We start from the raw sequence: 72,089 nt of genomic DNA on the forward strand, positions 1-72,089 counted from the left end.
TGAAACCAGTACCAATGGATAGATTGATTTTCCAGATATTTTTTCATATATAAATCTTTTCAATCCGAGTTATAGATAATTTTCTATGATTTTTAGAAGTTTAGCTATTTTCTGGAATTTCCTGGATTATTCTAATTTAAACTAAATCCAGAAAATGGCTTATTGCATCAACATGATGTCGGTGTGACGTCAGCATGTCAATAGGCGCCGGTCCAGGTAAAACCTGACCTGTGGGGCCCGCTGGTTAGTGACCAATTGCTGCCTAGGGTCACAGACAGGTGGGGCTGGTCAAGGGCCATGTCAGCGAGGTCAAAGCTCACGCGTGGGGCCACTATGATTAAATAAAACTAAGCAGGAGTTAAGCTGTGGTTAATTAAGGGCATGGGGCCCATTTGTAAGTGATTAGCCGGGTTATTAGTGGTAATCCGGGTTTAGCCGGAGTTAGGCCGCCGGTGATGCCAGATGCGGCAGCGAGCGTTGAAAACGGTACTCCGGCGACCATTTGGGCTGCAGAGGGCATCGGCGTGAAGCTGGGGACGAGCCGCATCCAGTGGTAGTGGTTGGTGGACTCGAGAACGCCGGAAACGATGCCGGCGACGACTTTGGCGGCTGCTGGAGCTTGGGCGAGCTCGATGTAGTCGCTACGGCAGGCGGCAGCGAGAACGGAGAGGGGTAGGATGGGCAGTAGCTCACAACGGTCACGACGAGCGGGTCAGCGAGGTCGGGGATGAACCGGAGCAGTCGGGGCGGCGAAGGGGTTCTCCGGCGATGGCAGATCAGGACGAGATCGGTGCAGCATCTCCGGGGCGAGCGAGCGCTCGGGGCTCTGTCTGCTCGATGGGGTGGTCGACGGCGGAGCTCTTGGACACGTCGGGGAGGTGAGGCGATGGTTGTGGCTAGGGCAAGGATGAGCGGCGACGACGACGACGCTTGGTTGGTAAGAGAGACAGGGCCAGGGAAAAAGATGAGCATGGGAGAGAGTGAGAGGGGTCCAAGGGGGTTGCGTGGCGTCTCCAAGGAGGCGCAGGAGGAAGCAGGGAGGCAAGAGGTGGCCTGGGCGCGTGCCCGCGCGTGACGACCATGCGCGTGCGTCCCCCTGGCAGAAGCTTGAGGACGGTGGCGCTAGTGGGCTGGGCCTGTTGGGTGGGCTGCCAGCTGGGCCGGCTTCTGGTAAGGCCAGGTAAACTATTTTTCTCTCTTTTTTTATTTCTGTTTTCTATTTATTTCCTCTCTGTTTTGATATAGTTTTAGGACTAAATCATTTTATTAAATTCTGAAAATATTTATGGGCACTATCTGAATTAATCCAGAGGCCCTCAAGTGATTCCAGGATATTTGGAGCATTTAAATTATTTGTAGAATTCAAATGCCCCAATTCAAATACATTATGATTTAATTCAAAAATCCAGGAATGACCTATAAGTATGTTCATCATTTTTGGCAGAGGTTTTCACCTTTATCAGAAATCATGAACATTTTCAAAGGGCATCTTGGGTTCATTGAAAATAGTTTTAGATTGAACCTATTTGAATCCCATTTGATGCTAGGGTTTGAACATTCCCAATTCAAAATTCAGGAAAATTTAAACATGATGCAATACTCAGGCTAGTCCTAATGCAAGTGCTAACTAGGGTTGTGACAACTCACCCCCACTAAACAAGAATCTCATCCCGAGATTCAAGACGTGAGGTAAGAGGAAAGGGGGTCACAAAACTATCACAATCTTCATGGTCCATTTGCCCTTCTCGAAGATGTTGATTCATTGCTTCAAATTGATCTTGACGACTTTGCTTTCAAGATCTTCATCCAACACGATGACAAAAGAAATGAAAGCTCTACATGAATCGATCTTCATGAAGATCGAGCAACTCAGGATCAACTCGTGGAATGAGACGTAAAAACATCTCTTGAGCTGAGACACAACACATGTCAAGAGGTATGGAAAGAAACAGATGACGAAAGTTCAATTTGCTAGGCAACGCTCCCACGCTCATGTAGATTGTGAGTGAGTGTCAAAGTAGCGAGGAGATAAGTTGCCGTGATTCCATAACGGGGCACCTTAGAAGAGGTGACTCGTTGGATTATTCCCTTAAGTGGCAAAAAGAATTACTTTTGATATCTAGGTCATGGAAACTCTTCATACCAGCTTGAGGCAATTCACAATTGATCGTTCGAAGGAATTCAAAATAATGGCATGCTCAGTTTGGAAAGGAAACTAGAGTTATAAGACAACTCGGCAAACGGGAGGCACATTCCAATTGATACCGAGGATACAACCTAGTGTCTGAGCATGCTCTCAAGAACTTGAGCATTTCCTTACTCATCAAGGTCTTACCAACATCCGTGTCGAGGATCCTGGCAACACATCATACTACCATGATGAATAGTGATGGATGATGCAGATGCAAAGGAAGGCAACACTTTCTCAGATTTGTCCTTAGCAATGCCAAGGAAGAAAACCTGGATGATCGATCGAGAGACATTTAGCACTCCGCTTCTAATGTTCTCCTTGATGTACTAGTTACCACGATCATGCTTAAAGAATCAACATGGTATCAAGTAAGGGTCGGACTTCGGGAGCTCAAGAATCCATAAGGATCAACTTCCAGAATAAGTCATGCGAAATCCTCATTGGGAGTGACCAAATGGTTTAATCAAGATACTATAATAATAGATATTCCGGCTAGGTGCGTCCACTTTACCGGAACCCAATTCATAGTTCTTGGGAGAAGTTCCAACCATCATATCTGCCTGAGATTTTGGATCTGGTTGGTAACAGGATATTTCAGACGGCATGTCTGGAAAAGGAAAGGTTACAACGCAAATTGACGAGATGATGTTGCGAGATTCTCGGGAAATGAACTAAGATATCAAGCTACAAAACATGAGCTGGTTCTGCTACATACATGTGAACACGCTGTCCAAGACAAGCATGACCACGTAGAAGTCTTACAACAAAACACTACCGAGTTCAGGAGGGGAACCATAACCGAGGACAATGGAATCTCATGCACGAACTAGTATTAGCACAACAAACTCCTTCTCCTTGAACAAATCAATAAGTGGCTTGGGGTGCTAGGGAATACATATGGAATGAAGGTTGCAAGTCTCCAAACCATAGAATACTTCGCACATATGCATTATTGACTTGGGATTATTCCATAGGAAGCAGCATTGACTCTCTCGAATTCACGGCGGCAACTTGCATCAAATGCACATGAATTAGAGGAAGTCACTTCTTTCATCCGAACATATGCTTCATTAATGGGACATGAAGATAATGCTTATAAAAGTTTCCAACACTAACTTAGATGTTCAACATGAATCATGGACAAGATAAAATGTCGATGAGGAGCTCAACAACAAGTCATCAAGATTCCCATGAAGATGGAATTCCACAACTATGTGAACAAGGTGATAGTATTGGTCAGACCCAAAAGATATAATGGTGCATGCTCTAGGGACAACCGTGAGTAATGAAAACATTACGAACATCATTGGTTCTGATTTGATTTGATGATAGCCCATACTCAAATCAAGGATTGGATAGGACAATAGCGCCGACAATTGATGACGAGGATCAATCGATGAAGATATCATCTCTCTTCAACATACACACACACAAGATATCCCTTTGAAATGAACTAAGTTAGGTAAAGCTTTTATCTTCCAACTCTCCAAATTGTTGTTCAGCTTGACCAACAAGCTTAGGGGTATCCAACACAAATTCTTGGAGAAGGAGTGGTTTAGAAGAAAACCAACCTGATCACGTCCTCAACATAACGGCCAGGAAACAACTTGGTGATACTTCTGTGAAGATATTCGGAAAATTACGAACCACCAATATGTTATTAAGCCCGAGAACAGTCTTTCTTTCCAGACAAGACGATATGATCGAAAGAGCGAGGGATTGACACAATCCTAACTCATTGATCAAGGAGTGCACCAGGAAGATGGACTAGGTAGCAAAATCTATATTTGAATGACGATTCGATAACCAACATGATAAGAATGAATTTATCAACCATAAACTACCAAGCAACACGGTTGCTAGGAGTATTGATTTCACCATCATGGTTCACTTGTCGGTATTCCGGTTACAACAACACAGGGAACGAGGAATGAACGTTGACGGTGAGTAGTACCACTGTATCAAGAGTTCATAGGAGGTGGTGCAATTCCCATGACATTCTTGACATAAATATGGTAATACCCCAAGGTAGAACAGAACAAAAGCTCGATTGGCGTTTTGATTTGCCGAATACAACTACTTTGACCCAACCCTCGAAATGGACGGGGTACTGGAGTTTGTTTCTCATAGTCATTCTAAAGTAGAATGGCTTGATGGACCACAAGAGTTAAAGCCATCGATGAACAAGAATGCACAAATAATCCTGACTATCACTTGATAGACTAAGGTAGGAATATAATTAGGGATGAACAACTCAAAGGAACATATAACTTTCTGAGTTGGGAATGCATAGATGAGTATGTTGAACGAGTTCAACATATTTCTTCCCGATAACCCATGCAGAACAGGAAGGACTGGCAGATTCACAATGTAGAATGGAGAACTTATGAAGAGCACTCTGGTTGTGATCTTTCGGTTCAAAAGAACTTCTGCCATATTGGTTCATGGTATTGGCAGAAAGATATACCACGAACCTCGAGGACTATCGCAAAGGTTACTAATCATCCTAAAGGGACGGCCAAACACTATCAACAGGAAGTAAGTAGAGTGAATCTTGGGTTCAAGAACCTAGAAATGGAATACCTACTAACTAAGTAACATCACGGGATGCTTTCGAGAATGGTGACCAGAATCATCACACTGAGAACACAACACAAGGTGCCCGTGCTGATGGATGCCATGTGCTCCCACCCCTGGGTGGTGCTGCCGACGGAGATGCCCGTGTGCCACAATGGGTGGTCTCGCGCTAAGCTCACCGACCCTCGGGCGGTGCAGGTGTTGGAGAGGATGACCGCCGACCTGAAGCCCGTTGACCCAAGGGAGGCGAAGCTGACGGGGGCCATGATCGTTAAAGAGTTCATGGCGTAGCGCGTGGCTCCCCTCCAGGCGCGCCCGCGCCCCTTGTGGAAGCTCGGAGATGAAGGGGACAACCTCCGCCTGCGTTCGGAGGCCCTTTCTGACGAGGAGTTGCGGTCAGACTCTGCTCCATGGTTTGGGACGAACAAGGGTACCCGCCGGACTCCTTCGTTCCCTTGTTCCGCCGCCCAGATGGGGCGGAAGCTGCCGCCGCCATGCCCGTATTTGACGGGCGTGGGCTTGTGCCGCCCGCTCCCTCGAGTGTCCTGGTGACGATGACTCTAGTGGACGTGTCTTCCGACGAGTCACGCAAGGAGGAAGAGGAGGAGCGCGACGCAGAAGCGATCCGCGAAGGGGCGGGAGAGACCTCCCCTTTGCGCAAGGCCAACATCCTCCGCACGTTGCCCGATGATGATGACGAGGCCGATGTCCCTCTAGAAAGGGAGGAGCTGCCTGTGGCAGGGGGATCCACGAGGTCCAAGGTCAGTCCCTGGAGGAGGCCACCGGCCGAGGTTCCGACGAGGGGCAGGTCGGCGCTGATCTCCCGAGACGACGCCCCTGCTCTGACGCTGCCTGGAGCTGCTTCCGGCCCGTCCGCTACCCCCTCTTCCGCTCCTGGAGCCCGCGTGCCCGCGCCTCAGGCTGCGAAGCTCTCAGGTTTCAAGCTTAAGAAGCGGAGAGACTACGCCGCGGTGGACCAGTAAGTGTTCTCGTTCTGCCTTGTTCTTGCTTCTGCTGCGGATTCTTGATGCTTCTCCGTTGTGCAATTAGGCCGACGCCAGCGGCAAAGAAGAGGAAGGAGGAAGCGGTGATACTGCTCGGGACCAAATCGCCTGCGGCCGCTGCACCCTCCGTGGGGAAGGGCAGTGACGGCACTCGCACTTCTCCGACCCGATCACCCTCGCAAGGCTTGGGGAGCGTCCTCAGGAGGAGGCAGCCCCCGTAGCCCCGCTGGCTCCGGAGGTGCCGACGTCCGGCTCGGTTGTTGGGGTCCCCAAAGCTCAGGAGCTCCCAGCCTCCCAGGCCATGATGATGACGTTGCCTCCTCCTCCTTCTGCCGGACTGCTGACCCCGGATCCTTCTGCCTCCCCTGACGTCCTAGAGCACGCCCTCTCCGCGCTGGCCCTGCTGCGGGAGGATCTTTAAGGAGACGACCGTCGCCTAGTGGCCGGGCGCTTGGAGCTGATCTCTGGCTGGCTTCACCCTGATGTGTCCGTCCGGGCGGCACTGAGCCAGGCTGCGGCGGCCTCTGAGAAGGACAAGCAGGCCATTGCCCAAGCCGGGGGTGCTCGCGAGGTGGCGCTAAAAGACGCTGGGGCCGCCCAGGATCGCTGTCCGTTGCTGGAGGCCGAGCTGGAGACCATGCGCAATGAGCGCGCGACCGAAGCTCGAGACCACAAGGCGGAGGAGGACAAGATGAAGGCCCAATAGGACGCTGTCAGGGGTCGCAATGCCGAGCTGGAACAGTTGGCGAAGGCGCAGGCCACGGAGCACAGCCGGCTGGAGAAGCTGGAGCAGAAGAAGAAGGCAGAGAAGACTGAACTGGAAGACAAGGCGAAGGTCCTGGCTGAGGACCGTGTGGCCTTCAAGTCCCTTGAGGAGAAGTCCCGCGTGGCGATAGACGATGTGGGCCCCACCCAGCTGCTTCCTCATCAGCCGCGCTGACGCGCGTCTTCAGCCACCTCCATCTTCATGATCCTGACGCCAACCTTGACGAGCTACTGGAGCATGTGGATGACGAGCGCTACACAGCTGCTGCCAAAGCCGTGAAGGGCCAGGTGGAGGCTTTGCTGAAGAAGTTTCGCGCCTTCGACCCTGCGCCCTCAACTGGTGGTGATACTGAACCTGCAACTCCGGCGGGCGGCACAGGTGAGGGCAATATCACCGTCGAAGGGGCACCTCTTGCAAGTGACAGCGGTGTCCAGGAATGATGGGATGACTTGCTGGCGACTCCTTTTCCTGCTTTGCCTTTGCAACACGTACCATGCCTCGTGGAGGCGTTAAACTTGTGTTTGGTGTTTGAAGAACAGTATGTCTTGTAATATTTATTTGAGATTTTGCGATTTCCTTCCCGTTTGCTTGGTGTTCTACGTCGGCAAGGCCCGACCCCGCGCATACCTCAGCTGCCGTTGGGCCGTCCGGATCGCCAGGACGGGACCAAGGGGTGCGGGGCTACGTGGCCAGTTAGGCTCCTGAGTCGCAGTGCTCAGGAGTCCCTCTTGACGCGCAAACAGCTTGCGGGAAGGAGATGCGAGGGTAGGCCTTAGTGTTCTACGTCGGCAGGGCCCGACCCCGTGCATACCTCAGCCGCCATTGGGCCGTCCAGATCGCCAGGACGGGACCAAGGGGTGAGGGGCTACGTGTCCAGTTAGGCTCCTGAGTCACGATCCTCAGGAGCCCCCCTTGACGCTCAAACGACATTCATACCTTTTCCCTCGCTGAGGCTCCGCTCAGGAGGGGCACGCGACTACCAGGTCCGAGGGACCTGGCAGGGTGGCGTATGCTTGGGCGTGACCCGAGCGCAGCCCCCTCGCCCGACTCTCTCGAGGGGAGGTGTTGCGATGAGGCCAGACACTGAGCTCGGAGGCTCTCTGAGGTTGATACGGCCATGGGGCCGCCCTCAGTTGTTTATCACCAGCGCGGAGCATAGCGCTTCCACACTTGCACGGGCCTAGCCGCTCCTCGACCCTGTCGACGGCCAGCACGGAGCATGGTGCTTCCACTGGTACGTGGGTGAGGGCTCCCTCTGAGTGGAGCCCCCGGGGCATGTACAGCCCCGCCCAGACACGTGGCTTGCACGGAAGGGCTAGACGAGGTGTGTCTAGGCACTCGTGAGGCAGCGCAGGACTCACGAGGCCCTACCTCAAGGCGGGTTGCACCTGGTCTTGGTTCTTGATGATTGTGGTGGTCCTGCGAGATGGTTAGACAACCTGCGCCAAACGAATCTCATGAGGCTATCGCATGAGAAGGCCAAGCACCAACGACCCCAGGAGGTGACGTGAACGGTGCCGGCCCGCCAGACATAGCTCAGCTGTTGGGTTTATCGATGCTGCAGGGATGGACCCGAGCACATACGCCGTGCCTAGTCTTCTCATGCGATGGATCCCGAAGAAAGACAGCCGGCACACGGCTCCCATGGTGGCGAGGCACCGGGCCGTACGCCTTGGCCAGCCCATCCACGATTAGCTCACGGGAGAACAAGGCACCAAGGGCCACGGGAGGTGACGTACGCGGGACAGGCCCGCGAGCCAGAGCTCAACCTCTTGGATTTAGCAACGCTGCAGGGATGGATCCGAGCACAGACGCCAGGCCATTCCTTAATCATGATGTGGTCGTGGGTGGGCTCGCAAGGGCGTACGACGCCCATGGTATCGAAGTACTGGGCAGGCGGGAGATAACGATAGATAACTCATGCGAGGAAGCAAACTAGTTCATGTAGGTGCAGGAACGATACATGCTAATGGTTTGGACCCGAGCGGCCTGGGGATGATGCAGCCTGAGGGGCGCCTCCAACAGAGTAAGCTAAAGATGCAAAAGGATACATGCCGCTGGGGCAGGCCCGTGCGACCTGGGAATAATGCAGCCCGAGGGGCGCTCCCAGCTGAATAAACTTGGAAAATGTCACCTGGTTCCGTTGTCGAAGAAGTGTTGAGGTAGCCGAAGGTGCGCGATGAAGAAGTCACTCCTCATGATACACCAGGGCCCTGAGCCTCGGGAGGCTCTGGGGCTCAGGTGGTTCCTTGAGGACCGTCGCCATCCCCGCCAAGACTGCGTGGTGCCTGGCCTACTGAGCCGCAAGGACGCTCCATAGGTTGCGCTGGAAGGCGGCTGCCACGCTCGGCAAACCAAATGGCATGCGGACGTAGCTGTGAGGTGGACCCTCGCAACGCCCAACGCGCGAAGGCCCAAAGCGCTGCTGAGATGCGGCCCGGTTGAGTCCTGGAATGTCGATGCAGACGAGTAGCCCGCCATCCTCGCTAGCATGGGGAGCTGCGCCGGGTGGTGGACGGCGGTCGCCGTGCATGGCTCTTGCCTCTTGAAGCTCCTGGGTAGCCTTGATAACGAACTCCTTAGCGCCGGGCGCTCCTCGCCCAGTGTCATCCTGAGGGAAGCGTGCCGCGAAGCACGCCTCCACGTGGTGCCCGAGCGCCTCCCTCGTGATGTTGGTTAGGTCTAAGGCCCTCCAGAAGAGAGCCCCCGAGCCTTGCCCGAGGACGGCGCCGGGCACGCCTTCCGATGCAAGGGAGGGAGGCGCCCCAGGCGCGGGCGCTGATCCTGAGGCAGCGCCGCTAGAGACGCTGCTCTCCTGAGGCCTTGTGCGGAGTAGTTCCTTCTTCTTCTTGGGGATGGCCTCAGGAGGGTACGGGACGCCCTCGCTACGGGGTCTTCAATTGCTGCAGCTTGGAAGGCGCGCTCCAGGGAGCACACCGCATCTCTTTCTTCACAGGGAACTGTGATGATTCCGCCACTTCCTTGCATCTTGAGGACGTTGTAGCCATGGTGGGTCACCGCGATGAACTTGGCTAATGCCGGATACCCAAGGATGGCATTGTACAGCAGACAGATGTGGGTGACGTCGAAGTCGATGAGCTTGGTGCGGTAGTTGTCGCGCTGGCCGAAGGTGACAGGGAGGCGCACCTGCCCTATCAGGGTGGTGGAGCCGTCGGTCACTCCTGAGAAGGGCTTGGTAGGCTGTAACTGATCGTATGGCACTTGGAGGCTGTCAAATGTCTTGACGGACAAGACATTAAGCCCTGCACCGCCGTCGATGAGGGTCTTGGTGACTTGGACGTTGCTGATGACGGGCGAGCAGAGCATCGGGAGGGCGCCAACAGTGGCCACGCATTTGAGCTGATCCGCCGAGCTGAAGGTGATGGCGCACTTGGACCACCTGAGCGGGCACGTGGCCTTGAGCCTGGGAAGGGCTGCGTTCACCTCGTGAGCAAACTGCTTGAAGACGCGCTGTGAAGCTGTGGCCTGAGCACCGCCCAAGATGCAGGCGATAGCGCGTGGTTCCTGGAAGCCCCCATCCCCCTCGTCCTGATGGTGGTTGTCGTTCCTTCTTGGTGGTGGCGGCAGTGGAGGGAGACCAGCATTGCCCTGAGGGCGGTCCCCATGAGGCTGGCCCCTCCACACGCCCTCACGAGGCTGATCCTGCCAGCGGTCCTCACGAGGCTGGTCGCGCCACTCCTGGCACGGGCCGCGATCATCCCAGCGTCCTCCAATTCATCCTCCCCCTCGGTCGTAGCCCCGGTCACTGCGCTCGGGGCGTCGACCGAAGCGTCCATCTCTAATGGCCCTAAGCTCTTGACAATCGTTGGTGTTTTGGCTCTGCATGTTGTGGAAGGCACAGAACGGACGGCTGCTCTTGGACGACTCGGGGTGAACACGGCCACCCCTTTGCGCTTCACGTCCTTGGCCATGGCTTTCTTCTCCTCTGGGTCGGTAGCAGGGAGCTCGAGGAGGGAAAGGCGCCCTTCTTCTGCTCTTGCGCACTTGGTCACCATGTTGAACAGCTCCAGAGCCATGCGTAGTTCCTCGTGGATGGCGAGCTCCTGCTTCATCTTGACGTCCCGGATGCCATCGGAAAATGCCAAAATGATGGCCTCGTCCGTCACCTTGGGGATCTTGAGGCGAACGCTGTTGAAGCGCTGGATGTACTTCTGCAAGGTCTCTCCTGGCTGTTGCTTGATGCGGCGCAGGTCACCCACGGCCGGGGGCGGCCGCGAGTGCCCTGGAAGCTGGCGATGAAGCGGTCGCGCATCTCACCCCAGGAAGAGATCGAACCTGGGGGCAGCTTAAGGAGCCACGAGCGAGCACCATCCTTGAGAGCCATGGGGAACCAGTTCGCCATGACTTACTCATCGCCGTTGGCCGCCTCGATGCTCAGCTCGTAGAGCTGCAAGAACTCCACAGGGTCGGGGGTGCCGTTGTAGCGAGGAGGCAGGTCTGGCTTGAACTTGCCCCACCAGACGACGCTACGCAACTCTGGAGTGAAGGCGGGTAGAATGCAGTAGCCACCGGTGCCCGCCGCGGAGGAGGAGCTTGGTCTTGGTGGTTGTGTGACCTTGCTGCAGGCGGCACACGATCTTGACGTGGTGGCGCCGGGAGCGCAGGAGCGTCTTCTCTAGGTCGGGGAACCTCTTGGCAGCTTCCTTCTTCTCGCGCGGGAGCCCGGTGCGGCGGGTCTCGCCGGGGGGCCGCGGGTCGTGGTGCCAGGGCGTCGTCTTGGTGCGGAGGTGGTGGAGGCGCTCCATGAGCTACGTCGCCGCGGCTGGCGGAGGGCGAGGTAGCGAGAGGGACGGTGCAGGAGAGCCCCCAGCGACGCTAACGAGCTCGGCAATGCGGTCCAGCCAGTCCTCGTAGAGGTCGTCGACTAGGCGGTAGCGCAGGAGCTCGCGTGCCAGGAGCAGCGCGGCTTGCGCGGCCGTGGGTGCGCGACGAGCGTGAGACGATGAGCTGGCCGGAGTTAGCGATGGAGTGGCGGTGCGGTCGTCCCGCTGCACAGAGGGGTGCAGCGAGGATGCTTGCTGCTCGTTTCCCGCCGGGCCAGTGGCGGCGTTGGTGGCGGGTGATGGAGAATGACGTGGAGGCCCACCGACAGGAGCTGTCTGAGCGACACGGGCAGCGAGGGCGGCCCAGCGCTCGGCGCGCGTCTGCCATGGATGAGGTGGAGCGGTGGAACTTGGACCGACAGAAGTAAAGCTTCAGCGCACCCCTACCTGGCGCGCCAAATGTCGGATTTCGGGTTCCGGCAAAACCCTTAAGGTTCGAACACTGGGGTGCGCACGAAGATCTCTCCCTCCCTCTAGCTCGCTCACTCACCACGACCTCAAAGCTCAACACGTCAAGCCCGAAGAACAAGGGACACAAGAGTTTATACTGGTTCGGGCCACCGATGTGGTGTAATACCCTACTCCAGTGTGGTGTGGTGGATTGCCTCTTGGGCTGAGGATGAACAAGTACAAGGGAAGAACAGCCTCCTGAGGAGAGGTGTTCTTGTGCTTTGGTGAGCTAGTGTGTGTGAGGATGGAATGGATCCGATCCAAGATGAGTTGCCCCCTACTGTGGTGGCTAGTCCTATTTATAGAGGCCCCGGTCCTCTTCTCAAATGCTAGGCGGGAAGGGATCCAACAATGGCCAAATTTGAAGGGGGAAAACCAGTACATGTTATCCTGACAAAAGGTGGTCTCCGCCTGCCAAAGGCTCTGGTGGTGACGCTGTCGTGGGCTCCGCGATGACCTCCATCCTGCCATCCTGCTGGTCTTGGTCTCCTTGTACCGATATGGAAACCTTTGCCTGATGCCTCGGGACTCCTTGCCTGCGCTTGCCTCTTTAGCACCAAAGAGGAAATGAGTACACTACGCGCGCCGGCGCCCGCCTGGCCTTGGTCGTCATGGCTTGCATCACAGGAACCTCACGAGGTGCCCCTCACCTTGATCTCTCTGCCCCTCACGAGCCAGCCTAGTGAGGCCGCCCTCGAGGAGGTCTTGCATCGTCCGCCTCGCGAGGCTTGGCCCCTCGCTAGGGTCTTGAGTGTTTACTCGTGTAGATGGGTTGTACCAGGCCGCTGGTTGAGCCACGCCGTGGGCCGAGGCAGGCAAGTCTGGGGACCCCCGTTCCCGGAACACCGACACAAGGCTCGTCTCGTTGCTCAAGGTTACATAGAAGTTGAAGGGATTGTCTTCGATGAAACCTTTGCTCCTGTGGCTAGGCTTGAAGCCATTCACATACTGCTAGCCTATGCCAACCACAACAACATTCTTCTATACCAAATGAATGTAAAGAGTGCCTTTCTCAATGGCAAAATTGAAGAAGAGTATGTTGCACAACCACCTGGCTTTGAAGACCCAAAGCGTCCTGATATTGTATACAAGCCCCTCGCACTTGGTATGACACACTCAAAGATTTCTTGAAGAGCAAAGGCTTCAAACCTGGTTCCCTAGATCTCACTCTCTTCACAAAGACATATGATGGTGAACTGTTTGTATGCCAAATCTATGTGGATGACATTATCTTCGGCTACACTGACAAGAGATACAGTGATGAGTTTGGGCATATGATGCAAGAGCAATATCAGATGTCCATGATGGGTGAGCTGAAATTCTTCCTTGGTCTTCAAATTCGTCAGCAGAGAAATGGCATCTTCATATCACAAGAAAAATACCTCAAAGATTGCCTGAAGAGTTTGGAATGCAAGACTGGAAAGGGTACACAACGCCAATGCCAACCAAAGGCCTATTGGGCCCTGACGACAATGGTAAAGAGTTCGATCAAAAAGTATACCGCTCCATGATTGGTTCTTTACTCTACTTATGTGCATCTAGGCCTGATAGAATGCTTAGCGTTTGCATGTGTGCCCAATTCCAAGCGGCACCAAAGGAATCGCAACACTTAGTTGTGAAGCGAATTCTTCGATATTTGGCTTACACCCCAACACTAGGATTATGGTATCCAAAGGGCTCAGAGTTTGATCTAGTTGGATTCTCAGATGCTGATTATGCTGGTCACAAGGTTGATCGCAAGTCCACGTCAGGAACATGTCACTTTCTTGGACGATCTCTTGTCTGTTGGTCTTCAAAGAAGCAGAATTGTGTATCACTCTCCACTCCTGAATCCGAATACATTGTTGCTGGATCTTGCTGCGCTCAGCTTCTATGGATGAAGCATAGTCTCAAGGACTATGGCATCCACCTGAAGCATGTGCCACTCTACTGCGACAATGAAAGCGCCATCAAGATTGTCAACAATCTAGTTCAGCACTCAAAGACAAAGCACATTCAGATCCGTCATCCTTTTCTCAGAGATCATGTCATAAAGGAAGACATTGATATCACTCACGTCAACAATGAAGAGCAATTGGAAGATATCTTCACAAAGCCCTTGGATGAGAAAAGGTTTTGCAAGTTGCGGTGTGAGCTAAATATCTTAGAATCCTTGAATGTCCTGTGATTGGACACACATCCTAACACTTATGCATGTTGATGACTTAGATGTGCTACACGAAGTAACATATATCTTCAATCAATGAATACTTACCCTCTAAGTTTGAATACATTAACGCGGAATTTGACTTCGGAGCGCCATGATAATTGTGCGTCGTGTCTGGGTCTAATACTTCCTATACGGTGGGTCACGCCACCACCAAACTTTCTCTCAAAGATTTTCATTTGGCGTCATGATTGCATTATCTTCGCATTTGGTTTGTCTTCAGCATTGATTTGCCTCCAAGGTTTATCTTCGCAATGTTGATTTGGTCTTTTCTGATATGTATATATTTATGTGTTCTATCCTCTACAACATTCACTTATAGCTATGTCTTCAAACTTGCCATTTTTTAAACTAAGTGAATGTGATCGGACCCTAACCTCTCCTGTGCTTCTTCCTCAAATTATGTCTATCTAGTCATATGCATTCTTGAAACATGTCAAATGTCTTCACTGCGTCCTTGTCACCTGAAGATACAAAGACACACATTTAAACCTGCTTTTAATGCTATATCTCTTTTGCCTGAATACCGGAGAAGCAGGAACGACCACCCGACAAACCAAGCGTGCATGTGAACATGGAACAACTCTCAGTGAGTTGCATGCATGCCACATGTCCATCATATGTGAACCGCCAGGGGCACCTATGTAATTGCACTATGCAGCCCTCACCTTATAAATACACACCCACACGCGGTCATTATCTCCTCTTCCACCTCGCCATCTCGATCAAACCCTAGCGCCACCGCTAGCTCGCGTCGACGCCAGAGACGTAGCGCTTAGCTGCCGCGACCTCTTCGATCCTGTCCTCATGTCGGCCGCGGACCTCGTCTTCTCGACCACCGCCGTAGGTGTCTTCTGCCGCTAAGTTAGGGCGAGGGAGATAGGACTGCTAGGCATCCGTTCTGCCTCATCTAGCAGTTCGTCTGTGGTAAATAAATCTCACTTTTTACAGCCTTTTTGATCTTTCAAATCTATCCACTTCAACGAAAAGTGGTTTCTACACTTCCAAATCTGGATCTGTCTCTTTCTGAATCTCATATGTTGCAAAGTATATTCACTTATGCTTCATAACTAGTTAGATTCCTCACTTGTACTTATTCATGGATTCATACAAATCTGGAACCAACTCACTTCAAATAAGTGAATGTCTTCGCACTATGAGGTCAATGTCTTCAAACTAATTTATCTTCAAAATCTTCTGAGAATGCATATGACCTCTTCTCCTTCCCTCACATCTCTAATGCTGTCACAGGTACATCTCCGTGGGAGAATCCCTTGGTTCTCATAGTCTGCATTCATTTGAAGAATTCTTACAACATCATATTGACTCTCCTGAAGCTAGTTCTTGTTTGACAAGTAGACGGAAGCCTTTCACTGTATTGAAGCCTCTCTGTCTGAATATTATGGCTTTTGAGAAATATGCAAGGAAGGGTGGCAGGCAGCACCGTGGCAATACTGCACTGGATATGCCTCCCGATCTATTTGAGATGTACAAGACAGATCCTGAGGATAGCTACAATCAGCGCAAGACCAGAATTCAATGGATCCAAAGATATTGGGCTGAACAGTGGTTCAAGTATAACTTCGTCACACCTGAATATGCTAAAAAGTATGCTATGAAGCGCCCGTGGGGCGATATTCTTTAGAAGAATCTGCAACCCAAGTCGAAGCCTGAAGCTATTGCTCAAGGTTTCTATCCTTGCATGGTCCGAGGACCTCAGCCAGAAAATGCCGACCCATCGTATCTTCTGAGGTGTCATGATGACAATCTCTTCAAGCGCAACTTTCAGTTTGCAAAGGAGTCTGCTGCCAAGAATAGGAAGGAGCTCGGACTCCACTTCAACCCTAGTCCGTCTGCTCCAAAGCCGGATGGCACACGTGATGCCAATCCTAATGTCATCGGCCCCTTCAATAGCTTCGATGGGCTCCTCTCCCATATTGCTTCTCAGAGGGCCACAGTGGATCAATCTGCTGATGATGCAGACTCTGAAGATGCACCTGCACCACCGAAGCAGAAGAAAAAGAAGTCAAAAGCTTCAAAGCCCTTTGTTGCACCAAAAGCTTTGACTGTGAAGCCATTGAAGACAGCACCTCCTGAACCCAGTGTGCAGTCTGAAGATGTAACGCCCCGGATCCGATGCGCCAGGTGTCTGCCAGTTATCCGCCGTCCTTGCCTTGTCATCTGCTTGCGTGTTGCATTTTGCCATGTCATCATCTGCATTTCATATCATGTCATCATGTGCATCGCTTTTGCATACGTGTTCGTCTCACGCATCCGAGCATTTTCCCCGTTGTCCGCTTTGTAATCCGGTACTCCTATGTTCCCCGGCGCCCCCTTTTGCCTCTTTTCGTGTGCGGGTGTTAAACATTCTTGTAATGGTTCGGTATTTGCCAAGTGGCCTTGGTTCAGCACCGACAGGCCGCCCGTCAAATTTCGTCGCATTCGGAGTCCGTTTGATAGCCCAACCGTTGAACTCATAGCGGTACCGTTGCCGGTACCTTCGTCGGACGTTTCGGTCTCCGTAACCGTCGCCGGGTCTCTCCCTCTCCTCTCCCACAGTCCAAGTCCAGCCCCTAGGCCCAGCCTACCCCTCATCGCGTCCGGAACCGTTCGATTTCGATCGGAGAGCTCCAAAACACCTCCTAACCCTAATCCTAACCCCCTTTCCCTATTTATACACCCTCACATGCCATTTTTGGCCTCCAGCAACCTCCCCCTCGTTTTCCGCGCCTCCAGCCGCCACCTCCTCAGCCCAGCCGCCGCCTCCCTCCTCGAAATCCGGCGCCGGCCACCTCCCCACTGCCATGTGGCGCACTCCCACTGGCCAGCGCCGCCACCCAGCCGGCTGGAGCCAACCAGGAGCGGCCACGTCGCCCCACACTACTGGAATCAGCTAATTTGCCATCTGCCAGCTCTTTGCCGTCTGCTAGCTGACGGCAAAGAAGCTCTTTGCCATCAGCTACCCAAAAGCAGACGGCAATGAAAGGGCAGACGGCAAAGAAGCTCGCCGTCTGCCAGCTCTTTGCCGTCGGCCAGCGGACGGCAAAGAGTGAGGTGGCCCCCACCCCCCGCCCGTTTTTGAAAAACTTAACGGGCCACCTCTTTGCCGTCCGCTAGCAGACGGCAAAGAGGCAAAAAAGCGGACGGCAAAGGGGGGCGGACGGCAAAGAGCCTACTACCTAACGGCCCGTACCCCCCGCCCGTTACTCACTTCTTCCCTCTCCCTCGCCGTTTCTCTCCTCCCACGCCGCCGCCCGCCGCGCGCCGCCGCCGCCCCGTCGCCCCGCCGCCCCGGCTCGCCGCCGCCCCGTCGCCCTCACCGCCCCGGCCCCCCGCCGCCCCGCGCCCCACCCCCCGAGCCCGGCCCCTCGCCGCCCCGGCCCCCCGCCGCCCCGCGCCCCACCGCCCGGGCCCGGACCCCGCTGCCCCAGGCCCGCCCCCTGCCGCCCCAGGCCGCCTCCCCCGCCGCCCCGCCCCCTCCTCCACCGGCCTCCTCCACCCCCCAGGTGAGCCCCCCATTTTTCAGTTTTTTTTCAGTTTTTTTCTTTTTTTCCTTTTTAGTTTTAGTTTTAGTTTAGATTTAGTTTTAGTTGTAGTTTTAGGTTTAGTTTTGGGTTTAGGTTTAGTTGTAGGCTTAGTTTAGTTTGAGGAAAGAAGAAGAAGAAGAGAAAAAGAGGAGAGGAGGAGAAGAAGAAGAGGAAAAAGGAAAGGAAGAAGAAGAAGAGGAGGAGGAGAAGAAAAAAGAAGAAGAGGAAGAAGAAGAAGAGAAAAAGAGGAGAGGAGGAGAAGAAGAAGAGGAAAATGGAAAGGAAGAAGAAGAAGAGGAGGAGGAGAAGAAAAAAGAAGAAGAGGAAGAAGAAGAAGAAGAAAAAAGAGGAGAGGAGGAGAAGAAGAAGAGGAAAAAGGAAAGGAAGAAGAAGAAGAGGAGGAGGAGAAGAAAAAAGAAGAAGAGGAAGAAGAAGAAGAAAAAAGAGGAGAGGAGGAGAAGAAGAAGAGGAAAAAGGAAAGGAAGAAGAAGAAGAGGAGGAGGAGGAGAAAAAAGAAGAAGAGGAAGAAAAGGAAGAATAGGAAGAAGAAGAAGAAGAAAAGGAAAAAAGAGGAAAAAACCCCGACCCCGACCCGGCACCCCGACACGACACCCCGACCCCTAGACCCCGACCCCGACACCCCGACCCCGAGCCTGACCCGACACCCCGACCCCGACACCGACACGGCACCCCGACCCCGACCCCGACCCCGACACCCCGACCCGGACCCCGACACCCCGACCCCGGGCCTGACCCGACACCCCGACCCTGACACCGACACGGCACCCCGACCCTGACCCGACACCCCGACCCCGAGAGCCCGACCCCGACACCGACACGACACCCCGACACCGACACCCTGACACCACACCCACCCTTACCCCGACACCGACCCGGCACCCCGACCCGACACCCCGACCCCGAGACGGCACCCCGACCCGGCACCCCGACCCGACACCCCGACCCCGAGACCCCGACCCCGAGCCTGACCCGACACCCCGACCCCGACACCGACACGGCACCTCGACCCCGACCCGGCACCCCGACAAGATACCCCGACCCCGAGCCTGACCCGACACCCCGACCCCGACACCGACACGGCACCCCGACCCCGAGACCCCGACCACGATACCCCGACCCGGACCCCGACCCCGAGCCTGACCCGACACCCCGACCCCGACACCGACACGGCACACCGACCCCGACCCGGCACCCCGACCCGACACCCCGACCCCGAGACCCTGACCCCGACCCCGACACGGCACCCCGAGACCGACACGACACCCCGACCCCCGACACCTCCCGAAAAGGTGTTCTTTGGCCTTCCAGAAGCCGACGGGGTCATATATTTGTGAATTATTAGTTAGGTCATATATCTTTCGATTTTGTTATGAAAAACATCATATATAATTGTGTTGATCGGGTAGTTTTAAATGTGCAGTTGTTTCATCGCTACGAGGTTTGGTGTTCGACGACCTCGCCGTGCATTTGACGAGCTCTGCCCCTTCGTTCGTGGGTGAGCCCAAATGACATGTCCTCCTCCCCCATTAATTATTTGATCTATTCCGATGAAACTTGATAGCTAGATATATATGTGTCTTGAATCATCAGTATGCGTAACCAATATGTGTCTCCCGTTCGAAAGCGTCATAGTTATAAATATGCATGCATTTGCATATTTATAACCTTGATTCTTTCGAATTTTCCAATGCTATCCATGGACAGCCCGAGTATGTTTAGATTGGGTTCGTTTTCCCATATGCTTTGCTCCGGATCCGACGCATAAATTTCGTCAGTGCCTCCCCTGTTGTTCTCCGGGTACACATCCTCCCTGTTTATTGCAGAGACGTGTATCAGGAGAACAGCGGGGAGGTGCTGCCGAAATTTTGCGTAGGATCCGGGGCATAGCATGGGAAAATGAACCCAATCTAAACATACTCGGGTGGGATTAGGACCTATCATTACCTATTAGAGTGTAGGTTGCATGGACGTAATAAAATTGACAAAGTAGATCAACTGATGAATACATATATGCTGAATTATATATATATATATATTTGTTGTGTGTCTAGTAGCTCTGAAAGTCAAGATGAGTGATCGTGCGTGGATGTACACCGGTCACACTGGTCAGAACAAATGGAGCACTGAATGGTTCACAAAAACCAAGGGGTTTGTGCGAGCCGCATTTGCAAATGGCCAGAGGAAAACCTGGTGCCCCTGTTTATGGTGCGGCAATTGGGAAAAGAGGACAGAGGCTGAAATGGGAAACACCTGCAGAAGAGTGGTTTTACGCCCGATTATACGGTGTGGACATTTCATGGTGAGTCTGCCCAACGTGACCGAGCTGAGGTGGATCGTCGTCGCACCGACGAGCATGGTACCGGGATGGAAAACATGGTGCAAGACTTTGATGATGCTCGGGATTCGGACGAGGAGATGGAGGAATCTGCAAAGGCCTTCAATGAAATGTTGGAGTCTTTAAAATGTCCGCTCCATGAGCACACTGAGCTTTGTCAGTTGGATGCCATCTCACAAGTAATGGCTCTGAAGGCTCAGTTCAACTTGGGCAGAGAATGCTACAATGCATTGATGACAGTATTTGGACGCTTTCTACCCAAAGGCCATGTAATGCCTGCAAACCTATACCGGTCGGACAAAATCCTCCGTGCACTGAAGATGCCCTATGATAAGATACATGCCTGTGAGAAAGGATGTGTCTTGTTTAGGCTTGACTATGCGGACTTGAACTATTGTCCAATTTGCAAGTCTTCCAGGTATGTTGTGGTAGACAACGGTATGGGTGAGAAGACACAGACCAAAATCCCCGTTAGTGTTCTTCGGTATATGCCAATCGTACCAAGACTTCAACGTCTTTTCATGGTCGAAGAGACGGCCAGACAGATGACATGGCACAAAACGGGCAAAAGAACCGAACTAGATGCAGATGGGAATCTGATGATTGTACACACATCGGATGGTGTTGCGTGGAAAAAGTTTGATGAATTACATGGTGACAAAGCGGCAGATCCGAGGCATCCTCGAGTCGGCATCAGCACGGATGGGTTCAGTGTGTTTGGTATGACGGCAACCCAATACAGTTGTTGGCCCGTATTTGTCTTTCCACTCAATCTCCCCCCCGGACAGAATATGCAAAGAAAGAACATTTTCCTGACGTTGATAATTCCAGGGCCCAACTATCCGGGGAAAAATATGAATGTGTACATGCAACCGCTTAAGGACGAATTGCAAGAAGCCTGGGATAATGGGTTCAAGACATACGATGCCTATAGCAAACGGAACTTCATAATGCGTGTCTGGTACATGTACTCGACGCATGACTTGCCGGCGTATGCGCTATTCGTTGGCTGGTGTGTGCATGGAAGGTTCCCGTGCCCCACATGCAAGGGAGCTCTTGAGTTTCGTTGGCTTCAGGCCGGTCGCAAGTTTTCTTGCTTCGACATGCATAGAGAGTTCCTGAATCCTCGCCATAAGTTCAGGAAAGACAAGAAGAACTTCATCAGAGGTAGAGTTGTCAAAAACTCTGCACCACATGCATTGACAGGCCAACAGACCCTGGATCAGTTAAACGCTCTCGAGCCAGATCCCGAGCGTCCAGGGTACTTCAAGGGGTATAATTCTAAGCACGCCTGGACTCACAAAACATGCTTATGGGATCTGCCTTACTTCAAAGACCTCCTCTGCCCACACAACATCGACGTGATGCACACTGAGAAGAATATCGCCGAGGCACTTTTTGGTACATTGTTCGGCATAGATGGGAAGTCAAAGGATAATACTAAGGCTAGAGTCGATCTGGAGGCGCTATGTGATAGGCCGTTACAAAACATGAAAGAACCGAAAGGAAAGCAGAACTGGACGAAGCCAAAGGCATGGTTCAATCTTGGAAGGCCGGCTATGAGGGAAATTATCTTGTGGGTGAAAATGCAGTTGATGTTCCCCGATGGGTATGCAGCGAATCTACAGAGGGGAGCCAGTCTTGATAAATTGAAGATATTTGGTCTCAAGAGTCATGATTGGCACATATGGATTGAGCGGGTAATGCCGGTGATGTTGCGTGGCTTCATCCCTGAGGATGAATGGCTAGTACTGGCAGAACTCAGCTATTTCTTCCGTGTTCTTTGTGCGAAAGAACTATCACCTGGCGTGCTAGAAGAAATGGAAGAGTTGGCGCCGGAGTTGATCTGCAAGTTAGAGAAGATCTTTCCACCGGGCTTCTTTAATCCAATGCAACATTTGATTTTGCATGTCCCGACCGAGACAAGATTGGGGGGGCCCGTGCAAAATCGTTGGTGCTACCCAACTGAGAGGATGCAGAAGACGCTTTGACAAAAATGTAAAAATAAACGTAGAATTGAAGCATCGATGGCTAAGGCATTCATCACTGAGGAGGCGGCAAACTTCGTGACAGCACACTACGAAGCCAAAAATCGTCATTTGCATAATCTGAAGCCTCGGTACAATGCTGACGACCCTAAAAAGGGTGGATCCAACCTCAGCCTATTCAAAGGGAATCTCGCACCAGCCAGTGTTTCAAATGCAGTATCTTTGGATAACGAACAATGGCGGACCATTTCGTTGTATATCTTCAACAACCTGATAGAAGTGCGGCCGTACATCGAGTAAGTTCTCGGTACATAGTTTCGCAACTTCTACTTCCTTTGAACTGCTCTTATTCCTGGATATTTCATACAGTCGATACGTCGCCTTATTCTCGTATGGAGCGGTGATCCAAAAGGATTCTGTCGAAGAGTATGAGCTTCTCGCAAAGCAAGGAGGCGGCTATCCCGGTTTCATCTCTTGGTTCAAACAAACGGTAATTTCTATTAGACTTGTAGGCTAATTTGTAGGCGGCTATCCCGGTTTCATTCGCTAATTTGTGCGTAATGCAACAATCCTTTCATATTAAACTTGTAGGCTAATTCAGAGTCTATGGACGCCGAATTGAGACAAGTCGCTAATGGTTTTGACTATAAGGTCCGTTCATTTGACAAATACGACATCAACGGGTATCGCTTTCGTACCTATGGCAAAGAGCTATCTATGGCCGACCGAAAGTCTACAAATTGTTGTGTATCTGCTATCGGCGAAGGAGGTACCGAGTATTATGGGAGAGTTGAAGCAATTTATGAACTTCTATTCTATGGTGAAAACCCACCGAATGTCGTAGTCTTCAAATGTTATTGGTTTCAGCCGAAGGAGACTAGAAGGACTCATGAACATATAGGGCTAGTTGAAATCAACCAAAGCACCCATTTAGATGTTCCTGATGTCTATATTACGGCTCAACAGGCGACCCAAGTATTCTATCTACCGTGGGCCTGCCAAACTAATCCAAATCTGAAAGGTTGGGATGTCGTTTATGAAGTGCCGCCACGTGCTAGACTATCTCCCCCAAAGGAAGAGGATTATGAACCTCACATTAACCCAGACACATATGAAGGAGAATTCTTCCAAGAGACACGTCTTTCCAAAAAGCGTTTCAAGAACCGCTATACTTCACCCCAAAACATTGAAGTAGACAGCGACAGTGAATCCGACATCACCCCAGAGGAGGAACAAGAAGAGCCGGAACAAGAAGAGCCGGAACAAGAAGAGGTTACTGCTGCGGATGACCTGTCATTGCTTCACCGATTACGTTAAGGTGGCCTTGCACATGTTGATGCCACTGAACCCTATGAGCCCGTCATTGACTATAGTGATGATGATGATTATGCATTTATTGATGATACTAATCAAGATTATTAGTAGTGTCAGGTATTAAAATTTTTAATGTTGTACTTGATGATGATACACTTAAGTGATACACATATTATTATTCATGTTGGTCTTTTTTTATGTTGTACTAATTTCGTTTACTGTTTGTCATGGCAGGTGTTGAAAGATGGTGGGCGCTGGTCGGGAGCGCGCCAAGGCCCCTTCTTCGTCGGCGCGTGGTCTGAGGTCTTCGATTCTAGACGTACCTCTCCGCCGAGCGTTGCTGGACAGTATGTCCACACCGCCGGGCCCTTCTTCGTCGACCGCGGTGCCCAGCAGGGGACGAGGTAGGAAGAGAGGAGGTGGGGCATGTGGTCGCGGGAGAGGAGGTAGGGTGACTGCTAGGGCACCTTCCTCGCCGCCACCCCCAGCTGTTTCACCCGAGCACGTGACTGCTAGGGTGGACTCGTCCGAGGAGGAGGCTACACGGACTCCGGTCCACGAGCCTCCGGTCCACGGGTCTTGGGCCCACGAGCCTCGGGTCGACTGGCCTTCGGCCCACGAGAGTTCGGCCCACGAGACCCCGGAGGAGCACACGTCCGGATGGGGTACCTGGCCGGATCAGCCCGAGGAGCCGAGTGGCCATGCTGGTGATGGCGGGGAGCCGACTGATCTTGAGGAGGAGGGTGGCAGTGTGTACCAGCGTGGTGCTACACGGCTCCCGTCCGTGCCGGCGACCCGCGAGCAGAGGTGGTTGATCTTCCCTGATGGGGAGAGGTACGTAAGTGCATTTAATATTTTTGTACCTTCTGCATTCACGTTTCTTCAAATAACTAATGCGTTGGCCTTGTCATGCTGCAGGGGTTGGGACCACCATCATAGTGTCCGCCGGCCCAACTCCGTCCTTGGAGTTCTTTGCCGGCAAAACTTCCCGGGGTTTGTCACGTTGCCTGGTGAGGGTCGGCTTCCAGAGCTTGGGTTGAGCTGGGAGCACTACGTGGCTGCCCCGGCCCCGCCGGATGTCATTATCGACGGTGTCATGTGCGACACGAGGGCAGACATGGTGATCAGGACGTTCTGGGTAATTTCTCCTTTACACATTTCAAAATCTTCAACTAGCTAGTTATTAATTGCACTAATCAATATTGTCTCATTTGATTGCAGACATTCTACAGGTGTGAGGAGGGATACGAGGAGGACTGCGCAAATGTTATCCAGAACGTCTGCAAGCGCCTACTCCAGAACTTACGGCACGAGGCTCGGGTGCAGGCTGTTCGAGACTACTACGCCTTGCGTGGTATCAAGAAGACCAAGCCGGTGTGCCGCGATAAGTTCCTGAGTAAGGAGCAGTACATGAAGGTAATTCTTAAGGCCTTCTACTTAAGTTCCTTCATTTAGTAATTCTTAGCCGTAGCGCTCAAGTTTCTATTTGCTAACTTAGGCGCCTCCGAGATGGTGTGCGGATCGGATGGATTGTTGGGAGGTGTTGGTCGATGAGTGGTGCTCACAAGAATGGCTAGCCCTCCACAACCAGGCCAAGGACAAACGTGCCCAAATGGAAGGTGTGCCACACCATCAAGGCAGCTCCAACTTATATCAGTTCGGGCGCAACTAGGTATGTGGTTTGCTTCATGATTCATGCAATTCATTCATCATGCTAGCTTGAGCCCTTTAATTACTAATTTTCATTGTTTCTCTCTTTCAGGCACGCCACAATAAGGCGGATAAGGTGCCAGAGGTGTACGACCTGTATGCCATGGCCCACACTGGCTCTTACAAGAAAGTCAAGGCTTTCTCTCAGTCTGACCTCGATGATGCAAACAACTTCACCAACATCTCCTCCCACAACAAGCTCGTGAGATATAGAGATGAGGGGAAGGCGAGGAAAGGGGAGGACTTTAACCCGAGCCAGGGTCCCATTGATCCAGAGCTGGTGATGATATCTGGTGGCGGGAGGTCCCATGGCTCCATAGCCATTGGAGATGGACTTATCCGTTGTCCTAGCACTCTCCCGGAGATCAAGGCGCGCCAGTCGAGCTCCGCTCCTGAGATAAGGCCTCGTGAACGGCCAGTGCAACTCGCCATCAAGGTTAGTGATACGTACTCAGTTATCTTTCTCCATTACATTGTGTGCGCTTCCATCAATGATTACAAATGGTCATGTGAGTGGTGTTGCAGGCTGCTATACAGACTGAGAGAGATAGAACGGAGAAACTTCTGGCGGAGGCGGCGGAGAGGCAGCGGGAGATGGAGGAGAGGACGAGAAAGATGATGGAGGAGGAGAGGGCACGGAATGACATGCAGGCAAGGGCCATGTACGAGCTCCTTGTGGTAAGTTTCTTCTGCAGATTACTTGCTAGTCTTAACATTTGAGTCTCATTACTAACTAGTATGACTCTGTTCTGAAAACCAAATGTGCAGTCTGTGTGCGAGAAGTCCGGTCAGCCCGCTCCGCCGATGCCAGTGATTGCTCCTGGGAGCACGGTGAGTTTAGTTTGAATGGACATTACTTGGTAGTCTTAACATTTGAGTGTCGTAATGCTAACGAGACATTGGAAATGATCTTTGGTGCAGCTTAACTCCAGAAACGCATCGCACGATCCTTCTCCAGGTAGCAGCACTAGCCACCCCGCTCCTACACCTCCCTGATCACGGTAAGTTTCTCTAGTGTTTTGCTTAACAAATGCATAAAGACCTAGACTTAGCTTTATTTCCTCCAATATGCTTACCATAATGACCTAGAGTTAGCTTATTTTCCTCCAAAATGACCCATTTTACCTAGGTTAGCTTATAAATGATGCAGTTCATCCAAGTTAGCTCAAAAATGACCCATTTTACCTACATTAGCTCCTAAATGATCCATTTTACCTACGTTAGCTTTAAAATGGCCCATTTCACCTAGGTTAACTCCAAAATGACCCATCTTACCTAGGTTATCTCATAAACGATCCATTTCAACTAATTTAGCTCATAAACGATCCATTTGACCTAAGTGAGCTAAAAAACGATCCATTTCACCTAAATTAGCTCTTAAATGATCCATTTCACCTAAGTTAGCTCAAAAAGATCCATTTCAACTAAATTAGCTATAAAATGACCCATTTTACGTAGATGAGCTCCTAAATGATCCATTTTACCTACGTTAGCTTTAAAATGACCCATTTCACCTAGGTTAGCTCCAAAATAACCCATTTCACCTAGGTTAGCTCCAAAATGACCCATTTCACCTTACTTAGCTAAAAAACGATGCCCTTCACCTTAGTTAGCTCATAAACGACCCATTTCAACTAAGTTAGCTCATAAATGATCCATTTCAACTAAGTTAGCTCATAAACAACCCATTTCAACTTAGTTAGCTCATATATGATCCATTTCACCTAAGTTAGCTCATAAATGACATATACTTCTTGTTCTAGTCTTCTTCTTGTTCTAGTCACCTATTTCTAACTTTCTTATTTACCATTTTCCAGATTTCATTCACTTGATGGAAGCTAGCTTGCTATGATGGAGTGCTTGCTTTTCCTTTGATGAAACTTTGCATTGTATCTAGCTGGCTATCTTCATGACACTTTGCATTGTAATATATATATGGATGGAACAATGTGTATGGATGGAACTTCCTTATGTATGAACAATGTGTATGGATGAAACTGATGTGATATGTGATATGAAACTTATGTGCTAGATATGTGTTGGATATGTGCTGGATATGAAACTTATATATGTGATATGTGCTGCAAATTGTGGGATTTAATAAAAAACAGAAAAAACAGACAATATGCAGGCTCTTTGCCGTCTGCCACCGACAGCAAAGAGCTCTTTGTCGTCTGCCGCGGACGGCAAAGAAGCCACGTGGCAGCCAACTGTGCTTCCTGGGAGCTGACCCATTTGGTCAGTTTGCCTACAGTGGCAGACGGCAAAGACTTTGCCGTCCGTGGCAGACGGCAAAGAACCTGCACTTTGCCATCAGTGGCAGACGGCAAAGAACCTGCCATCTAGTGACGTGTAGATGACATCATAAGGCAGACGGCAAAGACCAAAGGCTCTTTGCCGTCTGCGGCGGACGGCAAAGGTCTGCCGTTAGCCACTTAACGGACTGACAGCGCAATTATTGCCGTCCGCCCTCTTTGCCGTCCGCCACAGACGGCAAAGAGCCTTTGCCGTCCGCCGCCAGGAAGCAGACGGCAAAGCAGCTGTTTACCGTAGCCTTCTTTGCCGGAGCCTTTTGCCGTCCGCGGCTGACGGCAAAGGTCTTTGCCGTCCGCCTTTCGAGCCTTTGCCGTCCGCCATGGCAGACGGCAAAGTAGCTGTTTCCTGTAGTGCCAGCCCCGCGCCTCCAGCCGCTCGGGCCCGCCGAGGCCCGTGCGCGGCCCGCCAGGCCCATCGGCCTCGCCCGAGCCGCCAGCGCCCCGCGCTAGGCCGCGCCTCCCGCCGCCGGCGTGCCCCCGTTCGCCGCCGTCGTCCCCGCCGCCTGCCTCCCGCGCCCAAGGCGCCTCGCCTCCGCCCGACGCCCGGCGCCGCCGCGTCCCCGCCGTTCGCCGTCGTCCGCGCCGCCCGTCCGCTACCCCGGCGACCGCGCCTCGCGTCCTCCCCACCGTAGTGTTCCGCATCGCCGGCGAACCCGCGACCCGCCGCCTCCTCGCCGCCGTCCGGCCTCGCTCCGGCCAGATCCGTTGCCCGGGAGGTCGGATCCGCCCCACGCCGCTCCGTTCCCGGCATCCTCCGTCGCCGGCGCGTCGCCCTGGCCGGTTTCCTCGCATCGTCGGCCTCCCCTGCCTCCGCGCTCGGTGTCGTCCTCGTGGGCCCCGCGGCCCAGCCGAAGCCGAGGCCCAGGCCAAATCCGCCGGCCCGCCTTGCCTCTTTCCACGTGGGCCCCGTCCTAGGCCTCCTCCAGCCGCGGCCCAGCCCAGTTTCACCCACCGGCCTGCCTCTTTTCCTCGTCACATGGGCCGAGCCCATTGGTGAGCAATCCCTCTAAACCCCGCCCAGTGCACGTTATAACTATCCAGCGCTCACTTGTTTTTTCAGATAATCGACCAAGTCCCTAAAAATCCATATTATTTGCACATGTTCTTAGCATCATAACTCTCTGCATATAGCTCCGTTTGGCGCGTGTGATATGCCAAATTGTTCGTCTCGTGATGCTCTACGTTTTATTCCATTGCACCATGTTCATTAGAGTCCATCTTGATGCCCATATCATCGTTGCAAAAGTGCTAGTTGCTGTTATCTTCTGGTCCTTATCAGAACTTGTTGATTTGTTATTTTTGTATCATTTAATCTGTGCATCTTATGAGTATGTGCTCTACATTTGTTTTGTTGTATGCCATGCCATCTTTCCAAGGGTGTATGCCATGTATGTTTGTGATCTCTGTGGTGAGTAGCACAAGCATGCAAACTAGGCCCCGTAATGTTTCTGATTTCAGAGACGGTGTTTTCTCCAAGTCCTTATCTGCTGTTATTTTGTTGCCATGTAAACTTGATGCTACAGAGAGATCCATGCATATTTTGGAGATGTTCATTAAGGATGTTTTGTAGATATTGTTGTAATTGTTTGATTCGTGCCCTTGTATGCAATTATGGAGTGCCATAGCATAACCCAATCTTGCTCTACTTTTGCTATAAAATATTTCTGGCAGATTCTTAACATGATATGCAATTTTGCCAAGCTTGTTGTAGTTGATCCATACATGCTATGTATTTTCTCTTGCCATGGATAGCTTCATAAACATGCCATCTTGCTGTAGGTATTCTTGTGTTGTCATGAATTGCTTTGTGGTGAGTGCATCAAGCTCACCAACATGCCTTCTTATTATAGTTTCTGCCATGCTCTGTTTTCTGCTAAGTCTGAAACCTGATAACGAAACTTGCTATGTTTATATGCTTGCCATCATATCTTCTGATCCTTTTTGGCTTATGGTCAGTAAGGGACTTTTGTTATATGCTTTGAGTAGATTCATGCCATTCCTTTTTTTGCCATGATATGTTCTTTTAGCATGTTGATTTCGTGCTCCGAACATTACTACCTGATATTATTTCTGCCATGTCCAGTAATTTCACCAAGTCTGTGAACCTGTTATTATTTTGCAATCTTGCCATGTCCTTTTGAGCATGTTCTAGTGATTTCTGGAGATATCTCAGTGTTGATGTTTTGTTCTGATTTACCTGTACATCATTTCCATGCCTTATGTTTTCATGTTGAGTTGCTGTAGCATATTGTTTTGATGCTTGCTATTTGCATAGTTGCTGGTTTGGACAGATTGTTGCTATGTCTTGTTTGGAGTGTATGTGTTGCACCGTTGCTCCGTTTTGAGCATGCTCTATATGAAACTTGCTTAGTTTTGCATGTAGTTTCATATTATCATGTTGCATCCTTGTTTTGAGGTGTTTGCTTGATGTTTGTATGCATTTTGCATCAATGCCATGTTTATCTTGTTTTGCGCATATCTTTTAGGCCGTAGCTCCGAATCTAATGAACTTTATATGTAACTTGACTAGAATTTCGTGTAGATCATCATGGTGCTATTTAACTTGCTGTTTAACAACTTCAACTTAATGCTTGTTCAGTTCTGGACCAATTTCGAAATTTGCATATGAGGACTTACCGGAATTGATATATGTTGTTTCCGGCCTCATTTAAACTTGCCTTGATGTGTTGTTCTTGTATGCATCATCTCTTGTCATGAGTAGCTTCATATAGCCTTGTCATGCATCATACTTGGTTGAGCATCATCCCTTGTTCATGTGTGGTGTGTTTACCTTGTTGTGTGCTTCTTCTCGATAGTTCCCGTGTCGTTGCGATCGTGAGGATTCGTTCGTCTTCGTGGCTTCATCTTCTTCATGGATTCGTTCTCCTTCCTAGCGGGATTTCAGGCAAGATGACCGTCACCTTGGATCTCATTACTATCATTGCTATGATAGTTGCTTCGTTCTATCGCTATGCTGCGCTACCTATTCACTTGCTCTTCAAGCCTCCCAAATTGCCATGAACCTCTAACCTTTGTCACCCTTCCTAGCAAACCGTTGTTTGGCTATGTTACCGCTTTGCTCAGCCCCTCTTATAGCGTTGCTAGTTGCAGGTGAAGATGAAGATTGCTCCATGTTGGATTATGTTTATGTTGGGATATCACAATATCTCTTATATTATTAATGCATCTATATATTTTTGGTAAAGGGTGGAAGGCTCGGCCTTATGCCTGGTGTTTTGTTCCACTCTTGCCGCCCTAGTTTCCGTCATACTGGTGTTATGTTCCCGAATTTTGCGTTCCTTACACGGTTGGGTGATTTATGGGACCCCCTTGACAGTTCGCCTTGAATAAAACTCTTCCAGCAAGGCCCAACCTTGGTTTTACCATTTGCCTAGCCTATTTCTTTTCCCTAGGGAGTCGCTCTCTCGAGGGTCATCTTATTTTACCCCCCTCCCCCGGGCCAGTGCTTGTCTAAGTGTTGGTCCAAACTAGAGCACCGTGCGGGACCATCCCTTGGCAACTTGGGTTACGTCGGTACCTGTACGCTTCGCTTATCCGGTGTGTCCTGAGAACGAGATACGTGCGACTCCTATCGGGATTGTCGACACATCGGGCGGCTTTGCTGGTTTTGTTTTACCATTGTCGAAATGTCTTGTAACCGGGATTTCGAGACTGATTGGGTCTTCCCGGGAGAAGGAATATTCTTCGTTGACCGTGAGAGCTTATAATGGGCTAAGTTGGGACACCCCTGCAGGGTATTATCTTTCGAAAGCCGTGCCCGCGGTTATGTGGCAGATGGGAATTTGTTAATATCCAGTTGTAGAGAACTCGACACTGGACTTAATTTAAACGCATCAACCGTGTGTGTAGCCATGATGGTCTCTTCTCGGCGGAGTCCGGGAAGTGAACACGGTTTCTGGGTTATGTTTGACGTAAGTAGGCGTTCAGGATCACTTCTTGATCATTGCTAGTTTCACGACCGTTCCTTTGCTTCTCTTCTCGCTCTCATTTGCGTAAGTTAGCCACCATACATGCTTAGTCGCTGCTGCAACCTCACCACTTTACCCCTTCCTTACCCATTAAGCTTTGCTAGTCTTGATACCCATGGTAATGGGATTGCTGAGTCCTCGTGGCTCACAGATTACTACACCACCAGTTGCAGGTACAGGTTTTGCGATGATCATGACGCGAGAGCGATGTCTTGTTTTGGAGTTCTTCTTCCGCTTCTTCTTCGATCAGGGGATAGGTTCCAGGTCGGCAGCCTGGGTTAGCAGGGTGGATGTTGTTGAGTTTCTGTTTATGTTTCATCCGTTGTCGGATGTTGTTCTCATGTATTGATGTATTCTTGCGGGATTTGTATGCTTTGTATGTATCCCCAAATATTATGTAATGTTGATGTAATGATATCCACCTTGCAAAAGCGTCTTCAAGATGCGCTTCTATCCTTGGTGGGACCTTCGTTTTCCTTTAGGATAGGGTCGCATCTTGGGCGTGACAAGTTGGTATCAGAGCCTCGACCGACCCTAGGAGCCCCCCTTGATTGATCGTGTTGTTTGGCCGTTGTCGAGTCCAGAAGAAAACTGTTTTCGGAGTCTAGTTATATCGGAGAGTAGGAATTCTTTTTACTCCTCAGCCCCTTCGTCGCTCTGGTGAGAAATCTTGTCGTAGGTGTTTTGAGTTACTTCTCTTCCCTTTCAAAATTTTCTTTAGGATCACGCACTTGGTTTTTCGTTCGTTGGCTCTCAGTTCCTTGCATCTTGGGCGTGACAGAAGACTTGTCTCGTGTCTCCAAGAAGACTAAGAAGACCAAGAAGTCCATGAAGATTTCAGGGCATGACCTGACGCCTGCTGCAATTCTGTGCAATGAAGACCACACCATTGATCTGTCCAGTGATGAAGATCTTGGTGATGAAGCTCTAGAGATGCTGATCAAGAGCAAGCAAGAGGCAGAGATCTTTCAAGATCTGCCTCTCTTTGATGCTGATATTCTGAACAACTTCATTGATGAATGGTTTGAGGACCAAAGCATCAACATTGATGATCTGCAGCTGCCAGTGCACATCAGCGTCACCTTTCACAGAGCCATTGCAAATGAACTTGCTCTTGCTCAGAAAATCGTCGAACTCAAGAACAAGATTGATTATGAGAAGGCACAGTTCAAGAAGCACATGGCCAAGCTCAGTGTGGCTGATGTGGAAATCTTCAAGAAGATGATGCAAGATCTCAAGGTAGAGTTCAACAACAAGCATGATGAAGCCAAAGGCTAACGCTAGCGCACGAAGTACTATGCGCAGAAATGTGTGCAAGCACACAATGAAGCTGAGAAGAGAAAGGCTCTTGGGTGACCTGGCATCAACCTCAGAATGGCTGCCAAGAAAAAGAAGAAGTCTGCTGATGCCATACTCGATGCCCATCGGCAGGAACGACTAAGCATAGTCTTCCCTGCCAGCATGAATTGCTCGAAGCCAAAGGTCCCCTCAGGAGCTTCTGAGCAGAAGAAGACTAGGCAAGCTAAAGCCAAAGCTAGGAAGAGGAAGCTCAAAGACACCTCAGATGGTGATCCCTCCAAGAAGAAATTGAAGACAAAGGCTTCAAAGTCTAAAGCAAGAGCGTGCTGCTGCCCCATAGCCCCTCAATGTTGAACCAACTCTGTTGCTCTCCCTGCCTCTACGAACCAAGAACGCCGCCTGGTGATTCATGAGCCTACTTCCACAGAGGCTCCCGAAAGTGAAGAAGTTCCAGCTGTTGACCCCATCACAGCTGAAGACATTGGTCATGAAGATAATGTAAATGATGATGAAGTCCTTCCTCAGCTCGAGCCCCAATCAGTATCATCGCCTGCTCTCACGAGCAGTGAACTTATTAGCATCGGTCGTCCTATGACACAAGTTGCTCAAGATGACTCATGGGCTGAGCAACAATAACAAGACACCCCTCTACAAGATGAAACACCAAGAACTCCACCACCTCAAGTCACCACTCCGGTGCTTGATGATGACAACTTCATGGAACAGACCACCCCTTCTCCAAAGGCGTCGCCAGCATTCCACGGGCTTCGCAAAGGCCTCAGGCCACATGTCTCCATGTCAAGCATTCCAGAAGAGGAAGTGCAACACACTAGCTTAGTAGCACGTCAAGTATTTCCTGAAGCCACCCCTTCTGCGTCTGCCTCTGAGTCTGAAGCCAAAACTACTGAAGACATTTCGGCTATATCAGCCGAAGAAGAAAAAGAAGGAGAGAAAGAAGCTGAAAGAGAAGCGACACCCCTTGCCAGTGATCCAGTCATTCAAGAGAATGTGATCGTGCCTGACCTTCCAGTTATTGAACAGATGGAGGTTGAAAACAATGAGGCTGCCACCAACAACGCCACTGAAGCCAATGACACTGTCATGGCTGAAGATGATGTGGAGCCCGAAGCCAATGTGATTACTGACACCATTGTGACGCCAATCATCTCTGATGACGTCGTTCCTCCACCAAGGCCCCATACTATGGAACGCGCGTTCAATCGTGGTGAGTTGGTGACTGTCAGATGGCACATCATGGTTCCACCCACTGCTCCCGGGCCACAATATGATTATCATGTGGAGGAGAGGCCTCAGGTTCAGAAGCCAAAGCCAAGACTGCCAAGGCTCCCAAGTGCTGCCACAACACAGGGCTCATTCAGCATGCTCAGCTTCCGAGAGCACAATACATTCTTTGACAGAGCCAAGAACCCATACACGAAGCCCAAGATCTCCTCTGACAGGTTTTGGAGCCATCAGCGGCGAACCTATATGCATCTTATACAACCAGGACCGGATTTTTCCACATAAGCGTCTGGATTGTGATGCTATGGCTGGGCTGCCATGCCTTGAGGAAGCCCTTGATTTCTTTAGGGGAGTTGGGCTTCTGCCTTTTGTGACTGACAAGGAACATTGGAACGAAGAGCTTATGCTGCAGTTCTATGCTACACTACACATTCGAGGCTACAACAGGGATCCGGAGACTTGGGTCCTTAAGTGGATGACAGGTGATGTTCATCATGAAGCCAAAGCTCAGGATATCATCGAGCTTACTTCCCTGCCCACTCCAGGTGAGCTATACGAACCTAGTTGTCAGCTTCATCAGTACGAGCTGCAAAGCATTTTCCAGAAGCCAGAGCCAAACATGAGCCAAATGCTGAGCATGATGAAGCCATTGCCCCATGACGCCGAATAACACAAGGAGTTCTTTGTTCAGGACCTTGAGTACTTGCCACGCACAGTCTATCATATTCTGAGGCGTACTCTCTAGCCCATCAAAGGAAATTCCTCTGAAGCTAAACTTGAAGGCGCCATGAAGACATTGGTTTTCTATATTGTCAATGGCATCAGATTCAATACTCGGGATTTCTTCATCCGACAGCTTGCTGCTTCTGGGATTGATCTATTTGGCCTGAAATTTTATGCTCCATGGGTGATGCGCTTGATCAAGCTTCATTCAACCATCGACTATCAACCCTCAGCGCGCAACCACATTGTATTTCTGCCTGATGTTGGTATGTCCATTGTAGCCATCTACCCCGAGCCAGCAAAGAAGCCTCTCCACCTTCAGACTGCAGAATTCCAGAGCTTCACGCAGCCAATTGAAGGGATTCATGTGCCCAATGCTGCAACCCCTACTTATCCTCTGGCTGGCAACTTGCGTATGCCACACAGAGCCAACACTGAAGCCACTGCCAGCACCATTGCTCAAAGTCCTCAGAAGCGTCCCCGTGTCCTCAACGACCGTGATCTTCTGGTGTCTTTGCAACAAAAGCAGGATAGGCATCATGACGGGCCGAAGCGTCAGATGCAGAGTCTCTTGGGGCATGTTAATCGCATTCGCAACATGGCCACCAAAAACTCATTTGTTGCACATGAAGCCTGTCGGCGGTCCTGGAAGAGCCTCCCATTGCTCTGCTCTGAAGATGATCTTCGCGAAGATGGCTTCACAAAGAGCTTCAAATTTGACTCCAGGCCTCCACAAAATGCAAGCTAGCATCACACACCATCCATTGAAGATTCCGAACATTCGTCTTCGGTTGGAACTGTTGTTGCGAGAGTCGTCGATGAAGAGGATGACGCCACTTCACCAACTCTAGCTGCACTACACCATGATTCTGTGTCAGGCCCGTCTGCACCACCAAACTCCAACGTCGACCCTGCTCCATCTTCTGGAACGAGTAGATCCTCTATGTCTTCAAACCTTTTTCGTCATTTCTGACAAAAGGGGGAGAAGCATATGAGGTTGATAGTCTTCAAGCGGGTCCATATGGGTGGTTGCATTATTTTGCTAAGTTCTTACAACTCTTGTTTTGAAACTATTTGGCACTTGAATTGTAACACTTAAACTTGATGGTCGTCTGATACTTTTGCTGCTGCTTTGTGATGCGATGATAAATTCCGCGTGAAGTCATTCTGCAGACGCCCATTTTTCATTGTGCATGTCATTATCTTCGTTATGTTCATATATGCATCATGAATTTTCTTCGTAAGTTGAAGATGATCTCCACAAAGTAAAACCCGCCATGTGCATTTGCATTCAAAAGCAAACTACTTATATGCACATCTTCAGGGGGAGCCTTTTGCAACTTATGAAGACAATGACTTTGATGTTTAACTTTCACATACTTTTATCCCCATTGAAAACTTCAACCAGTTTGTCATCAATCACCAAAAGGGGGGAGATTCTCAGTGCATCTAGTGCCACCCCTAGTTGGTTTTGGAGTATTGACGACAAACTTGGTTGAGGGACTAATATGTTTGTGAGAATTGCAGGATAACACAGGTAGTAGTCCCTTATTGATTCGGTTTACCTACCAAAGATGACCCCTAAAAATGTGTGAAGACATTGAAGACAATGGTGGTTCGTGAAGACATTCACGATGAAGATTATGACATGTGAAGACATTCACTTGAAGACTATGGAGTGCGAAGACATAGTTGTTTAGTAGTTTCCTTTTTTTCTTCTTTGTTGAGTCATAGGAACCACCATACTATTAAGTGGGGTCCAAGTGAACAAAGTCAGAGTGACTGATGTGATGCTCAACCAAAATCCTATGTCTTCGAGCGAAGACAATGACAGAAAATCTTATCCAGAGATGGATGAGTCGGCTTTGCTTGTAGCCCAAGTAAAGCTGCCGCTTGTGTTTGAAATACGACCGTTGGACACGTGTCAGTTCCTTAGTGACCCAGGGTCATTTCGGGCATATCAGGTCGGGTTGCCTCCTGGCTATAAATAGCCCACCCCCTACACCATAAATTGGTGGCTGCTTAGAGTTAGTGCACGGCTTTTGTCATTTGAGAGTAACCCACCTCCGAAGCATTTGAGAGAGAGATCCTTGTGAGGACAAAACCCAAAACACCTAGAGCCAAAGAGTATTAGGCATCATTGAAGTCTTTCTGTCCGCGTGACCTGAAGACTTGTTACACTTGAGGACTGTGAATCCTCCAGCCGGTTAGGCGTCGCGTTCTGAGCATCCAAGGGTGAGGACGGGTGTCCTTAGCTCAAGGGGAATAAGGTGAAGACGCGGTCTTCTGAGTTAAATCTCAGCCTCCCTAACCAGATGTACAGTTGTCACAGCAACTGGAACTGGTCTACCAAATCCTTGTCTTCACCAAGCAACTGGTTCTATCCCTCACTTTCCTTTACTTTACAGTTTGTCTTCTTGAATTCATTGCTTGCTTTTCTGATCTGTTTGACTTCACTGAGTGAAGACTATTTACTATTTGGCTTCATACTGTCATCCATCCTGATCCATACTACCTAGCTGCTGATAGTCTTCGTGCTTTCACTACATTGCTTACTTGACGATGGCTTGTCTAGTGTAGTCTATCTTCCGCTGCATATAAATAGGTTCATTTCTATTTTTTGTCTTCAAGGACCTCGTGTTTTGAAGACTTCCATAAAAATTGCCTATTCACCCCCCTCTAGTCGATACTAGCACTTTCAGATGTGGAAGTTGAACTTGGAATGTTGGAATGGTTCGTCTGTTATTGTTTGGAAAGTAATGGCTGTTATTACATGACCCAAAAAAATTATTTTGTGCCACATCAGTAGATGCACGGACATCACAACAGGCATGCTGACTTGATAAATATTTGAACCTAGCTATATGAATGAAAATTTGTATTAACAACAGTTTTAGATATCAGGAGATGCCTAGTCTGCTATGCCTCTGCTAGCTTGTTTCTGGCTTCTTCCATATTTCGCTTCTTCAGGAACTCAGCTACATTCTCAAGGGCTGCTGCAAGCTTTCTTTCAGCTTTTACTAGAGCAATGAGCACACGAACAGTTGATGACTCCACCTGGCTTGTGTGTAATCCAGCATCATCTGGCAATTTGCACCTTGTCTCTAATCCATCATCATTAGGGAACGGGCTCCTTGTGTGTAATCGAGCCTCATTTTGGAAACACGATCTCGAGGTTTACCATACTTCCCTCCTCGCAGGAACTACATCCTGACACAAAGTTACTTCCTTTTTAGATCAATAGTCAGAGCTATCCAGATCCATAAATAGAAGAAAGATAAACAGGACTCGGAGAAGTGAATTCAAAAGGAGAAATATAAAAACAGACTCCAAGGTGAGAACACCCACTTCCTACAGCAAGCTAAAAATGAAAGCATTACGATGATTAAGACTCTTCTTATTACACATCGAAGAACGCGAGGCTAAGAGAAATAGAAACTACAACATATACACATCGAAGAACATGAGGCTAAACAAAAGTAATTGAAAGGGTGTTACTTACCAAAGCTCATTTTACAGGTCTAGTGCAGCTCCTCTTTAACTTGCCATGTTCCTTAAAGATGTCCCCAATATCCCGTGTTTCGTCTTCATCACTCCTCTGCATGTTCGCACTCGTGGTTTTAAAATCTCAACATGGCAAGAAAAATATAGTAATACTCACGCATCCTGTGGGCAACATTAAAGCACTCATCTGCCGTGTTAGAGCATCTCCAACAAGCCCGCAATGCGCAGCGCATTAAAAAAGCGTTTACAACGCCGGAATAGCCAGTTTTTACGGGCTGCGGAGTGCTGGCTCCAGCGGCCGCTGCAAAAAATTGCGCGCGCGCGCCGCTCCAGCAGACGTGCTATATTTTTTCTCCATTCTACTCTGACTCTATACACATTTGACTCCGAGTCGATACTGGCATAGATAGAAACACAGATAGTTCACAGCACAGATATAGCATAGATAGATAAAAAAATAGATAGTCCAACTACTCCTCGTTGTCTGACTCCGCCTCGGTGATGTCCTCCTCCGACGTCTCAATGTAGTTGTCAAGATACCGATCGTCACCGGAGTCCTAGGGCGACGCTGTTCCTAGCTGGATGTTGAATTGAGCGGCCTCCTTCCGCGTACGCCTGTCCTCGCGATAGGCGGCTCGCTCCGCCTTCCTCTTCTCCCTCTCCACACTCCTTTGCGCGTAGAACTCGCGCTCGTTGATGATGTCCCGCGGGAAGCATTGGCGCCACAGCGCCATGACTTCCTCGTCCATCTCAGCGATGCCGAGACGATGCTCCCGCCTCCGGTTGTCGCAATGATCCTCGTCGGTGATGAGCCGCGGGGGAGGCGCGAGCTCCTCCGCCCACTCCTGCGTCAGCACGCTGGGGAAGTTCATGTCCCTACGAGGCCGCTGGAGGCGCCACGCCGCCGCGTCGTATGCGCCGGTGGCCTCATGGGTGGTGTGAAAAGTGTCGAGGCCGAGCCGCATCTCGCCGAACTGGATCTCGACGGAGAAGCTGCCGAAGGGGCACGCGTGGACGCCGTGGTAGCCCCAAGTTTCCCGGCGACGCGCGACATAGTGGCGCGGTACCGGCGAAGCGAGGAAGAGCGGCGGCAAGGCCAGAAAGAGCGGGGAGATAGCGATGGAGAGGCACAGAGCGGTGGGAGGGCGTTGGTTTTATAAAGCGCGCCAGACGCCCACGCGCCAAAACTAGCGCGTGCCCGGCCGCGCTAAGGGCCGCGCGCGCTATCCTTTCCGGATGTCCTGCTATCCCTACTATCTTCTCTACTCTTATATATATATACTATATATTATATATTATATATTATATATTTAATTTATATTTATATTTATGTCTATCTCTACTTTACTCTTATAAAAACAGAGTTGGTGATGATGGTGTGCCTGCCATCCTACAATATAGGCCGTCCGATTTATATCTGACGGATAGGAAGGAAACTATGGTAATTTTGCAAAAAGATACCCACACCCCTCTCCACATTTGCAAATAAGGGCTTCCCTTGTTCATCCTTTTCTCCCACAAGATAAACTACTCATACAAATGCATCTTGATGTTCCATGCAATGCATGGGGATCTTGCTAGTTCTAAAAAACATTCCATCATTTGCCACACTACTGATTGTAGATGAAGAACCTACCCAAGGACAGTGCAATACAGGAGCGACGCACAATTACAAGGTGATATTCTGTTGGACAATGCAAGCTATAACCAATTACTTTTACCAGAACAATAGAAACCAGAAAATTTGAAGGGTAGTTATGAACAAAATTGGAACTGCACATGTACTACTAAGAGATTCAATATACACATTACCAATCAAGGAGGAGTACGATGGTCGCGGCGGCCTCTGTGCATCATGGTCGGCTTCTGGGAAGCAGATCCGAGACCGTGGAAGACGGTGCCGGGGAAGAGGCTTCGTGTATGATGACGACGGTGGACCGACTCCAGTGCGGCGTACAACGTAGTTGATGGGGCAGATGCGCTGCGATGGACGAGTGTGCCGATGTAGAAGCGGAGGAGCACGAAGGCTGTGGTGTCGTGGAGAAGTCTATTTTGCGGTGGGGATAGGAAATGGGGAGTATTCAGGTGTACTACTCTGGGTGCCGGGGTGGGGTTGGCTGGGTAGGGTGAACCTGTAGTTACCAAAACAGCCCCCTACCCACCAGCATCTGTTGGGGATATAACCCCGACGTGTGACCAGCCATGCTGGGGCCGGGTTACACCATTGGCGGTTTAATACAAAAAATATTCAAGGAGGCCCAAGAAGAAATATGAAGATGGCGACTCACAGAGGCAGGCCTAATGGGGGCCCAAGACCCGAACGTGTGAACCACCATATGGCAGCTTGCCTGCTAAGGCAAAGCGATTTGGAAACCAGGCCCATCACATTGTGTGATCGGGCTTGGACTCTTGTAAGCTGCTAGGCTTTGACCTGTGTATATAAAGGTGAGACCCGGCGGCGGCTTTGCTCAAGGAACAATACATCGAGAACTAGGTCAAGCGTATTCGCTCCCTTGTAATCGAAACTCAAGCAATACAACTAGAAGTAGGATGTAGGATTTTACCTCGTTGTGAGGGGCCGAACTTGGGTAAATCCTTTGTGTCCTTTCTCCCATTCAACCCCTACGACAGTTGGCGCCCACCGTGGGGCCTGAGCACGGCGGTTTCGAGTTCTTGAAGGGCAGCTTCTCAGGGATAAAGGGATACGCCATGGCCCGGATTACCAAGAGTCGTCACGGCAAGATCTACATCGACGACGCTAGCTGGGGTCCTGAGGCCGACTCTATTGAGTACGGGTACCGGGTCCCCTTTGGCGGAATTCACGTCTTCATCGGCAAGATCGGTGAGTCAGAGCCAGAGACCGACGCCTCCACCAACATCATCGACATGGCTCAGCGCACAACCCGCCAAGGTCCAACCCGCCCGAAAGTGTGCTTTCATTGGCTTTTTTCACGGGGCGGATCTTGAGGAAGGTTCTATGTCTGGTGGTGAGACATCCATCTATTCAGGTGATGAGTCCTCAACCGGCGAAACCGAATCAGTCTATAAACTGCAAGACGGCGGGATGGGGGCTATTCCGATGGCAATAGTATTCCGGAGCCCTACGAGCCGCCAAGCAGGGCTGCGATTTTTATGGCTGGCAGACAACCAGTGCTACAATCTTCAACTGCTGCGGCCATGACGTCTGGCTCAACTGCTGCTACAACGACTGGAGTGAGAGGCTCTGCGCGTCCGTCGGCTCAAGTCCTATCCAAACTCTTGGATGCTTTGGTGACTCTATTAGCCGCAGACGTGACTCCGGCAAATCAGGTACAACATAAAGCGGATGTTGCAAAACTACGAGATGAGGTGACCAAGGCCCGAGAGGACCTTGAGGCAGAGAATGTCAAGATGGGCACAGAGCGAGCCACCTTAGAGGCCGAGATGCAACGAATAAGGTCCAAGGCTTTCCCCTTATGTCTTGATCAAAATGCATCAAATGCTAGCCTTCGGAGGAGGCACCAGACCTGTTTACCTTCGCAGTTTGAGGGGCGGAACCTTTTTAATACACCCGGAGCAGGAACGAGTAACCCGCCCGGTGTGATCCGGGCTGAGGAGGCACCTGTGACAGGGGCGGCGGCTCAGCCTCATATGCCGGACCCATCTCGTATGGATTTGACCCCGCCTCAGCAAGTGCCAACACCACCGGGCCATTACTCCAACCCACTTGATAATATGATTGCCGCAGCTTCCTGGCTGGCAGCTCTTCCAGTAGAAGGCGAGTCTCCCGCTGCGATAGAAACCCGGAACACTGTAGAACTTCTTCAGACGGCGGTAGCTCATTAGGCGGCTTACTCGCACAACACGAGCGAATTCATTCAACTCCACGTCGTAGTCAAAGTTACAACCAGCGCATTTAGTCGCTGGCGGTTTCCAGCAGCTAGCGGGGTCGTAACCCGCCTCGCAACAATGACCCAACCCATGGGCATAACCTGCCCCATGATGATAACAATGTTCAGGACCTTATGGATCAGGATAGAGCATGTCGAGAGGCGGACCTGGCGGCTCAATTAGCGGCTCATCAACAGCTTCAGTTAAACCCTTCGGCGTCTATAGAGGCTGGGATGACATCCAAAACTATTGGTGTAACGTGTCTAGGACCAGCTCTATGCAATGAGCGTCTGCCTATGGACTTCAAGGGCCCTCGTATGGTGCATAATTAAACCACAGATCTCCCGCCTGAGTCTTGGATTGAGAGCTATGAGCTGGCTGTGGAGATGTTGGATGTTAGCGATGTAGTATGCACCAAATACTTCACCATGATGTTGGATGGGCCAGCTCGAACTTGGTCGAAAGGGCCGCCTGCCAAATCCATCAACTCATGGGCTGAGTTGAAAGCACGCTTTATTTAGAATTTTAAAGATACATGCAAGCATCCCCTGTCTATTATTGATCTAGACGCTTGTGTCCAGCGAGAGAACGAGTTGCCCCACCATTGGGTTCCCCGGGTTTCAGCTATTATCCATTCATCAGATAGAATCAATGTCGACTCTGCTGTGCTGATTCTAGAGAAGAATTGCCGGTTCATACCTCTCAAGCAGAAATTGGGGCAGCTTAAACATCATTGCAATGATATGGGAGAGCTCATGGCAGCTTTTATCAAGTATGCTGACTCTGATCCCATTCAGGAGCCGGGGTCCGATGAGGAAAAATCTAACAAAGCAAAGAAGAATGGTAACGGTAAGGGTGAGCTGCAGAATATAGCAGGACATAATCAGGGCAACAATAGTAAGCGCAAGCAAACCAATGGTGGGTCAGATTTTGTGGCTAATACCAATGCACAGCATAACATTCAGCGTCGTAAGGGAAAACCTCCACAGTTTGGGGGGGGGGGGGCAAGGTTTAACCTTGAGGTGATGTTGAATGAACCTTGACCAAAGCACAGTCTTCCGAATAAACCATCGAGTCTTTTGTGGAAGGATTGTTTTATAATGAAGGAATACAAGAACTCCGGCTTTCATCAGAATCATAATAGCAATAATGGTCCGCATGGAGGGTTAGGATCCGGCTCACACGGGCCCGACTTTGGGGGCGGCGAGTCAAGTTCTGGATATCAAGGATAGGGTAATCAGGGCAGTTATAATCAGCATCCCGGTCAGGGTAACCAGCAACAACAGTCAGGATATCAGAGTAATCCCAAGCAGCTTAATAGTGGCTAGTATGATGTTTTCACCACAAGCCTTTGCAAGCGAGATCAGAAGGTTCATAAACGTGGGGTCAGTGCAACTGAGCCGGTGGTGCCTCGATATTTGTGGTGGTCCGAACAACCAATTGTATGGAGTCGTGAGGATCACCCACCCTGAGTTGATAATCCGGGTGAGCTAACATTGGTGGTTGCCCCTCAAGTTGGGGGTTATAAATTCACTAAAGTGCTCATGGATGGTGGAAGCAACATCAATATCCTTTATTATGATACTTTTCGCCGTATGAATTTAACTAGAAAAGATCTTAAGCCATCCTCTATAGTCTTTCACGGTGTGGTACCTGGCAAGTCGGCTTACCCAGTTGGTAAGATTGCCTTGGAAGTGGCCTTTGGCGATGATTATGATTATAGGGCAGCGACATTGTGGTTTGAAGTGGTTAAAGCCCTTACCACGCCCTGTTTGGTGGGCCGGCTTATGCCAAGTTTATGGCACGACCTTGTTATGTATACTTGCAGCTTAAGATGCCAGGACGTAAAGGTACCATTACAGACCATGGCAATAGAAAGACTGCCTTGGAGTGTGAAGAAGGTGATGTTGCTTATGCTGAGTCTGCTTGTGCCACGGAGGAGCTCAAGTTTTATAAAGATAATGTTGACCCGGCTGACATGACCCCTTTAGAGAAGCCAACCACAGAGCAAGACCCTTTATTAAAGTTCAAGTTCGCGGATGATACCAAACATGTTGATTTTGTCCATGGCGACTCATCTCAATAGTTCACTATCAGTGCTAATATGGATCCGAAATAGGAAAGCAAACTCATCGAGTTCATCCGTGAGAATCGGGACAACTTTGCATGGAAGCCTTCAGATATGTGGGTGTACCGAGAGAACTCGCTGAGCACATTCTCAATATTGATCCTAAGTTTAAGCCAGTTAAGCAATTCCTTCGTCGTTTTAATGAATAGCGACGCAAGGCCATTGGAGAAGAGGCGACCTGGCTCTTAGCAGCGATTGGCGGGTCGCATTGCAGCATTGAGCTGGTTCATAAGCCGCCTAGGTGAGAAGGCAATTCCTCTGTACCAGATGATGAAGAAAACAGATCACTTTGTCTGGAGTGATGCTGCTAATGAGGCATTTGAGGTGCTCAAAAAGCAATCAGCTGAGCCGCATGTCCTTGCAGCTCCTGTGGAGAAAGAGCCTATACTTTTATACATGGCGTCTAACAGCAGAGCTGTCAGTGTGGCAATTGTGGTGGAACGAAAGGAGACAGGTATGGAGTACCCAGTCCAGAGGGCCGCTTATTATGTCAGTGAGGTGTTAATTGAGTCTAAACAGCGATACCCACATTGGCAGAAACTGGTATATGGGGTGTTTGTGGCTAGTCGCTAGCTGAAGGCCATCCTATTACAATGGTCAGTTATGCTCCCTTGGGGGATACTATTCAAAACAGAGAGGCTACAGGCCGACTAGCTAAGTGGGCCATTGATCTTGGACCCCGTGGTTTGAAATATGTGCCAAGGACAACTATCAAATCTCAGGCTCTTGTGGATTTCATCAATGATTGGACGGAGTTGCAGACGCCGGAGGAGAGACCTGATAACACATACTGGACTATTCACTTTGATGGGTCTAGGCAATTGGAAGGCTCGGGGGCTGGAGTTATTTTGACTTCCCCACGAGGTGATAGGTTTTGTTATGTTTTAAGGTTGATGTTTCCCTGTACTAATAATGCGGATGAATACGAGGCTCTACTCCACGGTCTTCGGATGGCTAAGGAGATGAATTTAAGCCGGGTCAAGTGCTTCGACGACTCAGATTTGGTGGCTCAGCAGGTCTCTGGCACTTGGGATTCCAAAGACCCGCTCATGGCGGCTTATTGCCGTGCGGTTGATAATATTGCTGGTCACTTCAAAGGTTATCAGGTGGTGCATCTCGATCAATAGAAGAATGAGGCGGCTGATGCTTTGAGTCGGCTTGGGTCTCAAGGTAAGTCGGTGCCCCTAATGTTTTTCTTGATGTATTGAATAATCCTTCACTCAAGTTCCCATTAGAAGAGGATCTTGCTATTCCTGACCCGAAGGCACTGTTGGTGGCGGCTCTCCATGCTATTCCTGATTGGACAGTTCCTTACTTGGCTTATATGACCCGGGGAGAGTTACCTGAGGATGAAACTTTGGCCAGGCAGATTACCCGGCGGTCTAAGTCTATGACCATTGTCAATGGCGAGTTACACTGATGCAGTGTCACAGGCGTGTTCTAGCGTCATGTCTCTCCTAAAGAGGGACGTGAGATTCTAAGGGAAATCCATGTAGGTCCTTGTGGGCATCATGCCAGCTCTAAATCTCTGGTGGCTAAAGCTTTCCATCATGGATTTTATTGGTTGACGGCTAATGTTGTTGCCGAGGATCTTGTTAGTAAGTGTGATGGCTGTCAGAAATTCTCTCGAGGGGCTCAAGTGCTGACGCAAGAATTGAGGATGATTCCACTTACTTGACCACTTGCAGGCTGGGGGCTCGATATGGTTAGGCCTTTCAAGAGGTCTAAGGATAAGAAAACCCACCTCCTGGTGGCGGTTGACAAATTTACCAAGTGGGTTGAGGCAGAGCCGGTCAACCAGTGTGATGCGGCAATGGCGGTTCAATTCATAAAGAAAGTCATCTTCCAATTTGGTTACCCTCATAGTATCATAACTGATCCTGGCACTAATCTGTCTAAGTGTGCTATGAGAGAGTTCTGTCAACAAGAGCATATTCGTCTTGACGTTTCTTCGGTGGCTCATCCACAGTCTAATGGTCAAGCCGAGAGGGCTAATCAAGAAATCCTAAGAGGTATAAAACCCCGGCTTATGGTCCCTTTGAAGAGGACACCGGGCTGTTGGGTCGAGGAATCACCATCAGTACTTTGGAGTGTCAACACCACCTCCAACAGATCAACAGGCTATACGCCTTTCTACATGGTCTATGCGGCAGAGGTGGTTCTTCCAAGCGGTCTCCGTCATGACTCACCTCGTGTGGCGGCTTATGTTGAGGCTACTAATGAGATAGCACATCAAGATGCGCTTGATGTGCTGGATGCGGAGCATGACCTTGCGGCGGCTCGTTCGGCGATATATCAGCAAGATCTGCGTCGCTATCACACCCGCAGAGTCAAGACCCGAACCTTTTAAGAAGGCGATTTGGTGCTCCGCTTGTGGCCATCAACCTTGCGAAGGACCTTTTGTGGTCAACAAGAACCTAAACAATGGGTCATACTACCTCATTGATATACGAGATCACAAGGACTCACATAAGTCAGAGGAGGAGATCCCCCGGCCTTTGAACATCGCTCATCTTCGGCCTTATTACACTTGAGCCACCAGCTCTTATCGTGGTACATACTTTTATCAATGTATATATTATGATCAATATAATAAATCTGACATCCCTAATAATTCAGGGCCTCTGTCGTCTCATTTCTAAGCATCTGAGTCTTTAATATTTGTTCATACGGTCACTTGGGGGCTTCCAACCCACTAGGTTTAGCTTTATATACCCTCTTGACCAGGCGTGAACGCTGAATCCCGAGTTATCCTGCCTGTATGCATGATGCTACTCTGCCAGGTAATCCTGAGTGACCCGACATACTCTTAACAGTCAATCTTTTTCAAGACCCTGAACTCGTAAAGGTTAAAACGGCGGTTTGTTATGTGAGGGCCGGCTTATGGTGAGCAAGGATTAACTCAGTGGATGTGCGGCCCATGAAAGCACTTGGGTTTTAAAGCTTGGCGGCCTATGAAAGCACTCAATTTTTTTTCTGGATTTCTGTTTTTCTGAATATTTTGGATATCTTTTAAGATTTTTCTATTAAAATGCGTTTTTCGCAATTCGGGCCATGCAGCCCTGAACATATGACTCATATTTGAGCATATTTGGGGTTGATAACCCGCCCTGATAGCGAACTATAAGTCGCCAGGATATTTTTTGCCTTGAGTAATCAAAATCATGATATTTCATGGCTACAGATTGACACCTGCTTCGGATTATAATTATCAAGGCATCACCATGGTATCAATCTACAGGTATGTCTTTCAATAATTGTATGAATATTTGGGGTTTGGTATCCCGCCCTGGCTTTAGACTTTAAGTCGCCAGAATGTTTCGGCTTAGATAGCCTTTACTCTAGTCTTTCTATAAAATTCTTCAAAGACTATTATATTGGAGTTTGTTACCCGCCTTGGCTCAAGCCGCCAGGGCATATGTGATATGTCTCCACCTTTCCTAACGCTTTTCCTCTTGTTTTGGAATCTAATTTGCATGATTTGAATGAAACTAACCCTGGACTGATGCTGTTTTTAGCAGAACTACCATGGTGTTGTTTTTGTGCAGAAATAAAAGTTCACGGAATGGAATGAAACTTTGCGAGGATTTTTTATACAATAAAAGAGAATTTCTGGAGCCAAGAGCCACCGGAGGGGGGCACCTGGGTGGGCACAACCCACCAGGGCGCGTCAGCCCTCCCAGGCATGCCTAGGTGGGTTGTCCCCACCTAGTGGCCCCGCAGACCCTGAAACCGATGCTATAAACTCCTATTTTTCCAGAAAAAATGAGGGAGAAAGAATTATCGCATTCCACGACACGGAGCCGCCGTCACCTCCTGTTCTTCATCGGGAGGCCAGATCTGGAGTCCGTTTGGGGCTCCGGAGAGGGGGATCTTTGTTCTTCATCATCACCAACCCTTCGCCATCGCCAATTCCATGATGCTTCCCACCGGGAGTGTGTAATTCCTTCGTAGGCTCGCTGGTCGGTGAGTACTTGGATGAGATTCATCATGTCATTGAGTTAGTTTTGTTAGGGCTTGATCCCTAGTATCCACTATGTTCTGAGATTGATGTTGCTATGACTTTGCTATGCTTAATGCTTGTCACTTTGGGCCCGGGTGCCATGAACTCAGATCAGAACCGTTTATGTTATCACCATTATGTCTATGTTCTAGATCCGATCTTGCAAGTTACACTCACCTACTACGTGTTATGATCCAGCAACCCAGAGTGACAATAGTCGGGGCCACTCCCGGTGATGACCGTAGTTTGAGGAGTTCATGTATTCACCATGTGTTAATGCTTTGTTCCGGTTCTCTATTAAAAGGAGGACTTAATATCCCTTAGTTTCTAATATCGAGCCCGCTGCCATGGGAGGGCAGGACAAAAGATGTCATGCAAGTTGTTTCCATAAGCAAGTATGACTATTTACGGAATACATGCCTACATTATATTTATGAACTGGAGCTAGTGCCGTATCGCCCTAGATTATGTCTGTCACATGATGATTATCATCCAACAAATTACCGATCCAATACCTACGAAATTATCTTATATTGTTCTTGCTAAGTCACTACTGCTATCGTTACTGTTGCACTTGCTACAAAAATACTGTTATCACTGTTACCGTTACTATTGCTGCTCTCACTACTATCAAAACTATCATATTACTTTGCTACTGATCACGTTGCTGTAGATAATTAATCTCTGGGTTGGCTCCCCTTGTGTCGAATCTATAAATTTGGGTTGAATACTTTACCCTCGAAAACTGTTGTGATTCCCTATACTTGTGGGTTATCAAAACCTTTCTCTGGCACCATTGCCGGGGAGCATAGCTATATTTGTTGAGTCACTTGGGATTATTATCAATTTATCACTATGAAAAATCTGAAGGATGGTAAGACTACGATTTATCCCTCTAAGACGAGGGGAGGTAAGGAACTACCATCTAGTTCTGCTTTAGATTCACCTTCTGTTATAAGTAAACTTGCAACACCACCACATGTTATTGATCCTGATATGTCGCAAGTTATTGATGATGCTACTTCTACTCTGAATGATACTTATGATGATGCTAGTACCTTGCTTGATGATAATGATGTGCCACTTGGTGAATTTCTTGATGAACAAATTGCTAGAGAAATACAACATGATGTTGTTGAATCTGATGATGAGCTTGAAACTGAAACTCCTGAAACACCTGCTAGAACTGACCTTCCTAGATATGAATTGCCTAAGGTACCGGAAGGATACATTATGAATGAGGAGACAACTTGAGATATTCTTGCTTGTAAGGATGGAGATGATCTAGAGAAATTACTATGCAAGTATAAAGAAAAATCTCTGAATGCTAGAATGCAATATGGTCCTAAGTTTGCTACGTCACCTATCTTTATTGCTGATAAGGATTATGAATTCTCTTTTGACCCAGAGTTAATTACTTTGGTTGAATCTGGTCCTCTTCATGGTTATGAAACTGAAACTGTTGTGGCACATCTTACTAAGTTGAATGACATAGCCACCCTTTATACTCATGATGAGAAAACTTGCTATTACTTTATTCTCAAACTATTTCCATTCTCATTAAAGGGTTATGCTAAAGCTTGCTACAATACTCTTGCTCCTCGTTGTGTGCGTAGTCCCCAGCATATGATTTATTACTTCTCTGAAAAATATTTTCCTACTCACAAGAAACAAGCTTCCTTACAGGAAATATTTAACTTTGTGCAAACTAAAGAAGAGAGTCTCCCACAAGCTTGGGGGAGGCTTTGCTAGTTACTTAATGCTTTGCCTGATCATCTTCTTAAGAAAAATGAAATACTTGATATCTTCTATAATGGACTAACCGATGCTTCTAGGGACTTCCTAGATAGTTGTGCTGGTTGTGTTGTCAGGGAACGAACTATTGGACAAGCTGAGGAATTATTGAACAACATATTGAAAAATTATGATGATTGGACTCTTCCTGAACCAGTGCCTAAGCCCAGTCCAAAGAAGAGGGGTATATCATATCTCGGTCCTGAAGATATACAAGAGGCAAAGAAAGCTATGAAGGAAAAAGGTATTAAAGCTGAGGATGTTAAAAATTTACCACCCATTGAAGAAATACATGGGCTTAATACACCACCACTGCCTAAGGTGGTAGAGGTAAATTGTTTCGAAATTCAATGATAATGATAATCTTCACAATATGCACCCTAGTCAATGCCTTTATGAGTTTGAGAATTATATTAGAAAACAAGATCACTTCAATGCAAATGTTATGAAACAATTGAAATATAATTCTGATATGATTGCTCGCTTGAGTGACTTGTTGTTTAGAATCTCAAATGATGTTAGAGGTGTTGGAAAACATTCTTCTATGGTACAAACCTAGTTAGAACAAGTTGCTAAATCTCAAAGAGAATATCTTGATGAAATGAATAACAACATACATGACTTTGCTATTGCAATTGCAACTAGAGGAGGTAAAATGACTCAGGAACCACATTATCCCGAGGGACACCCAAAAAGAATTAAACATGATTCACAAAAGAATAACACCGCTGCACCTAGACCTTCTAAAAAGACGAAGAAAAGGAAAAATGGTAGGACTTTGCATGCTTCTAATGAACCTGAAGTAGAAAAACCTCCTGATAATGATAGTGATGTTTCTTTGTCTGATGCTGAAACTCAATCTGATAATGATAATGAAAAAGATAATGCTGATGTTTATGAAGATACACAACCAAACAATGAAAAAGTACCAGATAATGATGTTGAGATAGAACCTGCAGTTGAGCTTGATAACCCACAACCTAAGAATAGACGATATGATAAAAGAGACTTCATTGCTAGGAAACACGGTAAAGAAAGAGCACCATGGGCTCAAAAACCTATTGCTTTTCCACCCAAGTCAACTAAAAAGAAAGATGATGAAGAATTTGAACGCTTTGCTGAAATGTTGAGGCCAGTCTTTTTGCGTACTCGCTTGGCTGATATCTTGAAAATGCCTCCTTATGCAAAGTATATGGAAGACATCATCACCAATAAGAGAAAAATACCGGAAGCTGACATCTCCACCATGCTTGCTAATTATACTTTTAAGGATGGACTACCTAAAAAACTTGGAGACCCAGGAATAGTAACTATACCTTGCTCCATCAAAAGGAATTATGTGAAAACTGCTTTATGTGATTTAGGAGTTGGTGTTAGTGTCATGCCTTTCTCTTTATATAAAAGACTTGATTTGAATAAACGAACACCTACTAAAATATCTTTGCAAATGGCTGATAAATGAACTTCCATACCTATCGGTATTTGTGAGGATGTGCCCGTTGTTGTTGCTAATATTACTATTTTAATTGACTTTGTTATACTTGAGATGCTCGAGGACGACAACATGTCGATTATCCTTGGTAGACCCTTCTTGAATACTGAAGGGGCAGTTATTGATTGCAATAAAAGCAAGGTCACTTTTCATATCAATGGTAATGTGCATACGTTCCACTTTCCAAAGAAACAATTCCAAGTGAATGGCATTAATGTTATTGAAAAATCTTCGACAATTACTATTGGAAGTTTTCATCTACCTCTACCTATTGTTAAAAACAAATATGAAATGCTTATTGTTGGGGACATTCATATCCCCGTTGACATAACTTAGTGATTTACGAAGGTTCTTCGATTTCATGCTAATAAAAAATGGTTCTTAATAAGACTTGATCAACCTTATTAATGGATCATTTTTGAGAGGTATGAAGTTAATGAATTTAGTAAGCAATACCTTCTGTCCCCACCTTTTATTTTATGTTTTTATTAGTTAAATAAAATAAAATGCCATGTTTTGTCTGTTTTCTGAATTTCCCGTGCAATAAAAAATGAGCCAAAAATAGAAGTTCTCAAAATGCCCTGAAAATTTTATACGATTTTTTCTGAATATTTAAGAATTTCTGGTGCAAATAATATCAGAGGGAGGTGCACCAGGTGGGCTCAAACCACCTGGGCGCGCCAGGACCCCCAGGCGCACCCTGGTGGGTTGTGGTCCCCACGTGGGCCCCCTCACTTATCCCTTCACACCACATCATCACTTACCTCCAGAAAAAATACTCCATTGCTCTCTCTCCCGTGTTCTTGCTCTCAAACCCGCGGATTTTGATCTCTTTGCTCGAAGCTCCGTTTTCGAAACTGTTTCGGGAGATTGTTGCTTGGTATGTGACTCCACCATTTGTCCAATTATTTTTTGTTTTAGTGGTTTATATTTTGAATAATTAGCTATTCTTGGTGCTGTTGTAGATGAGCTTGCATGTTGAATTCTTAGAGTTCTAAGTAGTTTGAATGCTTGCTATGGCCTCTATGTATCCCTATGAGTAGTTGCTATCGATTTTGTGAAGTTTTGTTGAGAAAAAATTGTGGACTAAAAATTTCAGAATTTTTGTTCATAGGAAAAGGATGAATATCTTTAGGAAGTTTGCTTCTAAGAAGAACTCCAAGGGAGTTATTGGGGATTCATCTGATAGTGATCTCCATCCTCAGAGGTTGGCGGAAGTACGGCCGCGCGAATGGCTGCATACCAGTTCAGGGAAGAGGCTGAAATCCTTCAGGAGTTCACGCAATATGCTGCTAATCATGGCCTCACCGACTTCATCGCAACTGAATGTGAACAGTATCATCTCCTCACAAACTTCTTTGTTCAAAGTTTTAATTTCCTTCCTAGGAATAATCCTCTTGAGGTGCAGTTTAGTTTATATAATGATTTCCATCAGATACCTCTCACTGAGTTTTGTGAAATATGCTTGCTTCCTGCTGACGTGAGCTTAGTTGAGCCTAGTCCGGCAGAGTTTGAGGCCTTTTATCGTACATTGATAGTGGGGCATGAGAGAGGGGTGTCGGCTATCACTACCACTGGCTTGCATTTTCCTGTTGTACATTACTTTGCTCTTTTCATTGCAAAATGCTTGCTTGCTAGAGAGAAGGTGGGTGCACTCAGCTCACCAGACCTTGCTGTTTTACGTCGTGCACTAGAGGGCGACAACACTTATAGCTTGGGAGCTATTGTGGCACGTCGCCTCCATATTAATAAATTCAAGGGTAAAATACATGGTGGGATTTTTGCTGCTCGTTTGGCGGCTCGCTTTAATGTTGAATTACGCCTTCATGATCACCCCCTACCCAAGGTTTACCTAGATCACACAGCCATGGAACACCACCATTTTATTGCACGAGATTACCCTAACATTCCTATTCCGTATAACCTACTTTTCAGCATGGAAACTCGTGATATAATTCCATTGCCTGCTCCTGCTTTGTTTGATTCTGTTACCAGGGGCGGATACAGGATTATGCCTGCAGATATCATCACCTACCGGAACGATCAGGCTGTAGCAGTGGAGAAGCCTTAGCAATGGGATGCGTGGATGCCCGCTCCTCAGCACCCTAACTACTATCGAGGCCACTGATCGATTACCAAGTTAGGCCAGAAGCCTAAGCTTGGGGGAGTACGTGTTTCTCACCAACATTACATTCATGTTCACACATTTCATTCTAGTTGTCGGTATTCACACTTTTTGATTGTATCATCCATGCTTAAATTTATTTTCTTGCTTTCTTCTTGTGTGTTTGAAAGACCTTAGAAAACCCAAAAAAATAGTTGTAGCTAGTTTAGTTTTTATGCATGCTTAATTGTAGCACTAAAAAAACAAAAATATTTCCTTGTTCTTCTTTTGCTTGTTGGGAGCTTTCCCGTGTAAATAGTTTTTCTCGTTTTTGCTCTCCCTTTTATTTTGCTTGTTCAAGAAAACCAAAAACTCCAAAAATATTTCAATGTGTTTCTCTGAATTTATTTTCTTTTTATATGAGTCGTACCGAGGAGAAGACCACGATGAAAATGTTGAGTGGCTCTCTTATGAATAATTGTTGATCTAATAAAGAGCCCATTTTACCTTGTCCTCTCCTATTGAATAAAATGTTTGCCGATTCCAGCTTAGTCCACGACACTCTTGCACTATTATTATTTTCATACCATTCGGTCGTGCAAGTGAAAGGCAATAATGACGATATTCGATGAACTGGCCGTGGCAGAGAGAAACTGGTATGAACTCGACTTGTTCTGTTTTTGTAAATATGTTTAACCTAGTATCCATGATTCAGCCCATTATGATTAAACGTGTTTGCAGTGACAATTAGAGATTATAGTTTCTCATGCCATGCGTAAGTAGCTAGGAGTGGATAATGATTTATCTTGGATATCAACATTGCGTTAAAATGATTGTGATGTAGTATGATGATATGGTATCCTCCTCTGAATGTTCGAGTGGCTTGACTTGGCACGTGTTCATGCATGTAGTTGAATCAAAACCAACATAGCCTCTATGATATTTATGTTCATGGTGTTCATATCCTACTCATGCTAGTGTCCAATGTTACTTAATGCATGTTCATGACCGTTGTTGCTCTCTAGCTGGCCGCTTCTCAACCTAACTGCTAGCCTTCGCCTGTACTAAGTGGGAATTCTGCTTGTACATCAAAAACCTTGAACCCGAAGTTATGCCAGATGAGTCCACCATACCTACCTATATGTGGTATTACCCTGCCGTCCTAAGTAATTTTGCTTGTGCCACCTCTAAAAACTTCAAATAAATATCATTTTTGTGTGCCTGGATTGTTCATGGAATAACAGGAGGTGGTCGGTATCTTCCATGCTAAGCGGGTTATTCTCAGGCCGAGTGTTTATTCACTCGCCATCGCACGAGAAAAGGGTGGTAATAGGGATGCCCAGTCCCAAACCGCAAACCGATGTCTACTACGCAACTTTATTCTTGTAGACTCGTGTTAGGCCTCCAAGTGCAGAGACAATAGCCATTTTCTCTCAAGTGGATGACCTAAGGTTTATCAATCCGTGGGAGGTGTAGGATGAATATGGTCTCTCTCAAACAACCTTGCAACCAAATACAAGAAATCTCTTGTGTCCCCAACACACCCAATACAATGGAAAATTGTATAGGTGCACTAGTTTGGTGCTAAAAGTGTAATATTGATGGTAGAAATATATTTATATAATCTAAATAAATAAAAACAACAAGGTAGCAAATAGTAAACATGCACAAAAACGGTATTGCAATGCTTGAAAATGAGGCCTAGGGTCCATACTTTCGGTAGTGGAATCTCTCAACAGTGCTAACATAGTTGGATCATATGATTATCCCTCAAAGTGCAATAAAGAATCACTCCCGAGTTCCTATTAGCGGAGAACAAAAGATAGAAATTATTTATAGGGTATGAAACCACCTCGGGAATCTGCAAGTTGAGTGCCATAACATACATCAAGTGAATAAATATGATATCCCATTGTCACCTCAAGTATTCATACCGCAAGACATACATCATGTGTTCTCATATCTGAATATTCAATCCGACAAGACAAAACTTCAAAGGGTAAAGATTCAATTCATCACAACAAGAGTATAGAGAGGGGAAAACACCATATGATCTGACTATATTAACAAAGACCACGATACATCAAGATTGTGACATCTCAAGAACACAAGAGAGAGAGAGATTAAACACATAGCTACTGGTACAAACCCTCAGCCCCGAGGGTGAACTATTCCCTCCTCATCGTGGTGGCCGCCGGGATGATGAAGATGGCCACCAGTGATGATTCCCCCTCTGGCAGGGTGCAGGAATGGGTCTAGATTGGTTTTCGGTGGCTACAGAGCCTTTTGGCGGCAGAACTTCTGATCTAGGTTAACCCCGAAGGGTTTTGGAATAATTGTGAATTCATAGGGTAAACAGGGGGTGCAGGAGCCCACTGAGGTGGGCACAACCCAGCTGGGTGCGCCTGGGGGCCCAGGCGCGCCATGGCGGGTTCTGCCCCCCTCGGCGCACCCCCAGGTGCTGCTCTGGCCCATCTTGGATGTTCTGGTCGATAAAAAATCTCCAGCAAGTTTCGCGGTGTTTGGACTCCGTTTGATATTGACTTACTGCGATGTAAAAAACAAGAAAAAAAGAGCAACAGGCACTGGGCACCGGGTCAATAGGTTAGTCCCAAAAAATGATATAAAGTTGCTATAAAATGATTGTAAAACATCCAAGACTGATAAAATAACAGCATGAATACTTCATAAATTATAGATACGTTGGAGCCGTTTCAGCATCCCCAAGCTTAATTCCTACTCGTCCTCGAGAAGGTAAATGACAAAAGAAATAATTTATGAAGTGTGAATGCTAGCAAAGTGCACAAGTTTGATCAATGACAATTTCAATCACTTTTCCTAGCATCATAATAGCAATTCTTTATTATAAAAATTCTGATGTTATAGTAGCAACCAATTCACATGTTAAGGTTCAAACAATGAACTCTCTTGAAACTCAACAACCTATGTTCTCAGTCACCAAGCAATTGTAATTCAACTTATTCAACAGAGTTTAAGCAAGAGCTCCACATACTCAACCTTCTTATAGTCTTCTATGATTGCTAACACTCACTGCATACACATGAGCAAAACATTTCAACCAGACACATAGAAAGATAGGGGCTTATTGTTTTGCCTCCCAACGTATTCACCTCAAGGGTGATGTCAACAATAATAACTCATGCTACCCATATTCAACTAGACATATGTGCCTAGATCTTTCCTCACCACATGATGCTTGCCAAAGGAGAAAAATAAAAAGGGATAGAGAGAAAAACTTTGACTCTTTGCATAAAAGTAAATACTGAAAAGTAAAACATAGGCCCATCGCAGAGGGAAACAGAGGTTGCCATGCACTTATTTGTTTGTATGCTCAACCCCTTAGTGCAAAAGAATGTCACGTTATATTGCCCCTTATGATAGCAACCTTTATTATGTAGTATGTCGCTTTTATTCTTTGCCATCACAAGTTCGTACAACGCTCAATTTTCTCTTACACTAAATGATCTCACACTTTTAGAAGCAATTTTGATTGCCTTATTGCACCAATGACAACTTACTTGAAGAATCTTATTCAATAATTAGGTAGGTATGGTGGACACTTGAAAATAAGATTTGGGTTTAAGGGTTTTTGGATGCACAACTAGTATCTCTACTTGGTGCGGAATTTTTGGCTAGCAAAGATGGGGGCAAGCACCACATATTGAAGGATCTATGACAATATAACTTCTATGTGAATATGAACAAACACAAACCATTACGTTGTATTCCTTGTCCAACATCAACTATTTTGGCAGGGCTCACACTCACAAAAGATTTCCAAGATAGTGTATTTGCATGTGAAAGTTCTCTTCCTTATACTAATTATTCGTGAATTGCTTGTATGACCAATATTATGATTGTCAAGCCTCAAAAGATTTCACTTTCTAAACCCAATGTGAAGCTACCACTAGGCATGATGATTTCAACTTCATGACATTCAGTTTATTCAACAATTTACTCATAGGATATAAGTGAAGAACAAGAGCAATTCCGAAAAAAGAGCTTCGTTGACGGGATGTGAATGTCGCTTACTTAGCCTCCCTGGAAACTATTTGAGGACTCTATTTTATTTAAAAACTTTCAGATCTAAGTATTTTATTAAAACATCAAGTAAAATAAAATAAAATGACATTCTAAGAATAGCACAACTCATGTGAAGATGCAAAACTTAGGCTCCACAGATACTAACCGATAATTGTTGAAGAAGAAAGGTGGGATGCCTACCGGGCATCCCCAAGCTCTGGAATGTGACGCTGATGTCAATTGGCAGCTATAGTCACTGGTGAGAGTAGTATCTTCGAATCATTCATCAATGAAGTTGTTGAGTGTGTCAGCATCAAATAGAGGCAAATCTTGGAAAATTTCAGCCTCCTGCTTACTCTTGATCAGCATCTCCAGAGCATCATCAGCCAGTTCTTCTTCACTGGACAGATCTATGACATCGTCTTCATTGCGCAGTATGCTAGCTGGAGTGAGGCCATGCCCAGAAATCTTCTTGGGCTTCTTGGACTTCTTGGACATGCGAGACAAGTCCTCTGACTGCATACTGGAATCAGGTGGTGCAGATTGCAATGGCTTCACACTTGAAGCTTTTGGAGCAGTATAAGATTTTGAAGCCTTAGACTTTTTCTTTGGTTTCTGGGGCTCTGGAACTTCATCATGTTCCTCTTCACCAGCAACTTCTTCAACAGTGGCCCTATGTGCAGCGATGTGGGTGAGAAGCCCATTGATGCTATTGAAGGGACCAATGAGATTCTATTCAGCCTTACGACTGCCATTTGGCCATGGAGCAGCTGGACCCAGGTTAAAATCGATCCCCTGATCCTTCTTATTTTGAGCCGCTGAAGCCTTTGCAATCTGAAGGTTGGCTTCAAACAGGTCATCCTCACGACACCATCAAAGACTTGATGGGTCGGCAATCTCAGGCATTGGGCCTTTGACCATGCAAGGATAGAAGCCTTGGGCAATGGCTTCAGCCTTGTTCACGGGGTGAAGCTTTCTGTACACAATATCCACCCAAGGAGGCCTCACAACGTTCTTGTCAGCGTACTCTGGAGTCACAAGATGGTATAGGAGCCATTCTTCTGCCCAGTATCTGTGAATCGATTGTACTCGAGACTTGCGCTCACCATAGGTCTCTTTTGGGTCAGTCTTGTACAACTCATACAGATCTAGTGGCAAGTTAGCAGTGTTACCACGGTGCTGCCTGCCACCCTTCTTTGAAGATTTTCCTCCTTCCATTGGCTTCAGACTGAATGGCTTCACGACTGTGTATGGCTTCCGCTGACTGGTCAGACAGGAGCTCGCTTCAGGTGATTCAATGTGATGTTGTAAGAACTCTGCAAATGAATGCAGACTATGAGAACCAAGGGATTCTCCGACGGACATGTACCTGTGATAACATTAGAGATGCGAGGGAAGGGGAAGAGGTCATATGCATTATCAGAAGATTTTGAAGATAAATCAGTTTGAAGACAATGACCTCATAGCACGAAGATATTCACTTATAGATGTAAGTTGGTTCCAGATTTGTACGAATCCAAAATTAAGCACAAGTGAGGAATCAAACTAGTTGTGAAGCATTCATAAGTGAAAGTACTTTGTAGAATATGAGATTTAGAATAGATAAGATCCAGATTTGGAAGTGTAAAAACAACTTTTGGAGGATGTGGATACTTCAAGAGAACAATACATCGAGAACTAGGTCAAGCGTATTCGCTCCCTTGTAATCGAAACTCAAGCAATACAACTAGAAGTAGGATGTAGGCTTTTACCTCGTTGTGAGGGGCCAAACTTGGGTAAATCCTTTGTGTCCTTTGTCCCATTCAACCCCTACGAGCTAACCTACGTTGCGATGGCTCCACACCTAAGTCTTTCACAAGGGCATCTGCCGTGACAAAACCACGACAGTTGGCGCCCACCGTGGGGCCTGAGCACGGTGGTTTCGAGTTCTTCAAGGGCAGCTTCTCAGGGATAAAGGGATACGCCATGGCCCGGATGACCAAGAGTCGTCACGGCAAGATCTACATCGACGACGCTAGCTGGGGTCCTGAGGCCGACTCTATTGAGTACGGGTACCGGGTCCCCTTTGGCGGAATTCACGTCTTCATCGGAAAGATCGGTGAGTCAGAGCCAGAGACTGACGCCTCCACCAACATCATCGACATGGCTCAGCGCACAACCCGCCAAGGCCCAACCCGCCCGAAAGTGTGCTTTCATTGGCTTTTTTCACGGGCCGGATCTTGAGGAAGGTTCTATGTCTGGTGGTGAGACATCCATCTATTCAGGTGATGAGTCCTCAACCGGCGAAACCGAATCAGTCTATAAACTGCAAGACGGCGGGATGGGGGCTATTCCGATGGCAATAGTATTCCGGAGCCCTACGAGCCGCCAAGCAGGCTGCGATTTTTATGGCTGGCAGACAACCAGTGCTACAATCTTCAACTGCTGCGGCCATGGCGTCTGGCTCAACTGCTGCTACAACGACTGGAGTGAGAGGCTCTGCGCGTCCGTCGGCTCAAGTCCTATCCAAACTCTTGGATGCTTTGGTGACTCTATTAGTCGCAGACGTGACTCCGGCAAATCAGGTACAACATAAAGCGGATGTTGCAAAACTACGAGATGAGGTGACCAAGGCCCGAGAGGACCTTGAGGCAGAGAATGTCAAGATGGGCACAGAGCGAGCCACCTTAGAGGCCGAGATGCAACGAATAAGGTCCAAGGCTTTCCCCTTAAGTCTTGATCAAAATGCATCAAATGCTAGCCTTCGGAGGAGGCACCAGACCTGTTTACCTTCGCAGTTTGAGGGGCGGAACCTTTTTAATACACCCGGAGCAGGAACGAGTAACCCGCCCGGTGTGATCCAGGCTGCGGAGGCACCTGTGACAGGGGCGGCGGCTCAGCCTCATATGCCGGACCCATCTCGTATGGATTTGACCCCGCCTCAGCAAGTGCCAACACCACCGGGCCATTACTCCAACCCACTTGATAATATGATTGCCGCAGCTTCCTGGCTGGCAGCTCTTCCAGTAGAAGGCGAGTCTCCCGCTGCGATAGAAACCCGGAACACTGTAGAACTTCTTCAGACGGCGGTAGCTCATTAGGCAGCTTACTCGCACAACACGAGCGGATTCATTCAACTCCACGCCATAGTCAAAGTTACAACCGGCGCATTTAGTCGCTGGCGGTTTCCAGCAGCTAGCGGGGTCGTAACCCGCCTCGCAACAATGACCCGACCCATGGGCATAACCTGCCCCATGATGATAACAATGTTCAGGACCTTATGGATCAGGCTAGAGCATGTCGAGAGGCGGACCTGGCGGCTCAATTAGCGGCTCATCAACAGCTTCAGTTAAACCCTTCGGCGTCTATAGAGGCTGGGATGACATCCAGAACTATTGGTGTACCGTGTCTAGGACCAGCTCTATGCAATGAGCGTCTGCCTATGGACTTCAAGGGCCCTCGTATGGTGCATAATTACACCACAGATCTCCCGCCTGAGTCTTGGATTGAGAGCTATGAGCTGGCTGTGGAGATGTTGGATGTTAGCGATGTAGTATGCGCCAAATACTTCACCATGATGTTGGATGGGCCAGCTCGAACTTGGTCGAAAGGGCCGCCTGCCAAATCCATCAACTCATGGGCTGAGTTGAAAGCACGCTTTATTTAGAATTTTAAAGATACATGCAAGCATCCCCTGTCGATTATTGATCTAGACGCTTGTGTCCAGCGAGAGAATGAGTCGCCCCACAATTGGGTTCCCCGGGTTTCAGCTATTATCCATTCATCAGATAGAATCAATGTCGACTCTGCTGTGCTGATTCTAGAGAAGAATTGCCGATTCATACCTCTCAAGCAGAAATTGGGGCAGCTTAAACATCATTGCAATGATATGGGAGAGCTCATGGAAGCTTTTATCAAGTATGCTGACTCTGATCCCATTCAGGAGCCGGGGTCCGATGAGGAAAAATCTAGCAAAGCAAAAAAGAATGGTAACGGTAAGGGTCGGCTGCAGAATATAGCAGGACATAATCAGGGCAACAATAGTAAGCGCAAGCAAACCGATGGTGGGTCAGCTTTTGTGGCTAATACAAATGCACAACATAACCCGTCGTAAGGGAAAACCTCCACAGTTTGGGGGGGGGGGGCAAGGTTTAACCTTGAGGTGATGTTGAATGAACCTTGACCAAAGCACAGTCTTCCGAATAAACCATCGAGTCTTTTGTGGAAGGATTGTTTTATAATGAAGGAATACAAGAACTCCGACTTTCATCAGAATCATAATAGCAATAATGGTCCGCATGGAGGGTCAGGATCCGGCTCACACGGGCCCGACTTTGGGGGCGGCGAGTCAAGTTCTGGATATCAATGACAGGGTAATCAGGGCAGTTATAATCAGCATCCCGGTCAGGGTAACCAGCAACAACAGTCAGGATATCAGAGTAATCCCAAGCAGCTTAATAGTGGCTAGTATGATGTTTTCACCACAAGCCTTTGCAAGCGAGATCAGAAGGTTCATAAACGTGCGGTCAGTGCAACTGAGCCGGTGGTGCCTCGATATTTGCGGTGGTCCGAACAACCAATTGTATGGAGTCGTGAGGATCACCCACCCGAGTTGATAATCCGGGTGAGCTAACATTGGTGGTTGCCCCTCAAGTTGGGGGTTATAAATTCACTAAAGTGCTCATGGATGGTGGAAGCAACATCAATATCCTTTATTATGATACTTTTCGCCGTATGAATTTAACTAGAAAAGATCTTAAGCCATCCTCTATAGTCTTTCACGGTGTGGTACCTGGCAAGTCGGCGTACCCAGTTGGTAAGATTGCCTTGGAAGTGGCCTTTGGCGATGATTATGATTATAGGGCAGCGACATTGTGGTTTGAAGTGGTTAAAGCCCTTACCACGCCCTGTTTGGTGGGCCGGCTTATGCCAAGTTTATGGCACGACCTTGTTATGTATACTTGCAGCTTAAGATGCCAGGACGTAAAGGTACCATTACAGACCATGGCAATAGAAAGACTGCCTTGGAGTGTGAAGAAGGTGATGTCGCTTATGCTGAGTCTGCTTGTGCCACGGAGGAGCTCAAGTTTTATAAAGATAATGTTGACCTGGCTGACATGACCCCTTTAGAGAAGCCAACCACAGAGCAAGACCCTTTATTAAAGTTCAAGTTCGCGGATGATACCAAACATGTTGATTTTGTCCATGGCGACTCATCTCAATAGTTCACTATCAGTGCTAATATGGATCCGAAATAGGAAAGCAAACTCATCGAGTTCATCCGTGAGAATCGGGACAACTTTGCATGGAAGCCTTCAGATATGTGGGTGTACCGAGAGAACTCGCTGAGCACATTCTCAATATTGATCCTAAGTTTAAGCCAGTTAATGAATAGCGACGCAAGGCCATTGGAGAAGAGGTGGCCCGGCTCTTAGCAGCGATTGGCGGGTCGCATTGCAGCATTGAGCCGGTTCATAAGCCGCCTAGGTGAGAAGGCAATTCCTCTGTACCAGATGATCAAGAAAACAGATCACTTTGTCTGGAGTGATGCTGCTAATGAGGCATTTGAGGTGCTCAAAAAGCAATCAGCTGAGCCGCCTGTCCTTGCAGCTCCTGTGGAGAAAGAGCCTATACTTTTATACATGGCGGCTAACAGCAGAGCTGTCAGTGTGGCAATTGTGGTGGAACGAAAGGAGATGGGTATGGAGTACCCAGTCCAGAGGGCCGCTTATTATGTCAGTGAGGTGTTAATTGAGTCTAAACAGCGATACCCACATTGGCAGAAACTGGTATATGGGGTGTTTGTGGCTAGTCCCTAGCTGAAGGCCATCCTATTACAATGGTCAGTTCTGCGCCCTTGGGGTATACTATTCAAAACAGAGAGGCTACAGGCCGACTAGCTAAGTGGGCCATTGATCTTGGACCCCGTGGTTTGAAATATGTGCCAAGGACAACTATCAAATCTCAGGCTCTTGTGGATTTCATCAATGATTGGACGGAGTTGCAGACGCCGGAGGAGAGACCTGATAACACATACTGGACTATTCACTTTGATGGGTCTAGGCAATTGGAAGGCTCGAGGGCTGGAGTTATTTTGACTTCCCCACGAGGTGATAGGTTTTGTTATGTTTTAAGGTTGATGTTTCCCTGTACTAATAATGCGGATGAATACGAGGCTCTACTCCACGGTCTTCGGATGGCTAAGGAGATGAATTTAAGCCGGGTCAAGTGCTTCGACAACTCAGATTTGGTGGCTTAGTAGGTCTCTGGCACTTGGGGTTCCAAAGACCCGCTCATGGCGGCTTATCGTCGTGCGGTTGATAATATTGCTGGTCACTTCAAAGGTTATCAGGTGGTGCATCTCGATCAATAGAAGAATGAGGCGGCTGATGCTTTGAGTCGGCTTGGGTCTCAAGGTAAGTCGGTGCCCCCTAATGTTTTTCTTGATGTACTGAATAATCCTTCACTCAAGTTCCCATTAGAAGAGGATCTTGCTATTCCTTACCCGATGGCACTGTTGGTGGCGGCTCTCCATGCTATTCCTGATTGGACAGTTCCTTGCTTGGCTTATATGACCCGGGGAGAGTTACCTGAGGATGAAACTTTGGCCAGGCAGATTACCCGGCGGTCTAAGTCTATGACCATTGTCAATGGCGAGTTACACCGACGCAGTGTCACTGGCGTGTTCTAGCGTCATGTCTCTCCTAAAGAGGGACGTGAGATTCTAAGGGAAATCCAAGTAGGTCCTTGTGGGCATCATGCCAGCTCTAAATCTCTGGTGGCTAAAGCTTTCCATCATGGATTTTATTGGTTGACGGCTAATGTTGTTGCCGAGGATCTTGTTAGTAAGTGTGATGGCTGTCAAAAATTCTCTCGAGGGGCTCAAGTGCTGACGCAAGAATTGAGGATGATTCCACTTACTTGACCATTTGCAGGCTGGGGGCTCAATATGGTTAGGCCTTTCAAGAGGTCTAAGGATAAGAAAACCCACCTCTTGGTGGCGGTTGACAAATTTACCAAGTGTGTTGAGGCAGAGCTGGTCAACCAGTGTGATGCGGCAATGGCGGTTCAATTCATAAAGAAAGTCATCTTCCAATTTGGTTACCCTCATAGTATCATAACTGATCCTGGCACTAAACTTTCTAAGTGTGCTATGAGAGAGTTCTGTCAACAAGAGCATATTCGTCTTGACGTTTCTTCGGTGGCTCATCCATAGTCTAATGGTCAAGCCGAGAGGGCTAATCAAGAAATCCTAAGAGGTATAAAACCCCGGCTTATGGTCCCTTTGAAGAGGACACCGGGCTGTTGGGTCGAGGAATCACCATCAGTACTTTGGAGTGTCAACACCACCTCCAACAGATCAACAGGCTATACGCCTTTCTACATGGTCTATGCGGCAAAGGTGGTTCTTCCAAGCGGTCTCCGTCATGACTCACCTCGTGTGGCGGCTTATGTTGAGGCTACTAATGAGATAGCACATCAAGATGCGCTTGATGTGCTAGATGCGGAGCATGACCTTGCGGCGGCTCGTTCGGCGATATATCAGCAAGATCTGCGTCGCTATCACACCCGCAGAGTCAAGACCCGAACCTTTCAAGAAGGCGATTTGGTGCTCCGCTTGTGGCCATCAACCTTGCGAAGGACCTTTTGTGGTCAACAAGAACCTAAACAATGGGTCATACTACCTCATTGATATACGAGATCACAAGGACTCACATAAGTCAGAGGAGGTGATCCCCCGGCCTTTGAACATCGCTCATCTTCGGCCTTATTACACTTGAGCCACCAGCTCTTATCGTGGTACATACTTTTATCAATGTATATATTATGATCAATATAATAAATCTGACATCCCTAATAATTCAGGGCCTCTGTCGTCTCATTTCTAAGCATCTGAGTCTTTAATATTTGTTCATACGGTCACTTGGGGGCTTCCAACCCACTGGGTTTAGCTTTATATACCCTCTTGACCAGGCGTGAACGCCGAATCCCGAGTTATCCTGCCTGTATGCACGATGCTACTCTGCCAGGTAATCCTGAGTGACCCGACATACTCTTAACAGTCAATCTTTTTCAAGACCCTGAACTCGTAAAGGTTAAAACGGCGGTTTGTTATGTGAGGGCCGGCTTATGGTGAGCAAGGATTAACTCAGTGGATGTGCGGCCCATGAAAGCACTTGGGTTTTAAAGCTTGGCGGCCTATGAAAGCACTCAAATTTTTTTCTGGATTTCTGTTTTTCTGAATATTTTGGATTCCTTTTAAGATTTTTCTATTAAAATGCGTTTTTCGCAATTCGGGCCATGCAGCCCTGAACATATGACTCATATTTGAGCATATTTGGGGTTGATAACCCGCCCTGATAGCGAACTATAAGTCGCCAGGATATTTTTTGCCTTGAGTAATCAAAATCATGATATTTCATGGCTACAGATTGACACCTGCTTCGGATTATAATTATCAAGGCATCACCATGGTATCAATCTACAGGTATGTCTTTCAATAATTGTATGAATATTTGGGGTTTGGTATCCCGCCCTGGCTTTAGACTTTAAGTCGCCAGAATGTTTCGGCTTAGATAGCCTTTACTCTAGTCTTTCTATAAAATTCTTCAAAGACTATTATATTGGAGTTTGTTACCCGCCTTGGCTGAAGCCGCCAGGGCATATGTGATATGTCTCCACTTTTCCTAACGCTTTTCCTCTTGTTTTGGAATCTAATTTGCATGATTTGAATGAAACTAACCCCGGACTGATGCTGTTTTTAGCAGAACTACCATGGTGTTGTTTTTTGTGCAGAAATAAAAGTTCACGGAATGGAATGAAACTTTGCGAGGATTTTTTATACAATAAAAGAGAATTTCTGGAGCCAAGAGCCACCGGAGGGGGGCACCTGGGTGGGCACAACCCACCAGGGCGCGTCAGCCCTCCCAGGCATGCCTAGGTGGGTTGTCCCCACCTAGTGGCCCCGCAGACCCTGAAACCGATGCTATAAACTCCTATTTTTCCAGAAAAAATGAGGGAGAAAGAATTATCGCATTCCACGACACGGAGCCGCCATCACCTCCTGTTCTTCATCGGGAGGCCAGATCTGGAGTCCGTTTGGGGCTCCGGAGAGGGGGATCATTGTTCTTCGTCATCACCAACCCTTCGCCATAGCCAATTCCATGATGCTTCCCACCGGGAGTGTGTAATTCCTTCGTAGGCTCGCTGGTCGGTGAGTACTTGGATGAGATTCATCATGTCATTGAGTTAGTTTTGTTAGGGCTTGATCCCTAGTATCCACTATGTTATGAGATTGATGTTGCTATGACTTTGCTATGCTTAATGCTTGTCACTTTGGGCCCGGGTGCCATGAACTCAGATCTGAACCGTTTATGTTATCACCATTATGTCTATGTTCTAGATCCGATCTTGCAAGTTACACTCACCTACTACGTGTTATGATCCAGCAACCCCGGAGTGACGATAGTCGGGGCCACTCCCGGTGATGACCGTAGTTTGAGGAGTTCATGTATTCACCATGTGTTAATGCTTTGTTCCGGTTCTCTATTAAAAGGAGGACTTAATATCCCTTAGTTTCTAATATCGAGCCCGCTGCCATGGGAGGGCAGGACAAAAGATGTCATGCAAGTTGTTTCCATAAGCAAGTATGACTATTTACGGAATACATGCCTACATTATATTTATGAACTGGAGCTAGTGCCGTATCGCCCTAGGTTATGTCTGTCACATGATGATTATCATCCAACAAATTACCGATCCAATACCTACGAAATTATCTTATATTGTTCTTGCTAAGTCACTACTGCTATCGTTACTGTTGCACTTGCTACAAAAATACTGTTATCACTGTTACCGTTACTATTGCTGCTCTCACTACTATCAAAACTATCATATTACTTTGCTACTGATCACGTTGCTGCAGATAATTAATCTCCGGGTGTGGTTGAATTGACAACTGAGCTGATAATACCTTGAATATTCTTTGGCTCCCCTTGTGTCGAATCTATAAATTTGGGTTGAATACTTTACCCTCGAAAACTGTTGTGATTCCCTATACTTGTGGGTTATCAAGACCTTTTTCTGGCACCATTGCCGGGGAGCATAGCTATATTTGTTGAGTCACTTGGGATTATTATCAATTTATCACTATGAAGAATCTGAAGGATGGTAAGACTACGATTTATCCCTCTAAGACGAGGGGAGGAAAGGAACTACCATCTAGTTCTGCTTTAGATTCACCTTCTGTTATAAGTAAACTTGCAACACCACCACATGTTATTGATCCTGATATGTCGCAAGTTATTGATGATGCTACTTCTACTCTGAATGATACTTATGATGATGCTAGTACCTTGCTTGATGATAATGATGTGCCACTTGGTGAATTTCTTGATGAACAAATTGCTAGAGAAATACAACATGATGTTGTTGAATCTGATGATGAGCTTGAAACTGAAACTCCTGAAACACCTGCTCGAACTGGCCTTCCTAGATATGAATTGCCTAAGGTACCGGAAGGATACATTATGAATGAGGAGACAACTTGAGATATTCTTGCTTGTAAGGATAGAGATGATCTAGAGAAATTACTATGCAAGTATAAAGAAAAATCTCTGAATGCTAGAATGCAATATGGTCCTAAGTTTGCTACGTCACCTATCTTTATTGCTGATAAGGATTATGAATTCTCTTTCGACCCAGAGTTAATTACTTTGGTTGAATCTGGTCCTCTTCATGGTTATGAAACTGAAACTGTTGTGGCACATCTTACTAAGTTGAATGACATAGCCACCCTTTATACTCATGATGAGAAAACTTGCTATTACTTTATTCTCAAACTATTTCCATTCTCATTAAAGGGTTATGCTAAAGCTTGCTACAATACTCTTGCTCCTCGTTGTGTGCGTAGTCCCCAGCATATGATTTATTACTTCTCTGAAAAATATTTTCCTACTCATAAGAAACAAGCTTCCTTACAGGAAATATTTAACTTTGTGCAAACTAAAGAAGAGAGTCTCCCACAAGCTTGGGGGAGGCTTTGCTAGTTACTTAATGCTTTGCCTGATCATCTTCTTAAGAAAAATGAAATACTTGATATCTTCTATAATGGACTAACCGATGCTTCTAGGGACTTCCTAGATAGTTGTGCTGGTTGTGTTGTCAGGGAACGAACTATTGGACAAGCTGAGGAATTATTGAACAACATATTGAAAAATTATGATGATTGGACTCTTCCTGAACCAGTGCCTAAGCCCAGTCCAAAGAAGAGGGGTATATCATATCTCGGTCCTGAAGATATACAAGAGGCAAAGAAAGCTATGAAGGAAAAAGGTATTAAAGCTGAGGATGTTAAAAATTTACCACCCATTGAAGAAATACATGGGCTTAATACACCACCACTGCCTAAGGTGGTAGAGGTAAATTGTTTCGAAATTCAATGATAATGATAACCTTCACAATATGCACCCTAGTCAATGCCTTTATGAGTTTGAGAATTATATTAGAAAACAAGATCACTTCAATGCAAATGTTATGAAACAATTGAAATATAATTCTGATATGATTGCTCGCTTGAGTGACTTGTTGTTTAGAATCTCAAATGATGTTAGAGGTGTTGGAAAACATTCTTCTATGGTACAAACCTAGTTAGAACAAGTTGCTAAATCTCAAAGAGAATATCTTGATGAAATGAATAACAACATACATGACTTTGCTATTGCAGTTGCAACTAGAGGAGGTAAAATGACTCAGGAACCACATTATCCCGAGGGACACCCAAAAAGAATTAAACATGATTCACAAAAGAATAACACCACTGCACCTAGACCTTCTAAAAAGACGAAGAAAAGGAAAAATGGTAGGACTTTGCATGCTTCTAATGAACCTGAAGTAGGAAAACCTCCTGATAATGATACTGATGTTTCTTTTTCTGATGCTGAAACTCAATATGATAATGATAATGAAAAAGATAATGCTGATGTTTATGAAGATACACAACCAAACAATGAAAAAGTACCAGATAATGATGTTGAGATAGAACCTGTAGTTGAGCTTGATAACCCACAACCTAAGAATAGACGATATGATAAAAGAGACTTCATTGCTAGGAAACACGGTAAAGAAAGAGAACCATGGGCTCAAAAACCTATTGCTTTTCCACCCAAGTCAACTAAAAAGAAAGATGATGAAGAATTTGAACGCTTTGCTGAAATGTTGAGGCCAGTCTTTTTGCGTACTCGCTTGGCTGATATCTTGAAAATGCCTCCTTATGCAAAGTATATGGAAGACATCATCACCAATAAGAGAAAAATACCAAAAGCTGACATCTCCACCATGCTTGCTAATTATACTTTTAAGGATGGACTACCTAAAAAACTTGGAGACCCAGGAATAGTAACTATACCTTGCTCCATAAAAAGGAATTATGTGAAAACTGCTTTATGTGATTTAGGATTTGGTGTTAGTGTCATGCCTTTCTCTTTATATAAAAGACTTGATTTGAATAAACGAACACCTACTAAAATATCTTTGCAAATGGCTGATAAATGAACTTCCATACCTATCGGTATTTGTGAGGATGTGCCCGTTGTTGTTGCTAATATTACTATTTTAATTGACTTTGTTATACTTGAGATGCTCGAGGACGACAACATGTCGATTATCCTTGGTAGACCCTTCTTGAATACTGAAGGGGCAGTTATTGATTGCAATAAAAGCAAGGCCACTTTTCATATCAATGGTAATGTGCATACGTTCCACTTTCCGAAGAAACAATTCCAAGTGAATGGCATTAATGTTATTAAAAAATCTTCGACAATTACTATTGGAAGTTTTCATCTACCTCTACCTATTGTTAAAAACAAATATGAAATGCTTATTGTTGGGGACATTCATATCCCTGTTGACATAACTTAGTGATTTACGAAGGTTCTTCGATTTCATGCTAATCAAAAATGGTTCTTAATAAGACTTGATCAACCTTATTAATGGATCATTTTTGAGAGGTATGAAGTTAAAGAATTTAGTAAGCACTACCTTCTGTCCCCACCATTTATTTTATGTTTTTATTAGTTAAATAAAATAAAATGCCATGTTTTGTCTATTTTCTGAATTTCCCGTGCAATAAAAAATGACCCAAAAATAAAAGTTCTCAGAATGGCCTGAAAATTTTATACGATTTCTTCCGAATATTTAAGAATTTCTGGTGCAAATAATATCAGAGGGAGGTGCACCAGGTGGGCTCAAACCACCTGGGCGCGCCAGGACCCCAGGCGCACCCTGGTGGGTTGTGGTCCCCACGTGGGCCCCCTCACTTATCCCTTCACACCACATCATCACTTACCTCCAGAAAAAATACTCCATTGCTCTCTCTCCCGTGTTCTTGCTCTCAAACCCGCGGATTTTGATCTCTTTGCTCGAAGCTCCATTTTTGAAACTGTTTCGGGAGATTGTTGCTTGGTATGTGACTCCACCATTTGTCCAATTATTTTTTGTTTTAGTGGTTTATATTTTGAATAATTAGCTACTCTTGGTGCTGTTGTAGATGAGCTTGCATGTTGAATTCTTAGAGTTCTAAGTAGTTTGAATGCTTGCTATGGCCTCTATGTATCCCTATGAGTAGTTGCTATCGATTTTGTGAAGTTTTGTTGAGAAAAAATTGTGGACTAAAAATTTCAGAATTTTTGTTCATAGGAAAAGGATGAATATCTTTAGGAAGTTTGCTTCTAAGAAGAACTCCAAGGGAGTTATTGAGGATTCATCTGATAGTGACCTCCATCCTCAGAGGTTGGCGGAAGTACGGCCGCGCGAATGGCTGCATACCCAGTTCAAGGAAGAGGCTGAAATCCTTCAGGAGTTCACGCAATATGCTGCTAATCACGGCCTCACCGACTTCATCGCAACTGAATGGGAACAGTATCATCTCCTCACAAACTTCTTTGTTCAAAGTTTTAATTTCCTTCCTAGGAATAATCCTCTTGAGGTGCAGTTTAGTTTATATAATGATTTCCATCAGATACCTCTCACTGAGTTTTGTGAAATATGCTTGCTTCCTGCTGACGTGAGCTTAGTTGAGCCTAGTCCGGCAGAGTTTGAGGCCTTTTATCGTACATTGATAGTGGGGCATGAGAGAGGGGTGTCGGCTATCACTGCCACTGGCTTGCATTTTCCTGTTGTACATTACTTTGCTCTTTTCATTGCAAAATGCTTGCTTGCTAGAGAGAAGGTGGGTGCAATCAGCTCACCAGACCTTGCTGTTTTACGTCGTGCACTAGAGGGCGACAACACTTATAGCTTGGGAGCTATTGTGGCACGTCGCCTCCATATTAATAAATTCAAGGGTAAAATACATGGTGGGATTTTTGCTACTCGTTTGGCGGCTCGCTTTAATGTTGAATTACGCCTTCATGATCACCCCCTACCCAAGGTTTACCTAGATCACACAGCCATGGAACACCACCATTTTATTGCACGAGATTACCCTAACATTCCTATTCCGTATAACCTACTTTTCAGCGTGGAAACTCGTGATATAATTCCATTGCCTGCTCCTGCTTTGTTTGATTCTGTTACCAGGGGCGGATACAGGATTATGCCTGCAGATATCATCACCTACCGGAACGATCAGGCTGTAGCAGTGGAGGAGCCTCAGCAATGGGATGCGTGGAT

This window comes from Aegilops tauschii, chromosome 4 (assembly GCF_002575655.3).
Source record: "Aegilops tauschii subsp. strangulata cultivar AL8/78 chromosome 4, Aet v6.0, whole genome shotgun sequence".
Taxonomy (NCBI): Eukaryota; Viridiplantae; Streptophyta; class Magnoliopsida; order Poales; family Poaceae; genus Aegilops; species Aegilops tauschii.